Genomic DNA, 72,089 nt, shown 5'->3' on the forward strand with positions numbered 1-72,089 from the left:
AGAAAATTATATACAATGTACAACGCTAACAATAAGCTCAAACAAGACAGAAATTAAATCGGGCAGACATAAGGGGGTTCAGGCAAATGAAATGTAAGTTATCTATAAATTGAAAATGAAGCGCTTTCCAAACTTCGATTGCCGGTTTTAACACATGAAAGAAAAAATACTCTAAGAGGAATTGGTAAATAATGGTATATATATCTAAAGGATTGTACAACAATACCGATAAAGTGTTAATACACTATAATAAAATATATAATGAGCAAAATTTTCAGTCAACAAATGACCTTCTTCAGTGCCTTAAATAAACTGAGTGTGTATGAAAGTAAATGGTCTGTGAACACAACTCAATACCTATGCAGGTGAATAGCTGTGATCGGTTCCACAGCCATGTCCGATTTTACAAACGTGTCGGATAATATGTCACATTACACAAACGTCGACTTCATTGTGATAATTTGACTCCAGAATTTTCTCTAAGAGAGTGCCATACGTATTTTCAGTCTTAAATATGTTTTTTAGGGGAGTCCGAGTTACTCATTTACTTTTGTTACTTTGTATGTATATTTTTGGTCATGTTTTGTTCTTTGTTATTTGTGTCTGTTTTCCATGTCTGGTCTTTGTCCATGGATTACATTCTTTTAATTTTCGCTGGTATCTTGGTTTCCTTGATTTCCTTATCATAACGATTTGGTTTCCTTGATTTCCTTATCATAACGATATAAGAGTTCTTTGCAACAATTTTCTAGTGAAGAATTTAATCTTGTAGCAACATGACCCTGTTCATGAAGCCCAAACTCCAAAGCAGCTCCAGTTCCGTACCGTTGACGTTCCTCCACTAATGGCAAAAGTAGTGCAGGCGTGGAAGAGACCAATGCTCCGGAGTTTGCATGAAGCCTAGATGTAAGAAGTCTAGCATTGTACAAAACGTCCGCTTTTTTCCGACAAGGTATTGAATTATGCATGTGTTCTGAAATGAAAACGCAAACGCATATGCTGAAGGGATGTTGCCAATATCGAAGTCATCACGTTTGTCTTAAAGTTTGGTCATGAGTTTTCCTTTCAATCGATTTGTTACTGTAGGTCATCATATCAGCTTGGCTTCATAGTGTTTGTAATGTCCTTTATCTCAAGTTCTTTGAGGAAGATGCGATGCATCAAATCCCCGAATCTAGGATTATTTAAAGACAATAAATAGCGAATACTGAGATAAATGAATCTGACTTAATGATCTGGCTAAATATATATTTGATGATTGCATGTAGTGATAAATAAGACAAGCGTGGAAAAAGAAGTAGTGAAAATTGAAATAAACGTATTATGTACATGTACCATCAGGCACTTAGCAGATTTTTTTTTGTTGATAATTGGGAAACATTCTTAGTCACCCCTCTGATTTCAAAAGCTATGAAACCAGAAAGTAAAAAAAAAGAAAATAGACCTAATTTTTTAATGGAGTAACCATTTTTTCGATTTAGCATCACTGTACGATGGCTTTATTTTTATTTCCCATCTTATCTATAAGTAAAATTCATTCTATGTATGTTTTTATTTCAACATATACATAAAAAGATCTAATATTAACATGCATAATTGGTAGGGCACATCACATAATGCCGATTGTTCCACGAGGTAATTATTTAAAAGAAAAAAATATACTTTCTTATTTCTAACACTGCTAAAACAAGTATTCCTTATGCATACAGACTATTCGAAGCTCAGAGTCCTAGATTTCCCTTCATTTAAACCAGGTAAACATTCTCAGTGTACAATTCATAGACCTTTTGTGGTAAGATTATGAGCATGCTTTATACACACTTCCGCGAGATAAGGCTTGGGTAGAACACAATAGTTTTTATTGCGGTAGTGTATTTTGAGCATGCTCTATGCATACCTATTGACTATCCCACAGTTAGCACATAAGGGTCTCTTCATATACAGAGCTGAGGCTAAGTATACTGTATGTGTCAGAGGTATAAAAGCGAACCAGAATAAAAGTCTGTGGGACAGTAGTAATGGCAACTTTCTTCAACACTACGATAGATACCATTACGCATTTGACTAGATGCTTCTATCTCGCCAAGGGTGATGATCTGCATCATTTCCCGTCATCGGTAAGGATAATTACTTCGAAGAATGGAGGTACACGCATAACGTTAGACACTTAGGAATACATTTGTACATGTTTAAACACAGTTAAATTCAATTGTATTCAGGTTTATATCTGCATATACTGTGAATATGCTTGAATAACAATCTAGTTGAAAATATGTCCATTAGCTTAAAATAGTTTTATTCTTCTGTTGTCACTTGGGCTGTTACCAATTTGTATGCATTTGGAATCAATCTGAAAGGATATTGAATAACAATGAAAACTGCGTAAGACACAAGAACGGAAAAGTGATTATACGATCTTGATACCGTATTTTTTTTCAGTTATCGTCAATATTTGACGAATCAAGATACATGTATTTTCAGTATTGTGCAAAACTGGACGAATCCAGAAAGACATTGTTTCACAATTGTGCAATACTGGACTTATCCAGAAAACCATTGTTTCAATAGTGTGCTATACTGGATGATTTATTAAGATAGACGTTGTTTCAGCATTGTGCAATACTGGATTTTCTTGGTAAACGTTGTTTCTGTATTGTCCAATACTGGGCTTACCTAGATAGACGTTGTTTCAGTATTTTGTAATACAAGATTTATCCAGATAGACATTGTTTCAGTATTGTGCAATAACAGACTTCTCCAGATAGGCGTTGTATCAGTATCCTTTCCTCATCCGTCTACCCCGGACTTGACTTTTTATGACCAACTCGTTCGGTGTTTCTTGAAAAGCAGAGGATGCTTACGCTACCGGTGCACCTGGTCCATGCTCCCAGTTTTTTATGGAGTCCGAGTTGCTCATTTGCTTTTGTTTCTTTGTATGTATTATTTTAGTAACTTAATGTTCTTTGTTGTGTATGTCTGTTTTCCATGTTTGGTATTTGTGCCTAGATTGCTTTCGATTTCCGCTAGAACCTTGGTTCCCTTGATTACTCTTTCAGTATTGCGCAGACTGACTCAAGTAGATACTTGTTGTTTCTGTATTACGCATACTTCCATTTAACAAGAGAATTGTTCAAAACTTGACCATATAATTATACATGTACATTACCATGTTTCAAAGTTTACAAATTTTGCTGAACTTGTAGTGAAAGGAGACAATATAGTTCAGTGAGTGTACCAAATGCTAGTATATCGCATTTTTAAAAGTACTAGAATCCAAAGTATTGATCCGCAGTGCTTAAATTACTTATAAGCAATTATCGCCAATATAAAACAAGATTTACAGTATTGCAGCTATACAATACCATACATTCAGTTGTGGATTTATAAAACAAATCGTAAGTATGAAGTTGACAGGTTCATCGTCGTGCTGTATGCATTTAGTAATATGGTACTTTCAAGCTATTTAAAAAAAAAACATTAGGTTCGCAAAACACATCAACATTCACACACATTTACTTTTTGTCAAAAGTATGTTTGTTGAAAAAAAAAAGAACAAAAATGATTAAGTACTGCCTCTTAAAGGAGCAGTTATCGACGTCCTGCGTCAGTAAAGGAAATAAAACTTGAATATGACGTAGTTTGAGTTTATAAAACAGGTGCTAAGCGGAAGCCTCGAAAATTTTCAGTTGAACAAGAAATCAAACTATAGCAGCACGCGGTGCATCATCAAAGTTATTGAGTCACGACAAATATGTCTCTTGTTTAACATCAATAAAGAATGACCTTGTATGAATTATAACAACTGGCAAATAATAATAACATTTGAAATTCTACGTGTGACTCTTACTACGTGCATTAACAGGAAGTTAAACACAAATAACTCCATCCCACATAGATATAGTAAAAAAATTACAGATAAATACAAATCCATCATCGAGAAGTTATACCAACACAAGGAATGAAGCCTTAATGTTTTATGTATTTTGAAATTTGTAATACTGCGAATTTTGATCAATATGATAAATAAAATCCTATTTAATTTGTGGCCAAACAAGTTTCACTACTGAGTTGGTGAATACATTAACAGTACCAATATAATTTTTAGCCACAAAATACATCGTTAACAATCAAAACACTTACTTGACATACACTTTCGGTTCTGACATGTCGTATACCTCGCCATCAAGGTTAAGACTGTAGTCAGTATCGGGATCTGGAGTTATAACTCTCATTTTCACACCCTTTACAACCTTCATTATGATTGATGGATTCATTTCAAGCTGAAAAATAAAGGTGTCAGGTAACTGCATATTACCATGAAACGTTTTTTGATTATTCACAGGAAGCATTAAATATTGCTTATAATATACATCCAAGTCACTGTAATGAGTACATAATGATTCACAGAGCGAAGGCCCTATGTAACTTCAGTACACGTGGTCGGAGCTTGATTTGCGTTGTGATCATGTAAACAACACCTAAGGGAAATAAGTCTTTTAAAAATCAGCAAAACGGTTTATTTTGGGACATTCTGGTATCAAAGCTACTATATGTTCATTGAAATTGTTCTCATGAAACATGTGATTAAAACTTCTTGAAATTTATATATTTGGATTCTTTTTTCAAAATTGAAAACTGAATAAAATTTCAAGAAATTTAAAGGAACCTGATAAATTGAAAGAACATGTAAGATACCCTATTAACGAAGCGTTAGTTTCTGACACAGAAGGAATGTAGGAATTTCCGTTCTTAATTCAATGTGGATCCTGAAAATGACCTTTTGGAGACCATCAATTCAAGGTTATTATCAGAATATAATAGTTTTAAAACCTATGATTTTTCAACACTGTGAAATTCCTCATACTCAGTTAAAATCCCGACTCAAACGCATTATACATAGTTGTTTCTAAAAAAAAAAGATTGATATAATTATATAGTTCTTGGTAGAGATTCCTCGAACTTTGTATAAAATAATTCAAAATCATCTTCCAAATATACAGATGTTTTCAAAATGCTGGAATTTTTTAATGACAACATATTTGTTCAGTGTGGTGGACGCGTTTTTCAACAAATGGTCGGCATTGCAATGGGAACAAATTGTGCTCCTCTAGTTGCTGACCTATTCCTACGCTCTTATGAGGTTGACTATATTAGTTGATTTGATCAAAAAGAAAAAAACATCGTGTAGCTAGGTCCTTTAATCTCAGTGTCCGCTATATAGATGACATACTATCGTTAAACAATCCTAATTTCGAGGACTTGATACATCGCATCTACATGAAAGAACTTGCGATAAAGGATACTACAGCCTCATATCTTCACCTACACTAAGAGATCGATAGTAAAGAAAACTATTGACCAAACTTTACGACAAATATGATGACTTTTCATTCAGAATTGTCAACTTTCCTTTCATATGTGGCAACATCCTTTCAGCAAATGTGTATGGAGTTATCATATCAGAACTCATACGTTATGCCAGAGCCTGTCGTAACTATGCAGACTTTTTGTATCGTGCTAGAATTCTTACAGTTAGGCTTCTGGAACATGGTTATGTTGCTACAAGATTAAAGTCATCTCTACAGAAGTTTTATGGTCGCCATCATAAACTCGTGGATTGTTACAAAGTAACGGCAATAGAAGGCGTCATTTCTAAGATTTTCCCATATAAAGAAAGATATATTCCTTCCATTTAAAACATTTAATCCTTTTTAAGTCTCCCAGTTGCTTGAGGCTGACTCTTGCTTGGAGTTATTTCCCTTTAACATCAGTATCCTTTGAAGCTTGCATATTGCATCATTTAAACATTCTAGTGACTAAAAACCGTTAAATTTGGATAACCTCCCTCACCCAAGGTTTACTACCATAAGAACGCTTAAAAATTAGCTGCAGCACCTATCTTCCATCAAGATCCCAACAGTGAAGCAGTTTATAGCCTCAACCTTTATACAGATATACCCTGGTTAGTTTTCTATCTTGAGTACCGATCATCAACACACGATATTTATTCATAGGCGAACACTTCAGTCACAGTTTAAGAAGTATTGCTAAGCCAACTGTAGCAGTTTTATCATTCAAAACTTGTCGCTTATCATCTCGTCCTTTTTTTGCTGTTCTCTTTAGATAATTTGATTTACAATTAATTCATATGACGTGTTGGAAAGGGTTTTAGACTACAACCATGATACGCATTTGATAAGCACATGCACCCATCGTTCGAAACAGTAGATCTAAGGCATAAAACAGATAATCTTAAATTTGGTTGTAACATGGATAATTGTATTCAGAGTAAACCATTTTGTGTACTAATTACAGGACCCGTCTACGGTAATCGCGTATAGTGTTACTATTTTGTTTAATTTCGTTTGGTGAGTGATCTGAACCTTTCTGCTGAAAGTTGGCCCCCTCTAAAATCCTTACATAAACACATAATGATAAACACAAATAAACAGATTGAGATGAATATGAAGTATGTGCTTACCTCCTCACGTGTGATTGTTCTAATCAAGGCGGCAATATTCTTGATCATTTGCAATTTTCGATGTAGGCTTATTTATTATTGCATAAAGGCATTCTGCCTTTTCCCGCTTTGGAGCAAAAAAGGCAGTATTCATAACAAAGGCACTTATCACTGTTTCCTGTATAATATCTGTGGAATACAATACAAAATACGTTTCTTTTTCAAACTACTGCCCTCACTCATCTGCATATATAATTGTTTCGTGAATGAGGATTGTATACAATGTAAACCTTTAGTAAAAGAATGATGCGTGTTTGCTGTTCAGCACTCAACCTACCAAGATTCATCGGCTTGACGGCGTTCTCGAGTTATGGTCTCTATACCAGTTTGAAATTTCAACTATTTGATAGCATAATATCCTATCTTTCCATCAATGTAGTGTCCAATAACGACTAAGGTTATAACAAAGACATAATGTTGATTATGTCAGGTGCTTTGAATACACGTGGAATATGATGCTTTGTATAACAGATCTTGCTACAACCGCAAAGATCGAACCTTTTGGCCAATAGTACTTGAACAATCACAATTCCAAAAAATAATTTACAGCTTTCCTTTTGTGGAAGAGCAGCTTGTAGTACAATTTAAAAGAGACTGATGTATACCCTCAATGTCTTCATATTTCAATTCAAAAATAAATACTACCTTTCTCTTTCTCTGAATCAACTTTATACGTGCCATCCTCCAATTCTCTTCAAAGTAAATAAGCCAAACAAAATGTAGCTAATTTTTCATGTGTGCTAAATTTAAGTGAAAGTAATCTGAAAAGTCGAAGGAAAATCAAGGAAACCAGGATTTAATTGGTAACCAAAAATATTATAATTCAGGGACAACGACTAGACTCAGAAGATGTATAAACACAACATGAAATAACCAGACGAACTAAGACTCAGAAGTAAATGAAGCAACCCGGACTCATCTTAAAATTTTGAGCATGGTCCAAGTACAAAGGTATTGTAACCAAAGGGTTTCTTATAAAATGTCACGTCTGGCTTAGACGAAAGAAGAAAAGAAAAACTATAACTCGTTGAACAAAGCGACTTGCATGGTGTAAATGGATACACCATAACGGTATAATTAGTTGTCAGTAAAGCTGCTATTATTTTACTAATTAAATCGTATAACGTACATTATGTGAATCAAGGAAATGTTTGGAGGGTGTTATTCAATGTATTTTGTGCAGTAACCTATCCGTAGCATTCTCCATTTTAAAGAACTTATTTATGTATTGTAAAACTATTTTTGATACAATGACCAAACTATACGACAAACGCAATGAAATTTCATTCCGTATTGTCAACTTTCCTTTCACCCTTCAGCACCTGCGCATGAAGTTTTCATATCACAACCCATACGTAATGACAGAGGTTTTCGTTGTTACGCAGACTTTTTGTATCGCGCTAGACTTCTTCCAATTAGGCTTCTGGAACAGGCTTATGTTGCTACAAGATTGAAGTAAGCACCACAGATGTTTTATGGTCGTCATGATAAACTGCACCATGAAGACTGATTTGTTCAACGTGTCATTGTTTTCCTAACCTCTTTCGTCTACTTCGGACTTGACTTTTTATGAGCAACTCGGCGGGTGTTTCTAGATAAGCAGAGGACGCCTACCCTACATGCTCCCAGTTTTTTGGTGGAATCTGAACTGCTCATTTACTTTTGTTAATTTGTATATATTATTTTGGTTGTATTATGTCCTTTGTTGGTTGTGTTTGTTTTCCATGTCTGTTATTTGTCCCTGGATTGCATTCTTTTGATTTTCGGTAGAATCTGGGTCCACATGATTATTCTTTCTTTCTACTCTTATATTTCTTTTTTTAAACAATAGCTAAGAAAACTTACTTTTGTATTGCAGAACTTTTTTTGCACTTATCAATTTTTTTAAGCAACAGCTAAATGAAACTTTCATACGCATTGTATAGCTTCTTTCTGCTTTAAGAAGTAGCTAAAGAACTTACATATGCATTATAGAACTTCTTCCTACACTTACAAAATTTATCTTTAAAAAAGCTAAAGACAATTTAAACATGTAGAACTTCTTTCCACACTTACAATTCATTTTCAAATTCTATCTCCATATCAAACCGTCGGTGACTCCTTATAAGAAAATAATAGGCTGGGACAACTAAAATACAAATAAAAACTTATATGACAAGAGTGGATATGGTGAATACGCCAAAGAGATAACAACCCAACCGGGATGAAAAATGTCTGCTCAAGGTCACCCATTGGTCTTAAATGAATGACAAGGAAACCCTTACACCACAAGGCAGACTGCAGCTGCTGCAAACAACATTATAGGCATGTACAGCGAAACAGTCGTCCCCATAAACTCCAGCAACATAAAAAAGAAAACGAAACGATACATACAAAGTCAAGAAATTTCTGACTTCGGGCAAGCACAAAAAAATGCGGCGGGGTTAAAGTACTTTGACTTGATCACAACCCTCCCCCTTTTAATTCTGGCCTCTGTGGAGAAAATATAATACAATTGAACACACCTAAAAGTTCAAAATGGTCGGAGTCCCTTGTTACTACGGAAAGAAATTCAATATAAATTACACAAATGTACAAACTAAGGACTACTAGCAGTTAACTGACATGCCAGCTCCAGTCCAGTTTAAACCTACAAACAGTTATGTCACCATCGTATGTAAAATCGATCCCAATTCATCCCATGTCAGGAATTTTTGGCCTCTGTATGTCTTGTATCGTATTTACCTTCAGTTTATTGTTATATAACTTGAGTATATAGGGGCAAGTTTTCCGTTGTACATCTGTATAATGATGTTTTGGGCAAGCTGTAGCATGCCCTGTGTTGTGGGAGTTTTCTCGTTGTTCATTGAAGGCCAATGGGTGGCCTGAGAATGACATTTTCATCCAGGTTGGGATACCCTTTCTCGTTATATGTTCAAGTCTGAACAAAACTGTAAAACAATCGTAAAAAATAAATAGTTTATTCAAGATTAATCAATACAATTTTTGGTATACGCCATTTAAGTGCAATGCCAGTAATATGGACTGGTCCGATTGATATTTTGGTGGTTGGTATGATGCCAGTGATCTAAATAGTTTGATGAAAAATCTATAGTCTCGTCGTCCAGTGTTTGCCACAACTGTAAAGTAGCGGCAGTAGTGGGGTTGATATCAAGTCGTGTGATACCAATTTCGTTGGCAAAAAGTTACTTCTTCGCCAAACACGCTTCACATGTCCAGACACACAGAGTATTGGTCAACTTAGAGCTTAAAAACATGCCAGTTTGCAAACAGTATGCACATGAACTCATGTAGTAGATATCAATATGTTAGTAATCAATTCACCAATCAGACAATACTCTGTAGAACATTAATTATCCATCAGCACCATGAAAACTGATTTATTCAACTGGTCATGGTTTTCCTTTCCTCGTTTGTCTACCCCGGACTTGATTTTTTATGAGCAACTCGGCAGGTGTTTCTAGAAAAAGCAGAGGACGCTTACCCTACCGGTGCACCTGGTCCATGCTCCCAGTTTTTAGTGGAGTCCGAGTTGCTCATTTGCTTTTGTTACTTTGTATGTATGATTTTAGTTACTTCATGTTCTTTGTTGTGTATGTCTGTTTTCCATGTCTGGTCTTTGTCCCTGAATTACATTCTTTTTATTATCGCTATAACTTTGGTTCCCTTGATCAATCTTTAAATAGAACAGAAAATGAAATACAAAGGAAAATATATAGGAAAATAAAAACCCAAAAATTAATTGTACACAAGAAGTACTGAAAACTAAAACCATCGAAAGAGGAAGCCAAATCCGAGAGGTTCTACCGTCCGCATTACAGAGATTGAAGCATCAGAGATTTACGTATTTTAAAATTTGTAATGTTTTTTTAACTGTATGCGCTTATTATTTCGTTTGTATATAACGTGGTCTATATACATATATGTATTTGATCCCCCTTGCTGTTCACTGTGATAGTCCTACATTTTCTGATTAAGAATACTTAAAACCATTGATAACAGTAATGAACTTACAAATATATCGAAGTTTCCTCATCCATCGGTATCTCTCTGTTGCTTTGATTAGATCTACATACATCCCAGTAGCTGCCATCATGAAGGAATAGCCAACCAACTTGTTTTCGCAATAGTTACCCAAAAGTGAGGTCGATGTAGTTTTTCCTAAATCAAAATGGCAGAAACGATAAAAATTTGATAGCAAAAGAACACACTATTCTTAAACTCTTTATAGCGTTCTGAAAAAATGAAAGTATGATAAATGTAGCGACTCCTGCATGGTGTGAGTTGTGAGTCTTGATCCTGATTATTATTGAAAGAAAAATAAAAGGAACCAAGATTTGAACAGTAATATAAAAAAACATAACCCAGGTATAAAGTGCACGACTAGGCTTAGAAAATAGACATCTAAATAAAGCGCATGAAATCACCAAAATAACACACATATACATCTTTGTTTATAAATAAAAGTAAACGAGTAACCCCACTCAACTGAAAATTGGGAGCATGGATAAGGTGCATCTGTTTTTTTTCCTGAACACGTTTTCAGCTAACTTGTTTTTAAGTCATATTAACATGTTCGAATTTTATTCGAAATATACAGAGAAAATGACGCACGTGGTCATCGTATTCTTCTCCATCTGTAAAGTACGGATCAAGAATAATTCATTGTAACATAGTTTCTGATAATACTATATACAAGGACTGACGTACCGGGCGTACGCCCCCCCCCTCCCCCGAAATCGGTTTGAAAAAAAAATTCACCACAATTTTCACACCATAACACTTTTTGCCTAGCTTTGCACGGCATTTAATTCAATTAACGCCACTCCCTAAACTCAAATCCTGGATCCGCCCCTGATATCCCGTCGAGCATTTGTACGATTTTAGTTAATTCTAATCGCGGGGTTTTTAGTTCAGAACGATTTATAAAAAAATGTTAGGCTAGAACGATTATGACGACATTATTCTGGTGGGATAATTCTTAACTTGTCAGAACTGACAGAAGGGAGGAAAGGTTACAACTGATCCCAACTGTAATCAAGCTGAAAGTCAAGCTATATTGGCAACCCTAAAATCAAATCAAATAACAAATTGCATGTATTTAGAAAACTCAAATGAATATAAATTAGCTGCACGTAGCTCAGTTTTTAACTTCACAGCATTCTGTTTGAACTACCATAGACAGTCCTTACGTAAGTAACGATCCGTGTGTTCCGGGTGTCAAAATAATAGGCCCACAATAGCGCTAAGCTTGTCATGAAGGGCGACTAAATACAGCTCAGAACCCTGGGTTGTGTGCCCCATGTGGCGGAATGGGGAGAAGTAAGTTTTTTTTTTATTTTGTATACCTAACCAAAAATTCAAATGTTTTCCCTCTTCCAATAAGAAAAGAATCGAATCAAAACAAAGATATACCTCTTATTATATGTAAAGCAGCCGATACAACATCATAACCATCATAAGCAATCAGTGCCATACCGTTTCCTGTTCCTACAAAATAAAACGTGTTCATGTAAATACAAAATATACCAATAATTTTTAGTTTACAACAATTTTATTTGTTAACTTTACAAAAGAGATAGGACACAAGTTTTACCAACTTATGAAGTCTTCTCCCAACAATAATATACAATACATAAATTAGAACAGTTGATCGTCAGTTAATCACCTCAAACCGACTCGAGACAATTTTCTGTACAAAGGGAAATCAAGGCAACCAAGATTCGAACTGTAATCATAAGAATAATATAATCCAAGAATAATGACCAGACATGAAAGATAGTCACACTACAACAAATAACATATTATAACCAAATAACACCTACAAAGAAACATAAGTAAAAGACAAAATATACACGGTGAATACCAATATGCACATTACAATAGATGTTTTGATAGTATTTGCTTAATTAAAGGTAAATATCAAAGTCTTATAGCAAAATCTTATCCCAGTTTTTAGTTGAGTCCGAGTTGTTCATTTACTTTTGTTATTTTGTAAGTGTTATTTTGGTTATTATATGTTCTTTGTTGTGTTTGTCTGTTTTCCATGTCTGGTCTTTAATCCTGGATTACATTCTTTTGATTTCCAGTAGAATCATGGTTCCCTTGATTACTCTTCCATATTATTCAAAATTTACTTTAAGTGGGATATCAAAACAGATGACAGTTATTGAAAATTTGTATACATAAAATAACTTCTTCGTGCTGGATTACACAGGGTTATCATTAGCAGCAATATTAACTTTTTAATTTGTTTTTTTTTAAGTATCAGTCTTTCTGAAAATCAGACAGAAGGTGATTCAAGCATGTTAAAAACCCACCGAATTCAGTCTTATTTCTTGTTCAGAAACAATTTATGATCACATAACCAGTATTAGTTTTTCATTTGGTTGTTGCGCTTGTTGAGGTAAAAATCATATAGATTGTACATGAAATTTGCACTTTGGAAGAGTAATTGTTCTTGATTTGGCTTGATTTGATTGATTTCAGTGGGAGATAAATGTATGAATTTCTTAAAAGTGCAGATCTGAATGCAGAAAAGATTGTTGTTATATGAAAGTATAGCATATTTATACTGCATCGTTTGTTTGGTGGGTTTTTCTTCACCATGAATCACTTTACCATTGGCAGTGTCTGAATTTTATGTGGACTGGTACTTAATTAATTGAAAATTTTATTGTTTATGGTACACACATGTACATGTATTTTTATTTTTTTTCAACCAGACTTTATTTGACGCCAAGTATAGCTGTCCTGTATCTATAAACGTACATGGCAACAGACAACTAGCAAATTTATTTTATTGAAAGACAACATTAGTTTTATTTATATAGTTGTTTTCCCCTTTCTTCTTTTTCTTTTGTAAAAAATCCAACAATTTCCATTTCATTGAATGTTTCATTATTTTACTATAAACCAAATGTTTAAAAAAAACAAAAATGAACAGCATTTTGTTAATTGGTACACAACCTATAAAAGGAATGTTTCTAATTTTTGAACAAGTTATATGTTTACTAATGAATATTTCTACTAAGATTTATTCTAAACCCACCAAGTTTTCACTATAACTATAGAGATAAACAATACTAAGAACTACAGACTATACTAGCTAATTAACATTATACAATATAATCCGTTTTCCTGCAGTTAATACAGTTTATAAACCACAAAGTAGTTTATAAAATGTGGCTGGCCCAAACCTGGTTATTGAGTATAACTGAGTATATCCAAAAATTCCTTAAAATTTAATTTCTAATGTGTGGAAGTCCATTAATTTAGAACTGATCTGTAATAAAAACTTTACTTTGTTTACAATTTAGTCAGAAGCAGTAATCCAGCAGAATGAATGCCACCAAAATAAACAAAACGGAAATTTTGGACCCTTTTTTACAATATATAAAGTGTGTTTGACACATAGAGGTTTTGACTCATACTAAGCCTATGTAAAATAATGTAGGATAAATAGACTGGGTAAGTTAATTTAGAAACAATCACATAGCTAAATGTCCCAATACATTAATCAAAAACTGATTTGGGATTCAGAAGCTGGGCGATACAGATCCATGCATACGCAAAATTATGATAAGCAAACTTTTGACCTTAAATGCGTGACTAGCTGTCATTCTACTCTAAATACCTCCTGGGATAAATGCTACTGGTATATCAACAGGAACCAATGCTGCATTAGGATCACAAACATCAATGCCAACCTCCGATTGTTGCCTCCGCAACAAATTATTCATTATAACATTAAAAGTACCATCACCTCCCATAATGGCTAACCTTTAACAGGAAATAAATTTAATGAAAATCAGTAAGTAAGTTCTCCAGCACGCACACAGAGGTATAAACAATCTTTCAATATTCACTTCTCCTCATTATCACCAACCCCGCCTCTAGACAAAGGTACGCAATAAAACACTAATAAGCAGAAGGGGCTTCATAGACATTAAATCGATCGTATGTAAAGTTTTCCGCTTAGCTACATCACAAGTAAACAGTGGTGGGTTCAGAGAATCTACTAACGGGGGGAGGGGGCACAAAAAATTGTTTAACACTTTTTTAAGCGTGCATATACACACAAAAGTACGTGAATTAAAAAAAATAAATTCATTAGGGTGAGCCCTTGGATCCGCCTATGCAAGCTTAGCAGGGGAGTGATGTTAAGTAAATCAGCCAGACATAAAGTAGAGGTCTTATTTACTCGTGCGTTCACAATCCGCATTCGGTTGTCAATATTGATAGAAGATTTGCCTAATGTAATAAGGAATTTAGGTTTAACGTGTGTGTACAAAGTGAAATGTTTTAAACATAAACGTGGAAAAATATAATGCATTCTAATGATTGATTGATTGATTGATTGACTGACTGATTATGGTTGAATGTTCTATGGCAGATGCACAGCCAAATGTGGCACACAAGATAATCATATGGTGCTCGATTCATATGATAATCACATGGCAATCATATGACAATCATATGATATTTAACATATGATAGTTATATGATATATGATTCTCATATGTTAATTTTAGCTTGAAAACATATGACAATTATGCGTTTGTGAAAAACATATGATTATCATATGATAATCATGCAATTATCATATGTAAACTGAAACATATGATTATCATATGATAATCATGCGATTATCATATGGTGCTCAATTTATATGATAATGATATGATGCAAACCATATGATTCTCATGTGTGGCACATTTGCCTGTGTATGCTATGCATTTCAAGGACCAGAATGATTGACCATCGATCAGACCATGCTTTGTACAAGTTCGATATGCTGAGACAGATCTTTTTTGTGCCAGCAAACAGAAGCAACATACCCCTGGTAGGCATGTCATCCAACTCGGACATACCATTCAGACCCACAGCCCACCAGTCGTCACTCTATTCCCTAACACAGCGTGGTTGACAGAAAGCAGTGACTTTCATTTTCGATTTACACAATATTTTTAGGTTGGTATCTATATATTCAGTATTTAGATAAATGTTGTGATTGATGACGCATACTTACATGTCATAGGGACCAAAATCGAAGGAACTCGCAAATTCTTTTGGGTGGTTTGGACTTTCAGAAACTGAAATAAAGTATTAGGTAGAAATATATTAACAATGTATGGTAAAATACTGTAAGAAATCATCATGCCCACAATTCTTATTTGTATACAAACCAACGAATACTTTTACAGCGCATGAGCGAACATTTAACAAGGGTAATGATTATTATGATCATAATTTCTCAATTTTGTCCTTTGACATTGTCAGGTAGCTTACTTTTCCTGAACATTTGACATTGTCAGCTAGCATACTTTCCCCGAACATTTGACATTGTCAGTTAGCCTACTGTTCTCTAACATTTGGTATTGTCAGGTAGCCTACTTTTCCCGAACATTTGACATTGTCAGCTAGCCTAGTTTTCCCGATCATTTGACATTGTCAGGTAGCCTACTTTCTTCTAACACTTGAAATTGTCAGGTAACCCACTTTCCCCGAACATTTGACATTGTCAGTTAGCCTACTTCCCCGAACATTTGACAATTGTCAACTAGTCTACTTCCCCGAACATTTGATATTGTCAGTTAGCCTACTTCCCCGAACATTTGACAATTGTCAACTAGTCTACTTCCCCGAACATTTGATATTGTCAGTTAGCCTACTTCCCCGAACATTTGACATTATCAGTTAGCCTACTTCTCCGATCATTTGACAATTGTCAACTAGTCTACTTCCCCGAACATTTGATATTGTCAGTTAGCCTACTTCCCCGAACATTTGACATTGTCAGTTAGCCTACTTTCTTCTAACACTTGAAATTGTCAGGTAGGCTACTTTTCTCTAACATTTGACATTGTAAGGTAGCCTACTTCCCCTTACATCTCAATCTTTACTTTCAGCGTGTATGGTTTGTATCGCTCCCTGTGTCTCGGAGATTTTCGAACTATTCCGTAGTTTTTTCACCATTTCCATATTTATATTTACTTAAACGATATTGCCCTAAAGTGAATTGCTCCATTTCATGGGACCTCTACGCGATTGCCTTGACACTGTGACATAGTTGTATCTAGACTGAATTAAGTAGATTTTTCTTATACTTGCAATTTGACTAGTACCATCGATGGAGCAGCACATGCTTACCCTTCCGTAGCACGTGATGTCACTTCCAGTTTTTCTATGTAAGTATATTTTATTATGTTCGCTACACTGTGTATATAGATCGTCTTCCTGTTCCACGTTCAGGTCGCGTGTTCTTGGATTTGTATATACCTGAATGGTCCCACGATCGACGCCTTGGCATTTCATTGTCGATATTCACAATCAATTTGATCCCTTATGATAAGAAATTAGGTGTCGCAGAATTTGACACTATTCACAACATGTTTGATACTTCATCTAAGTTAATTTAAACTTGTAGGTATTAAGTTTGAAAATATGATGTGAAAGTGAAGGTTTTTATAAGCTATGTGGAAATATTATGCCATATACGGTATACTCCCAGAAGGTTAGATGAAGGGATGTAATGATTCGCCTATGCCTCAAAATAGTGTTCGGTCGCAGTTATATACATGATCGTATGTTTGCAATTTCAGTGGTTTCATAAACTTTTGGTTCCCTTTTCATGATCATTTTGTTTAACTGCATCGCTGAAAAATATTCTACAAATCATATTTTAACTTTCTATTACTCAAAAAGAACTGTTATATGTATTTATTATTAGTCCTCAGAATATACTATTCCATGCTCTTATGCAGTGGATTATCAGCACTTAACCAATTAAAAAGGTGGTTTCATTTAACGAAACTTTAATGTATTACTTACCAACAAGATGATATTTTATAGAGGCTAGTTTAAATATGACTTCTATGTCCCTTTTGAATATAGTTTCTGAATTAGCCGATCCACCATGTGGGTTAAGGAATACAACCATTGACTTAGGCCGGCCAGAAACTTAAAAAAAATGAAAAAAAGTCCCTCTAAAAATGGTATGATGCGCTAAAGTTCTAAACAAATATAAAACATTCCGCATATTTGCAATAATCTGAAGTATTGCATTTCGGTTTGAATCACCAATAATCTATGACAAAAACATAGATTTCTTACATTACAGTTGTGAATAAATCATAGATATCAAAATGTAAATAGTTTTATTATATAGACAGCATCCAAAGGTTATAAATTTTCATTTTTCACATCTGAAGAAACTTCAATCTGTACTTTCACTCTCGGACTTAGCGTACATTAGTACACATCATTTAGCAACACTAACACTTCAGAAGCTCACTAGAAGTGGAAATCCATATTTTTAAATCAGCGATAATTCATAATTCTGTATCATGGAACATCTCATAAGAATTTTTAAAATTAAGGTTAGGATATTATACATTCTGTACCTTTTGAAATATTTTCTGTCACCATGGACACCAACCGTTGTATACACCCATTAGGGCCCTCTATTTTCAGCTTTTTCTTTTCCAATTTATGGCCTCCATTGTGAATGTAATACATCGTTACACATCGTGTTTCACTTGCTAGAACATGGTCAAAACCAAGGATGTCTTCCGATTTTACAATTGCTGCATTAAAAAATATGTTCATTGATTGATAGTTTATATGTACATAGGTCTTAATTTAATTTACTAGATACTCTTCGCGTTTAATGAAGAATGGAGACGCTGCCTTCAACCAGACTACCACGTTGCAAGGGGAATTAATGTATTACTCAGGGCCGGATCCAGACATTTGAATTAAAAGGACGGGTGCCAACCGAGGTTTCTCAGAAAAATAGGGGGTGCTAGGACATTATTTGCCATTTTTGTCAATTACACACGAAAATGACAAATTAATTGTCCAAGCACCCCACCTCTGGATCCGCCACTGGTGCCGAAGTAACGAGTGCAACCATCTGCTTTATGTATATTATATTATACCATGTGTTCCGCGAAAATGCAGTGAACACCAAAATGTGAATTTATTATTAGAGAGTACCGTAAACGTACTAAAAACAGAAAACCGCGAAAAATAGTACCCGCGAAATTAAATTAAGTTTTAACACTTTACAATTCTAAACATTTTTTGAAACCGCAAAAATTGATACCCGCCAATATTTTCACTTAAGAGAATCTGCAAAAATTGGTAACCGCGAAAATTTATAAGTTTACAGTATAATGATACTAAAAAAACGAATATTATAGATATATATGGCACGCCTAAACTGTCTGATGAGATACACATCTGTTTACGTGTTGTCAACTTTATATCACTTGCTGTGGTTTTATAATTACACGTGGTCTTTTTGTATTTACGTTATGTAGGAACATCTTTACATTATGTCGTTTTGTCTTTACGTTCTGTCATTTCGCCTTTATGTTCTGTCGTTTTATGATTACGTCATGTCAACATATATTTACATTATGTGGATTTATCTTTACGTGCAGTGGTTTTCTTATATCGTGAGGTCGTTTCATCTTTACGTTATGTCGATCTCTAAATACTTTATTTGCATTTTCTTTTCTTTACACGCAGTGATTTCTTCTTTACGTGATGTGGACAAAAATTTCATGATGACGTGTGACCCCGGAACTTTTCAATCCGGTGTAAACTTCAAATCAGTCCGTAAAAGGCAAAATAGACGTCACAACGCCGATTAGAAAAATGCTGAACGAAATACACTTGGGTAGTCTATCCAGTCATCCTAGAGTGTTTATTTTATAGTAAAAAATAGCTTATTTGTTATTTACGTTCAATATCATCACAATTGATACACCTGAGACTCTGTTGATGACTTGTGGCGATTTTCGTAGTCAGAATATGTTTATTTAATTCCAAAAACATGGGAATTTCCACTCCCGCGAAAATTTCCATAAATTCGACTCTACAAGTTATTGCGTGACTAAATTTATTTTCTACATTAATAAACAACCAAAACTAATTTTCAAGAAAGAATTTAAAAAAAAAATATTACCCCTACCCCTAGAAAACTGGTCCCAGTATCAAATATAATTTTCATTCACAGCATACCGACACTGTGAAACTCATATTTTAGGCATTCATAATTAAGATAATGATGCACTCAACATATCTGATCAATTCAGGCCTCTGAATTTCTTTATGAATTTTCCCTTTTTATGAAAAAACACATTATTGTCGCCTACGCGCTTGAAATTAGCAAATATGTTGGATGCATCGATAATGAAAGCAATCGCCCGCAACATGCCCAGTGTACGCCGTTTATATGTTAAAAATTAACATTTTTGTTCATGTTGAGGTTTTTTTCATGGGTAGGGGTGGTAATGTTTGCACCAACTTTACTTGGAAAATTTCAAATATTAATTATCTGGCCGATTTGAAAAGCTTAGACACTATACAAATCTACTGTATCACACAATAGCTTGTTTAAACTACGGTATTCTGAAAAAAAGATAATAACGGGTGATATATAAGAAATTCTGTAAATTCTACTTTTTACGATTTTATAGTAATTGTAACCCTACAATAAAATCACACGCCTGAATTGTTCAGATATTTTGGGCAAATAATTATCTTTTAAATTATGAATGCCTAAAATATGAGTTTCACAGTGTCGGTATGCTGTGAATGAGAATTATGCTTGATACTGAGACCAGTTTTTTTTTCGGGGAAGGAGTTAAATTTTAAAACATTTTAAAAAATATCTTTCTTGAAAATCAGTTAATGGTGGTTTATTAGTTCAGGACATTTAATTTCTATCGAATGATTCAACATTTGAGACTTTTTAGTCGAGTAATATCTTGTAGAGTCGAAGTTATGCGACTTTTCACGGGAATATTGAAATTCCCATTTTTGCATTTTTTACATTTATTATTATTTTTTGTTCTGGTTTTATAAATTCTGACTACGAAAATCGCCACAAGTCACCAACAGAATCCAAGAAGTATCAGTTGTGAATATCCCGAACATAAAAAAACAAATACTAGTAAGCCATTTTTTACTGAAGAATAAATACTCTAGGGGTTTTGACATCGAAAAATATGTCAATTTAAGCGATTTCTATGAGACAGAGTTCCATTGTATTCATTTTGATACAAAACCCAAGTGTTACGCAACTTTCTTGGTATCATTGTAAAGCTGAGACATTTGACAGCATATTGGTACATACATATGTGAATTTACTTCATTTTGCAGAAAAATAGAAGTTAGAAGTATAAAAAACGTATACAAGATGCTCCAAGGACCCAAAATAGCTCGCCTAGTTGTTTATGTTTTTGTTTTTTTAAGGACAACAACTCTAATAAGGAGCTGTCCAACAATTTTGACTCAATGAACACTTTGGTAGGACTTATCAGAAGGATCCTTTTATTAATTGAAAGTTTCATTCTATCTATTATAGTTTTCAAAATATTGGCTGAAAACTGTCAAAAACATATTTTGTTTGTCTTTCAAGGGCAAAAAATTTAACAAGGAGTCATCCAACAAGTTTTGTAGGTCGTGTCATAAGGATCATTTCAACAATTTAAAGTTTTATTCTATCTATCATAGTTTTCAAGATATTGGCTAAAATCTGTAAAAAAAATAATCATTTTTCACCTTTCAAGTGCAATAACTCTAACAAGGAAACGTCTGACAACTTTTCTCCCTGAATACTTTAGTAAGCCTTATATTAAGGATCATTTCAGCAATGAAAAGAATTTTGCAAACCCTAACGGTTTTGGAGATATATGCAAAAAACTATTGTCTGACCCCTATGTACTATTATTAGTAACGGCGGCCATGTTTTTCGACGAAACAAAAATCCCAATTTCAGTTCTATGGAGGATACCACAAGAAACATTCATACCAAGTTTGGTTCTATTGGTTAAGTAGTTTCAGGGGAGAAGAGTTTTGTATAATTGTTAACGACGACGAATGGCGACGGACGCCAAGTGATGGCAATAGTTCACATGGTCTTCGGACAGGTGAGCTAAAAAATGATTTTTGCCTCAACGAGGTATAAAAAGTAGCCAAAAATACAAAAAAAGAAAAGTATTGTTTTGAATTGATCAGATATGTTGTTATAAGAAAACGTTACGTTATACGTTATAAGAAAACCACTGCACGTAAAGATAAATCCACATAATGTAAATATATGTTGACATAACGTAATCATAAAACGATAGAACGTAGACAAAATTACAGAACGTAAAGGTGAAATGACAGAACGTAAAGACAAAACGACATAATGTAAAGATGTTCCTACATAACGTAAATACAAAATGACCACATGTAATTATAAAACCACAGCAATTAATAAAAAGTTAGAGAGAAAAGTACCATGATTGTCGAAAAAGTAATTGTAAAATAAATGACAGCTCATATTCTTAGTAATGACGAAGTCGGAATTGATCTCATATTCTCCCACACCAAAACATAGCACGCTACCAATCTGAATTTCTTCTTACTTACTCCTACAATGTAAGCGTTTGGAATTCCATTCCTCCATACCCCAATCTCTTATTTCCAAGCGCAATATTGCAAACCACTCGTTCCGAAGTTCTTTGAACAGAAATGTAGTAATTATTTACCATTTAAAGATTTTGTAGTGTTTTTTTTTCCCCTAACACGGGAGAAGGTGACTAAACTGGACTACCTGATAACAATCCTGGAAATCCTTTATAAAAAGCAGGTTAAATGAACTTAACATTTGGTTTTCAGCATTTTGAATTGGTACATCCGCTTATTAAATTAATAAAAATATACAAATGTATTCGGTAAAATTAGTGACCTAGCTAATTGAAAATGGTTGGTCACTTTGATAACTGTCTTCATTACATATGTTTTTTTTAGGTATTTTCCGCAAATTTAGGATTTATATCGCTTGATTTCCGATGAGTTAAACTTCTTTTATATAAATAAAAGACTTAAAATATTTTAAAGAGTAATCAAGGGTACCAAGGTTATAGCGGTAATCAAAAGAATGTAATCCATGGACAAAGACCAGACATGGAAAACAGACATACACAACAAAGAACATAAAGTAACTAAAATCATACATACAAAGTAACAAAAGCAAATGAGCAACTCGGACTCCACCAAACACTGGGAGCATGGACCAGGTGCACCGGTAGGGTAAGCGTCCACTGCTTTTCTAGAAACACCCGCCGAGTTGCTCATAAAAAGTCAGGTCCGGGGTAGACAAACGAGGGAAGGAAAACTATGACCAGTTGAAGAAATCAGTTTTCATGGTGCTAAAACACACGTTTAGCTCAATATGTCAGATGCTAGAGGTTAGAATGGCACCAAGTCAGAAAGTAGCCTGCCAGACAACTTCTAGCAGTGCTGGAGTACTTCTGACCCTGCAACCTGGAACCCTCCTTCTCTTATATTGATAAGTCGGGATAGCTGCCATAATCTGACAAAAGTAAAAAGTGATTGAGTTGCCGCAGAGTACTAATGAAATTCAGTATGACTCATTGTTCTGACCATAACTCAAAATAATCAACATTATATAAATATCCATGTAAAGAGGAGGGTCGGAAGATCACTAGAACCCATGTAACCCAACACACCAATACCCGAGTTAAAAAAAACTGAAGAGGTTTTCAGGGTCTAAGAAATTCGGACTAGCTACCAAAGGACTGTCAACTCTTGGCCGAATTTATGTAAACTTGAATATAATTTGAAACAAATCTGTCTATAATCTGTCTATTTATTAATTCCAAGTTACAATATATATTTTAACTTGCTGCAACTTCAGACTCTGTGAACTTCATGTTACTGAACACGTTTGTGTCCGAGTCAGGGACAAAATATATCTGTCACTTCTCCAGCAATGATTAGCAAGCTGTTCATGACATGAACCGTAAGCACAGGCGCTTGTGTAGAGAAATAATTGTAAAATTTCTCGACGACCTCTACACAAGAGTCTGTGCTTGAATTCACTTATGCTTGCGTTGTATCTTGGAAATTAGTATAGTACTGTTTAAATCACTTACCTCTACAACGCAAGCATGAATACTTCCGCGAAAAAAGAAAGAAAACGCTTACAGGATCTCAAAGAAAAAACGCTAAAAATAGATAATAGGAAGTTCATTTGTACTTACTTTCCTTCTCCGATTGTTTAAATGTGAATGATCTTGCTGTTATAAATACTTCACACGCCTTTTTGTTAATGCATATGGTTAAAGTATTTTCAGTCATAATCAATTACTCCTGTAAAGTCGACGTTGTTTACAAATAAAATAATAGCAGAATAATACAACCGTGGAGAATCCGCGCATTTATTAAGATAAATAAGTTGTAAAGCGGGAGAATTTGAAAAAAAAAATCTTAGTTAATATGTAGATAATTGATACCCTGTTTTAAAACTTTCACTTTTAACGGTTAGCTTCTTTATACTTTCGGTTAAAGTATTTTCAGTCATAATCAATTACTCCTGTTCAGTCGGTGTTGTTTACAAATAAAATAACAGCAGAATAATATCGTGGATTTTGAATTGGGAATATATATTTAAACTTAAACTAATTACCGACAGAAAATGCCTAGTAGCATGAGAGACTTTTAAGTATGTACTGGCTTCCCAAACTTCTAATTATAAATTTTTGTATCGAAGCTTATGAAAATAGTTGAATTAAATATTTTTGTGGAATTAAAAAACTCGCTTGAAGTGCGTGATAAATCACATGCTTATGTGGGATTATTCGAATCGGTTCAAAGTTTTGATTTTTCTACCCTTTACACTACTAACATTTCACATAATTCTTCGATAAATCGGGATGTGAATATTTGTTCGAATTCTTTTAGATCATTTTTAGTAACGAAAAAAAATAAAACTACGTTAACTGGACTTCTATTGATTTTCTCACAGCACTCGAATACCCCTTAGAAAACATTTTTGTTCGCTTTGGCGATACCGTTTTTCGTCAAGTTATTGGAATTCCCATGGGGACCAAATGTGCACCACTTATTGCGGACCTCTTTCTGTGTGGTTACGAATCATAATTTATGGCTAGAATAAATAAAGACCCTTCTAAACAACATAGATAGATTTAATACTACCTTCATAGACATACAAACTTTACAACAAACCTGATGACTTTTCATTCAGAATTGTCAACTTTCCTTTCATCTTTTCATCTGTGGCAACATCCCTTCAGCACCAGCGTATGGAGTGTTCATGTCACAACTCATACGTTATGCCAGAGCTTGCCGAGACTACGCAGACTTTTTGTATCGCGCTAGAATTCTGACAAAAAGGCGTCTGGAGCAGGGTTATGTTGCTACAAGATTGAAGTCATCACTACAAACGTTTTATGGCCGTCACCATGAACTCGTGGATCGTTACGGTGTATCCATCTGCGCCATGAAAACTGATTTGTTCAACATGTCATACTTTTCCTTTCCTCTTTCGTCTACCCCGGACCTGACTTTTTATGAGCAACTCGGCGGGTGTTTCTAGAAAAGCAGAGGACGCTTACCCTACCGGTGCACCTGGTCCATGCTCCCAGTGTTTGGTGGAGTCCGAGTTGCTCATTTGCTTTTGTTATTTTGTATATATGATTGTACTTACTTTATGTTCTTTGTTGTGTATGTCTGTTTTCCGTGTCTGATCTTTGTTCCTGGGTTACATTCTTTTGATTACCGCTATAACCTTGGTTCCCTTGATTACTTTTTCAGATATTTGGACGATATTTTGGCTCTTAACTACGATGACTTCAATATCTATACTAAAGATATACATCCTGCAGAACTTTTCTTGAATAAAGCAAATACTTATTATAAAGATTGTTCGTTTCTTGACCTTAGTATTAATATTAAAAATGAAAACTTTATTTTAAAATTGCAATAAAAATGGATGATTTTTTATTCACTGCTGTTAACTATCTAGTATAAAAATACTCATACATGTCCATTTAAAATCGAGCACAATCTTGCATATCACATAGAAAAGCACGCATAAGCAAAAGCATTAGTGTATTATTACAACAGACATAGACCTGTAATTAGCTACATGTCTGTATGCAATTAAGCATTTTATATGCAAAACTATTGAGCATAGCGCATGCAAAGAAAGAATAAATAAAAATACAAACTTTGTTTAACAGACAGGTCAAATTTGGAAATTTGAGTGATTGGGTTCAAATTGATTTTTTTTCTAAAACAAAACAACCCATACGTAAAGTGAGTCTTTGGAGTGTCATGTTTTATTTTAGTTAGGTTATGGTAGTTGGTCGAATCTGAATAACTTTCTCTACTTCCGGTTGTGCAAAACGCGAAGCTGTGCTCTTCAATTTCGTAAGGTAAATAATGATTTTATGGACGAATTTCGGTCGAAATAAGTTTCAAATACCTTAACGGTGATTTGTTTCATTTATGCTTTTTTTCCGAAAAATTTTTGTCTAATAAGACCACTGAAATCGTACAGTTTAAAAGGCCATTTGGAAGAAAGATTCAAAGTCTTGAAAGTTGTTGGCCCTGAAGGCAAATAATGTAATGTACCGTGACATTGTCTGATGTGGCAATATAGTAATTACAGAGTAGAATACATAATTAGACCGTTTATATATTTTAAGTGTATTGAATACAATAATATAACTTATTGATCGTTTTACATGTACACCGCATTGATCAGTATGTATAGTTGTATATCATACATTTTTTTGTACATATACAGACATACATGTAATATTAAGGTCAAGTATTTAGGAGGACAGATTTATTATTAGCAATAAAATATCAGCTAGTCAGGTTTTTATAAAGCTCCTTGGCCCCTGCCTTCATACAGTACCTCTTACTCTTAGTTGATAACTTAGCATATTTTATTAACTACAATGTAGTGTATTGATGCTGTGCTTGTTCATTGTATGACAATGAAAATTCAGTGAGGCTTTTGGATGCAAGTCATCATTCAATAATGTTTTTTTGCTTTGTTTGCTATGCTTTGCTACCTCCTGACATGTCTTTAGTGTTTGGATGCCTTGTCTCGTGTATCTTTTTTGATGTAGTTTAATAATCAGTGTTCTCCCCAGGCCCTTAAAGCGCAGTGCTCTACAGTGCTATCTAGATCAGTAATGTGCTTTCTTGCTACCAGCGCTATGCTAAATTTGAGGAATAACAATCAATTACGACAGGAAATGTGTGTACCCCGAGGTCATTTACAGCATCCTACAAGGTAATTACAAAAATGTAGCTCTTGAAACCAGTAGCAGTTTTCACGTTATGGTCATTTGATCACTGTGTGACCGCACAGGTGTCTGATGCCAATAAAAATTAGGACATTGCAGAGGAAATTCTTTATCAGTCACCCCACCTGGCCACTAAAATTAATTTTAATGAAGGTGTCAATCAGATACTAATATCTTATACTGAACATATCAAAACTGACTATGGTAAAAATTCACTCAACCCCGGCCAAAACATGTGGCTATTTAGAAATGCAAAGTTGAATAATTGCACAATCACATGATGTTTTCAACATTAAGAAGCTGATTTACCTAATAAGAGAACATTTTAAATTCCCAAACAATATTTATTCCATCAGATACTCCCAAAACATTTTGAAAAGAAAAAGAAAATGGCTGTCTTTTGTTTGCATTGCCATGTTGTTGTGTATCCAGTATCTGGAGCACATGTTTTCTGGGGGGAAATTAGTTGAGAAATAGATTGTGAAATCCTCCAAGTCTAAAAATAGTACAACAGGTGTGGGAAAGAAAATTTCGGAAGTCATGATATGGCTTTTTGTCATGAATAAACTACATATTAAAATTATATTTAAAACAAGACAAAATAAAACAACTAGTGGGCCAACTTTAAATAAAAAGAGTAAGATTTATGTTTTTTCCTCGTATAACTAGGTCAACTCCACACTACTGACTTCCTGAAAATTTTTGGAAACATGAATGTTAAGACCAGAGTAGTCTATTACATGTACCTGATTAGATAATCTAAATGTATGAATATATTGAAAACTACAAAGACTAGAAAAAGAGTTTAATAGAGAATGCTCTTAATCGAATTAATATCACATTCAATTGAGCCATTGAGGCCCCAAAATAATTGAAAAATTGTAATTTCCAATGGGTCTGCTGTCAGCAAAAATTTGAAGAACACTGGGTGTGTATGAATTAGAGGAAATATTTATGAAGAATTACTTATCATAATTTGGCAGAATATCCTTAATTTTTCTGTTTTTAATTTAAAAAGGAAAAATAAAAAATGGTATTAAAGTTATAATTACTGCAAAAGAAGAAATTAGATAAATATTTTCTTACAAATGATTCATGTAAACATAAACAACAATGTACAATGTACCAATGTATGTTTTTAATACACTGTTAATTTTTTATATAATACATAAAATACAAAGTGGCACGTTTTGATATGAGACATATTAACATTGTGTCACATGCCCTGAATACAGGGCTATCTGAAAATCCTGGGGAGAACACTGATATAGTTATATATTCAGTTTAATGCTGACTAGAGCTTCTATTTAATGTGTGCACACAGTCCCCTTCTTATACCTCTTTTTTGTCTATCACAAATTTTGTATAACACTTGGGTTTGAAGACATGATTTTATTACAGTATGTGTAATGAAGTGATACTAATTGACAAGGGTTTTGGATTTTTTTCTCTGTGTCATATACAAACATTATATTCACTATAAAAATTCTCCAGGAATAAAAATGCTGGTGCTTGGGACCAGAAAAATTAAAACTATAAACTACTGACTTGCTGTTTTTACTTGCAAATACCCTTAAAAATATATATTCCTTGCCTTACTTTTCTTTTGGTTTGAAACTGTAGGTTATTATCAGAAGTGTAATACACATCCTTGAGTTGATTGATATTCACATTTTAGTTTTGAGATACCTGTGTGCTTCCAGCAAGGTATTTTTTGAATTTGGAATTAGTTTGGATTTAAGAAAATAAGTAAATAATTATTTATAGAACTTACCCTACTTACCTTGTTTTCCTTGATTATTAGTGTAAAAAACTTAAGTTAGGGGCCAGAAAAAAACATTTTTTTTTCTAAATTCTGGATGGTGACAGGACTGAAAGTGAAAGAATGGCTTTGAAAATTGTACCTGTATCGAAAGGTGCTATACCCCCTAAAGAAAGGTCAGGGTCAATTTTTGAGGTTTTGACTTGAACTACACGTATTTAGTAACAAAGGCCACTTAATGGCAACTTCAATTCTGATCAAATTTTAATCTTGTGTCCAATATCTATTCATAAAAATTTAATTTCACTTTTTCAACTTTTGTTTTCTTTATAGAATGGCACGTGGTCAGCAAAAAATTCAGTCCCAGCAGAAGGCTGCTGAAAAAGCAGCAAAGTTGAAGAAAGCACAGGGACATGACCAGAAAAAAGCAGCAGCTGCTGCTCTCACATACAAATGTACAGTGTGTATGGTATGTTCTATGATAAATTTACAGACCAATTCATACAGATTGCTACATTGTGTAAATAAAGTTTTAGTCTTGATTTGCAAGTAATAAATTCTGAATATGATTATTGATACTCTTGATCAACTTGAATCAAAAGACTGGATATTTTGACCAAGAAATCATTATGGATTAAGTGGGACCAGGGAAAGAAAAAGAATGAAAATTCCAACAAAATGTCTTTCTATGAAATTTTTTATTCCAGTGTTGCTGAAAAAAGACACAATAATTTAAAATGGCAGTTTAAGGTTATATTCTAAACAAAAGTAAGGTCATTCAGTTAGCATTTTCATTTTGTTTTCTCGGTTTTTTAGCACAGGTTTCACACCTTTACTTCAACCAAATCTTTAGAATTGGAGTAAAATTCCACATGATACTGTTCCTATACATTGTTTATTATATTTACTATGGTGGAAGCTCTATGTTCCACAGTTTAAAGTTTACATGTATATTTTATTAATTTGCAGTCTCAGATGCCAGATCCTAAGACATACAAACAACACTTTGAGAGCAAGCATCCGAAAAGCCCTCTCCCAGATGTTCTTAAAGATTCGTAAATTACCTCAAAAGACTCCGTAAATATGTAAGTTACGATAAATAGTTCTTGTCATACATGTAGATTTTTTCACAAGTGAAGGGAGATTTCTGTCTGTTGGATTTAAAGTTTGAAGATTTCTTTAGAAAACCTAACACAGGATTATCATGTAATTTGATGTTACATGGAAAACATAATGCATCATGCATGGAGTCAATAATCACTCTGACTGCATTTGTGTCTTAAATCTTTTTGTCTCTCATGTAATATTGATGCATTTGGTTTGCTTGTCAACAATTTAAATGCTGAAACCACACAGTAGGGGTTAACTATTGGTGCATTACAATCTTTTTTTCGTTGCAATCAGGAAATCCATACCAGGACTGTTTTTAACTATTCCTCTTTAAGCTTAACTGGAAGTAAAAAATGAAGTAATGACCGCTAAAAATTTTGTTTCTTAATCACAAACCAATTTATCTGCTATTTTAAACACTACATTTGTTTAAAGGTTATAGACAAAGGCTAAATAATACCTACAGACATTTGTCAATTATTTCATTATTTGTTTGAAATACAAATGCAACTGTAAAAATCAATCACGATATATGAATGTCGGCAAAGAATTGCGTTATCAGATCTTGGCATAATGGAATTGTTACACCCCTAATAAACAAGCATGTTGAGTGAAATCATAAAATTTTCAGGCTAAACTCCTTTTCATTTCATGTGAACAATATTTACGTGTGGATCATTGACCTATAGTCTGTTTCTTCCATCTGCTTTTTCATCATTTCATACCAACCTCAATAGATTCGGTTTAATTTGGACTTACTTAATAATTGAATATTTGTAATATTTATATTCTATAAGTTGTATTGTTACGAATAAAAGATTATTATTATTAATCCAATGCAAAATCTAGAAACTAATTGATTGATAAGATCAAAGGTCGAGGTCATAAGTGCTTAGGTTTTGATTGGTTTCTTTTTATCCAGTTTAGCCAATGAAATTGGTTAATACTGATGATGCATAACAAATTTTATGACACAATTCCTTACTTCCACTAACAAATTATACTAATAGTGTATGTAAGTCTCGTCACGTGACTCCCTGATTTCATTAGAATGGGTCCTCATCTCCCATTCAAATGCATAGAGATTGGTCATTAACATAGCATTGAGTTCAATGTTAAAAGCAAAATATATTTTTGTGAAAAAATACTGATAAAAACAAATATCTAGTTCTACTGAAAAAAAAATGTTAGGAAAAGCATAGAAATAGAAGATTTTGCATAGTGATACAGCGTTTTCATTTCCCGGAAGTGAACAATAAAATGCAGACCAGCCTTCAGATTTTATTATGTTCTACATCTAAAATTCCGGAAGGAAAACTGAAACTAGAACGAGACTTACAAACCCTATTGCAGACATAAAAATAAATTTTATATCTTAGATATCAGGAAAAAGTTTCCATCTCATGTTGATTTCTCGATTGTCATATTCATGTGCATGATCTTATTTTTTTTTTTTATCACAGATTATGCAAGAAGGGATCTTGGTGTTTGAGAAACAGTCAGTGGAAAAAAATATAAACAGTGAAAATTCTCTCTGAAGATTATTTTCTTTTACATTGAACTGCAAACTTGACAAAACTTGCTCAGTATTTTAGAATTGTCTCTGTTGGATGACTTAAGCATTTAAAACAGAGAGATTTGATCAGATTACCTTGAGACTACACTACCATCATCATGTACTGTAATATATCCACTCTTCACAGTGGAGTTAATTAGGGAGAAGTCACATTGCCTCTTCACTATAAAGTCTAAATTTCTAAATATTTATATAGCTTTTCATTCACTTTTGTCCAACATGCTTACGTTAATTCAGGGAACAAATTATAAATAATATGTTGAATAAAACAATGCTAACCCAATTAATATGTTGTTTGAAACAAATGATAGTCGATTTTTCATTACTCAGTAGCATAGCGCCTGGTGTGGCAGGTACTGCTGGAGCAATACCTATAATTTTGTTGATATGTTATGTAACTTAAAATTGTCTTTAAAAATTTTAAAAACAAATTATAATTAAGACAAGTTCTAAGATGTTGCATTAGTTTCCCCTGTCGTACCAGTCAAGATTTTTGTGTTACGCCTACGTTACTGTGAAGAGTGGTGAAATTAGAGTTCATGATAGGGGTAATGTAAGGTTATTGACAAAATTCTAATATATGGCTCAAAGTTATACAAAGTTAACTATAACATTTCTGATTGATCAAGATATTTGTGTTAATTGCATTTAGACAAAATTTTGTCAATAAGTAGTAAAAACTTAATACAGAAACAAATAGAATTTTCTTTCTTTTCATGAATTAAAATGATTTTGAAGATGTTATGCTCACTAAAATAACATGTTATATAGTCATGGTAATTGTTTATTATCCTTTACAGCTGGGTTTCACTCGAGGTTGTTATTGGTTAATGGGACAAAATATTGTGTTGACAAATGGTGAAACAGGTTATTTATTCATGACTACTAGTGAAACTCACTGCTGCTGTGAATGTTATCTTTGAAGTAGTAGTTCAAAGTTAAAAAAAAATAATATAATCTCTAATTACTTCTTAATTTTGGGGAAAGGGAATCACTAAATATGTATGATTATACAGGTCAGTATCCATTAAGCTTTTTGTAAATGATTTTGTATATATGGATATTCATATTAATTTGTTTTAATGGATGTAATGAAAAAAATTATTCCAGTAATTATGTTAGTGATCGTTCAAGTAATTTTGTTAACAAATCAAAGCTTTCAGTCTTTTTCAGTGTAAGTTACCTTAATTCATTCTTATATATTTGGTTTATTTAAAGGACTCTGTAATAATCACTCATTGGGTGAATCATTGTATAAAACAACTCTCCATTTTGTCAGTGTAGTATGGCTAATTGTACCATCTAGTATAAAGAAATAAAGAATAGATTTTCCATATCAGTTTGGTAAAATGAGTAATAATTTCTGTAAAATGCACTGGGAATGAACATTGCAGGGGCAGATAACTCTTTCAAAAACCTCAATTTTCTAACTTTGTCATGAAAAATTTCCATACACTTCCATTGAAGCAGAGATCATTTTAAGATAGAGATGACTTCTTTGAGTAAAAGTATATTGTCTGTATGGTTTGTTTTTTAACACAAATATTTTTAGATTTTTTCCCAATTTGCCTGCAGTAAGACTTACTTATAAGTTAATTTGTAAGCATTTCCTTGTAAAAGAATATAGTTGCAATAATTGACAGTATTAAAATGGTTTTGACCTTTAGTAATAAATCTGTCCTGAACTTTGACCTTTAGTATTAAATCTGTCCTGAACTTTGACCTTTAGTACTAAATCAGTCCTGAAATTTGACATTTAGTACTAAATCTGTCCTGAAGAATTAAATATTTTATTTATGTTACAATTTATAGTTTCAGTTTTTGATGATATATTTAAACAGAAGATAATTTCAGTACTATTACTACTACTAGTATTAGGATATGTATTTCGTTAAACTCCATGTTTTCAAGTCCTTAATCATAAGAATATCTACTTAGTTTATTTAATTTTACTCTCATTATTTTGGTATTTTTATGTAGTTACTTTTTTTTTCTCAAATGAATATGTAAAACACAGATGAGTAATATTCTAATGACTTGTATATCATTTGTAGTCTTCTGTTTACAGAAGACCTGGAAGAAAACCTTGGACCAATGGGACACAAGTTCTTAATTGAAGTACAGTGCTTCCTTTTATGTCAAATGTATGCTTGTATTAATATTGCTTAAACTGCTATAATATATCAAAGACAGAATACAGTCACAGAATTTGGTGTTTTACTAATTTTGAAAGCAGTAGCCCATTTTATAACTATTCGTTTTGAAAATTGCTGTAGAATTTAACAGATTATTATAATGTTATTTCAGTTTCAGTTTTCATTCCAAACTTTTAATTTCCTGATATAACACATTGTACATGATATTGTGAAATAAACTGCCTTTTATTGTTTTGATTGGTTTATTATACTGGTATTAAGTGGGTGTTCCTCTTACAGTCATCTGGGGTTAAAGTTATGGTCAACTAAAATAATGTGGTTTTTTGGCCGACCCATCCTTGTTACAAGCACATTTTTTTGCAGTGTATAATGGTATAATGTCATTGAGTTGATAATATATTGAAAAAATGTTCCAAATGGTTTGAATTGCTAAGGAATAAGGAACTGAAATGTACCCAGTGCAAGCAATCTGGTTTCCAAATAATAGTATGAATTTGAAAATGTTCTACAATGTTCAGTGTTGATTTTTCGGGTTTGTAACTCTTTACTGCAAACATTATATAGAACATAACTGTAGAACTTCATTAAAGTAGTATAAATCTCTTTAAGAATGCTAAGCGTACTACGTCCATGTCGCTTAAATAAGGCTGCGATTGATTTTGCAGATATGATTGTTAGCATGAAGAATCTATTGTAATACTATTTTCCTGGTTTCTGGGCTATAGTAGATTTTTGTGACGCTATACAAAAAGAAACTACAAAGGGTCAGTGTTATATACATGTAGATTCTCCTTCAGTCTCGAGGATATTACATGAGCGTCAGCTTTAATTATCGAGAGTGGATATATATTTTAATCCCCGAAAGTATTGGAAGGGAATCTGTTTCTTCCTTGAAATCTGTAGAAAACTCGTAAAATGACTGAAAATTAATCACCGGCTAAGAATGTGAGAATCTTTTTTAAACCGCAAAAAGATGACTTGGATATTAGTTGGTTGGTCTTTATAAACTTTTATAACAGGGTTACAAATTACAAAAGGAAGGTTGGTTTTGATTATGGGGCTGGTAGCACAAACTGTTTAAGAATTAGGAGCCAAGAGGGGGCCTTAAACACGCATTTCATAGAATTTAACTATATAATTCCAGTAAAAGCTTAGGAATGTCTTTTTTATATTGTTCTACAATATTCTTTATCAGAATGGTTGGACGGATTTATTTTGGGGTAAAGACTTGACTTTTGAGAAATTAGGGTCCAGAAGCATACACTTTCCTGATGTTCAGACAAAAGTCTTAGCTTGTTTATCGTCCAAATTCTATTTATACTGTATACATGTACCTTATGAAAATCTGTGCTTGCCTTTCCTCTTCTGGTTTTTGAGTTAAAAGGGGTCAAAGGGGCCACACCCCAAAAAACAGATTTTTTTAAAAATTCTTTTGTCCCATTTCGAACATTGTTTTTACGGAATTCCTTTTAAATGTATTCCTGTCAGCATTTAACAACCAGATCTCAGATATCTTTCATGGTTTTCGAGTTATAAGGGGTCTCCCCCAAAAATTTACTTCTTTTGTCCGATTTCCAATTTTTTTATTGGATACTATATAAAAATTCCTGGCTACATTTTTAATCCGATTTCAGTTATCTATTATGGTTTTCGAGTGTAAGGGGCAAGGGGGCAACACCCAATACAAGTCGACTTTTTAAATTTTGGTCTGATTTTGAAAAAAAAATAATTGAATTTCACGTTTTGTGCTATATTGTATACAAACCAGTTGTTGTGTCTATAATGAATTGTAAGTCCCTATGCATTCGTGTGTCAAAAACTAATATTGTGTCCACACTTGCCCCAACTGTTTAAGGTTAGACCACTGCGGTCGTATCATGCTGCGCTCCGCGAAGCTTTTTATTTGAACTTGGTATGATTTTTTTTATTCTTTCTTCTTATTAGAAAAGACCTGGGCCACTTTAATTAAGTTCTGACCACTAGTAGGGTCAATATCAAGCTCTCACTTTACATCACATCTTATAATATGAAATGGTGTTTCGATAAAACAGATCAAAAATACATTTGCTGTAGTGAAGAAATGTAATTTTTTTCTGACTAGTTCGATATGCCCATGTTTGTAGCAATGTTTTAGATTCAATGAACGAAATGTCTTTATTATCGGTTAATTGTTAAGTCAAGGTTTTCACTACCAAAATTGACATCTTGGTATTTGCTAGAAGACATTGTTTTTCTAAATTTGTTAAGGTGCTTGTATTCTGTATCGATCTCAAGAGTTGAATCCGAATTCTTTAAGTGTTAAGCACTCGTATATAGCACAATTGATCTGATAGTAGTACCAATCTGACAAAGTGCGGTAAAATTTTTGTTCGACCCTTGTGTGTATGACCAACACGATTGTTTGATTGATTGATTATCTTCATTTCGTCCATAGTTGAAGAATTTAGATATTTCAGAAACAAAATTAGCTATACAGACAAAGCTATGTAAACATTGTATACACAATTTAAATTGTCATTACAGACATCAAATTATAAAAAAATACATTTTATGCAGTTGATTTGATATGATAATATATATCACCTAAGTAAGTGGTGAAAAAGATCATACGAAAAGTTGAGTCCATATTTGTGACATATTCTGCTAAATGCCACATGTGGCGACCCCATTTATCGGACGATAATGCGTTCATGGCAGTCGTGACTCCACCCAATATTGACACGACTAGGTCACTATCATGCTGATCAAAAAATATTACTGATTCGTGGACAGGAAGTATATCAACAATCTTATAAAACATCTCTGATCGAACATCTAGAAGTTGTTCGCAACTAAGTACATAATGTCTAACAATGTCTGTTGAAAAAGATTTGCATAAAGAACACATGCCTTGTCTGATTGGAGTCGAACCTAATTTGACAAGTGTCATTAATTTTGAGTTCATAAATGGTAAGGAAACAATAATGCTTAGAAGCCTATGTTCAGTCAAATCGGTATGAATACGAGCGTATCGCTGCAAATCAGGTCGTTGTCCAACGCAAAGCTTCCACTTGTTTTCTTCGTAAATGTCTATAGACTGGATGACTATTTTTCTCCAAAGTGGTTTTGGTGGGAAAAATATGTCTTTTAGATAGTTTTCGAAAAACAGAATTAAGTAAGTCAAATTTGTGCAACAGTTCAACGAGCTTATATGTTATTGACGATTTACTACAGTCTCCAGTCAGCACTTGTGCAACACGCAAATTAAATAGCAGCTTGAAAAACATATCCACTGTTAGCACGGCAAAGTCTTCCAAAAAGCAAAAGTTTCATCTTTTCAACAATACCTTCTATATACCATAGGCCTACGTTTGCATTACATGATTCAATAAAACTCCTTCTGAAAAATTGTAGAATAAATCTTGTGAAGTACCTCTGTGTTACTTCTAATAATTCCAACTCATATTTAGTAATTGGACCCCAAATTTCACACCCGTAAAGTGATGTTGGTAAAATGATGCGTTTCCAAATCGAACAGTTTGTTAGAGCACTCATTCCTCGAGGATTAAGTCCGATGTTGTAAAGAGCATGAAGTTTCTGCTTCATAGATGCTGATTCTGACCGTTCATTGGTTTTATCGTTAGTATTAATGAGTAATCCAGAATATTTAACCGTTTCCTGTCTTTCAATAGTCATGTTACCAAGTTTTAAATTAATATTCCTTTCAATATTTTTGAATTTTTTAGATGGCTCAAAGATCAAAACACAACTCTTTTTGCATTATATTTTAACCTCCATTTTTTAGCATAACAGTACACAGTTTTTAACGAAGTCTGACATCCATTTACTGATGGACTTAAAATGGTCGTATCATCAGCTAGTAATATGGATGGAACGTGGTAGGAGCCTATAACAAGTCCTTTGTTTGGTAGATAGGAATTCGTTTATCAAGTCATTGATAAAAACTGCGAAGAGCCAAGCTGAGAGAACACGGCCTTCACCAACGCCTTATTTAATGCGAAAAACCTGGCTTGTCATACCACCGTATTGAACATGAGCCGTCGCTGTTTTGGATGAAATACATATCAAGTTCCACATCGTTCCTTGTATCCTTGCCACACCTTGTCGAACGCCTTTTCATTGTCAAGAAAAGTTGCATAAACACAATAGTTTCTTTCTGTGTAATACTGAATCACTTCTTTTAGGGCATATAAGGCCGGAATCGCTCCGTGTTCCTTTACAAATCCAAATTGTAGTGAGTGAGGTATGTTGAGCTTATATATTTCTAAGTGGGTTTAAATACGACATAGAATAATCTTTTCGAATAACTTGCCTATTGATGATGTAAGTACAGCACGGTAACTGTTAGGATCTGACTTGCCTTTATTGTGGCCTTTGTAAAGAGGAAAAACAATTCCATGTCTGAAGGCCATTGGTAGGTATTCATGTTCAAGTATCAAATTGAAGAAATTACACAAATGTTTCAACAGAGTTTTTCCGCCATACTTAAGATGCTCGTTTGAATTCTATCTTGACCTGGTGATTTTCCCACTTTTAAAGTTTTTATTTGATTGCTAATTTCTTCAGATGTAATTTCATGTTCCAAAGTACTGGTTTCTGGTTGGTCATATAATGTTTGTACCTTCTTAGTGACTTTGATATAGACGTCTTCATCGTAGTCATCAGAGCTTTTGTCACAATACAATACCTCAAAATATTTACTCCATGTTTCACATATTTCACCGGGTAAAACACTTGTAGTCCCTTTATTAACTACCTTACACGTTGGGGGACCTTTGATGTTTGATTTCCGAACGGTCTTGTAAAATTCACCAATGTCAATTTCGGTAGCATTTCTATAGTCTTCGTACTTTTCCTCATTCCACAGCCTTTCAGCTTGTCGTTTTCATCCTCTGAATTCCCTTTTCTTGTCTTTATATTCTTGGTAAAGTCTATTTGATTTACCTCTTGGTTTGTCATTTTCTTTCCATGCTCGCTCGCTTTGCGCTGTTCAAAGTGTTAAGTACCTAAACTATTACTCTTCCAATATGGTTCACGGTACGGACGATATTTTCCAAAAGGAATACACGCATTTGCTGACGTGTGAAGGACATCTGTAATGATACTGCTGTAATGTTCAATGTGACTGACGTAGTCTCTATTATGATTTGATATTTCAAAGTTCATCAGTTTATCAATCTCAGTTTCAAACATTCTGAACTCAAATTCATCAGCTTTGTTCCATTTTAGACATTTCTATATAATTTGGGGTCGCCAGATGTAACGCAAAGCAGATCAGTATTAAGAGACATACAAATAGGAAAATGATCAGAATATTCATATGGACAATTTCCATCAACAAGTAAATCAGACACACTATTAAAAGCATACATGCTGGAATAACAATATAATTAATGGTAGAACGTTGAGTCTTATCTTTGTTTCTAAAAGTATATATAGGACCTTTCCTATTATTTAACAAAGGAGCTACCTTCAGGTTTCTGTCATTAAGAAATTGTCCGAAAGCCTTGCGTTTCCATTTGGGGTATCGTTTGTAATGTCAACACTAAAATCACCTAAAATAACAACATAGTCACTACTCATAATATCATACAAACATGACAAAAAATCTAAATGTTTCATAAATTCATCTTGTGAGTGATTTGTAGAAGGTAACAATGTACATAAAAAAAACAAATATCCTGACAATTTTTAGGTGATAATATTGCACCACAGAGTCTATCGCTCTGAATACATAGTGACTTTACTTTAAACCCATCGGTTTTTCTAATCAACAATGCGGTTCCTCCGGAACCTTTTAAACTATTGCCACACTCATTACTGACACTGTAAAACATATGAAAATACTTTGCAATGCCTTGCAAAAAGCTGATATTGTTATCATTCAGCCAGTGTTCACTTAAAAAAAATATACATCTGTTTGTTTTCTAAAAGCACCCGTAAATAAGATGTACCATACATGACACCTCTCATATTCCACCATAGTAATCTTAACATAAGAAATAACAATAAGTGCAAAATACAAAAATGTGTTACCACCATAATTCTTCTGAATTTGTATTGTTATTTCCACTATAGTTAGTGTTGTATGGCACGTACTTACGCCAGTAAACTCCATCTGGCCAAAATGAGTAATCATAGTTTACCTTGTCAAAATCATTTTCCGCTATGTCCACTCTCATCGTATACGTTGCGGTCCCTCGAATCTCTCTTTTCTTTAACTGTTTTGTGTATGTCACGTTGACACCCCTTTTATAAGCGAAAGATTTCACCGCAGCGCTTACACGACCACACGGTTTGTCACCTCTTACATTGTACAGAACGATGCGTTTTGTCCTTTTTCGAACGAAGCCCATAAAAAGTGAAGCGTTCTCTTCATTCTCGTGGTTTTATGTCGGATATTCACAATTTGAAGACGTTGTGATGTGAATCAAATTTCCAACGGTTTGGTACTCTGGGAAATCGCTTGTTTTAATATATTTATTTTGGTGAACTATGTATTTTTGTTTGTTATTTTTGATGTGTTTATCGTTGTTCCCTTCGAGGACTTCTTTCTCTGAAAGTTGTCGCATTTGCTTGGACCACTGTCTTTATGTATGACGATTTCTTTATCTTTTACGATATCACTATATTGTCTTTTTCGCCCTTGAATAAGTTCTTCACACTTGCCGTCGATTGAATCGAGACGGATGTAAATTTTAGACAAGTTGCCCTTCTGAGAAGAGCTAGCACTATGCATATCGTCCAAGTCCTTCATTTGCCGTGTCTTAAGCTTAAGTTCCGCTTGAAGTTTTGCGTTTTGATCGCGTAAATGACACATTTCTAACTTAACACTCATTAGTTCCCTTTGTTTTTAATTTAGTTTTGTTTTCTGTTCCTGTATTTCGTCTTTAAAGGTTTTACTTGAGTCGTCAAGTTTCTTATCAATGGCGGCAAGAGACTCACTGAAGTGCTGTCAAGAATCATGGCAACAATAACTGAATTGTCAGGATGTTTGGTATTTACTTTGTTACAAAGTTTGGAACAAATATCCGCTATAAGACTATCGTTATCGTCATTACCCGCTTGAGTTCGCCGATTGCTTTTTGAAATACACTGGCGTTATTTTGTTGCATTATTTGCCCCTTCGAGAAACTGGAAGATAACTTAAATGCCATCCGCTAGTTTTTTCACCGAACGATACCCAACTTTCACGACTAGCTCCTTCGACCAGCTTAGTATTTTCATAAGACGTATGTCTTGTTCGCATAAGATGAAAAAGTGATTTTCGGATTGGACGCATGTCTTGTACATCGCAAGTTTTATTAAGTTCATGTTTGAATGTTTTTCTGTCGAGTTGACCAGAGTTAGATTGAAGCAAATGATATATATCATTATCATTAAATAGGCTATCAGATATGTCGCAACTGTCATTCATAGTGCTCTTTGAGTTTTGTGTATTGACATTAATTATTACTTCGTTTGAATTGTTATGTGGGATGTTGTAGAAAAATGTGGGATCCGGGCCAATATTTGACCATTTTTTGCCTAGATTTTGCACATAATTTACAAAATTATTTGAGAAAAATTGGTCCGACCCCTGAAACCGCCATTATTAATAAATGTATTCGTGAGATCTTGTGGAGCACTACTACTATGACATATTAAGTAACGTGAGATTTCCATTAATGTTTAGAAAGAATGCCGACACATAAATAAAGCTCAGGTAAGGTAAATCGTATTTATAACACATTGATATATGCATTCAATATGTAATGCTCATTTCACTTATCTACCAATTCCAATACTTTAAATTCAAAATTCACCTATTTCTTTTATATTCAGTATAAAAATAAATGCACTTTTGAATTGCTTATGTCACAGAACAGCTACGAAACAGATCAGTCCTAATAAATTTATCATAATATCATATAATTAGAGACAGAATACCACGTATACATTATAATTATGTATATTTATTTAGACATTGTTGTTATCTTTCAAGATAAGACTCAAGTATACACTTAGAAGGTAATATGAAACAAGCTGATTCTGATTATGTGTTGTATGAAGAGAGGAAAACAGCCGAGATTGAGACAGCTTTATTACCTTCTTTTCGGAAGCGACTTGTTGAAGATGTGGTTTTTAGAAGGAAAGTTATTCTATCAGCGGCATTGTATGGGCTATTCGCATGTCTGGTGAGAATTTTAATATCTTATCCCCGAAAGCATAGATGCATTGGCGTCTTTTTTTCCATTTCAATACTATCACTTTTAAGCTGGGCTAGTACAGGGGCAGGTCCAGGATTTTATGAAGGGGGGGGGGGCGTATTTACTAAAATCTGTGTATTAAAAGTAATTATTTCATTTTTAATGAATGAATTTGTTATTTGCCAATACAACATTTAGCAGAATACGATAGTTTTTTTGTTGTTTTTTTTTCATGAAAAAGGGGGAGGTCTAAGCCCATTACGCTATCACCTGGACCCGCATCTGGGTTAGTAGATGCTTCCTAAGTAGCTCATATGCTGGATGGTCGGCTTACATGGTCAGTGATAACAGATTTTCCGTTTGTAACTATGGATTTAATTGAGTGCACTTTAAGAGTATATTAAGTAAAATCTGAATAGATAAGAAAGGACGGATCGAATGCGACTGAGCGACCTCCGTCTAATCCATTAAGATTTTACTGAATATACTCTAACTTGCTTAGATTATAACCTAATTTTTCATTGGCTGAAAAGAAAATCAGGTGCTATTGTTACATCATCTGAATTTTTGGGCATTGGCTATGGTGCAAATATCCCTTAATGATTTTAAAGAACGAGATTCTTATACATATGCATATTTCTTCTCATAAAAGCCTGTAGTTTTGGAAAAGTACTGCAGTACTTCAAAGAAAATGTTTCGTGCATCTTAATAGTCAGCACTGATCAATAATCGGTAGCCTCCAAATTAACTGGGACAACGGCATCCTATTTTCCGTGGAATATGATTTTGAAGGAGAGCATAGAGACCAGACGGAGGATCAAACGCGAAATTGAGTAGGCTATCAGTTGCTCATTTATTTCCTGAATTTTGTTCCAAGCAAACAAATTTGTCCAACATATAGGGGATGGGCTAACCCTAGATCCCATTTCCCAGATTCGCCACTAGCTACATTGAATTTATATGATTGCTGCTGTTCTCTAAACAGTACACATTGAGCCACTGTTTTTTATACAATTATGGGGAAATCTTTCGTTTTTGTAGCGTTTACATACATGGCAGAAGTGGATTGGATTTGAAATTTGAATAAACCTATTTTGCATTAAACTGGTCGAAATAGGAAGGTTTTGTCGTTAACTTTTGTCATTTTCTGACAATGTAAACAAGTACTGTCTTTAAAAAACGAGAGCCAACGCAAAAAAATATTGTTCTTTTAACTTATAATTTTCTGCATTTCATTCAGGAAATAACACACGGCACGCAGATTTAATTTTCGATACAGTTTTTTTTTCGAACGCCAAGTTATCAGTATTTGGCCAATCAGGAAGCAGACTTGCGATTAGATGACTTGCATTTCCTTGGAAGAGCGTCTTTAAAGTCAAAGGAGAAAAAGCGAAGCTATTCCCGACTGCGCCGGAAAAAGTTTTTTGAAACGTTTACAGTGTCATAATTTAAATCCACAGCGATCATGTGACGTCTGTTTTCTTACTTCTTAATGTATTAGTGAGCTACTAAATGCTTTGATTGGTAGATAAAGTAGCTTAATTAATATAATATAATTTGATGTAATTGACGTCCATCGGAAACGCTCATGTTGATAAATCTTGCTGATTTACAAAATGTGGTGGGATGTACCTCAAAATTAACAATACTTTCCAATAAAAAGGGGTTTCAACCAAGCAACCCACATGGAACAGCAACTGTCTTGTGGATGTATACGAGTTAAGATAAGGATTAAACCATACTCTATACACCATTTACATGTACCATATACTATTACATGTATGAAGCATGATTTATCATATACATGTACTATTTTCGGTACGTTATTTACCAGACTCTACATTGCGCTTTCGGTACTACACGATACATCATTCCCTTGCTCACTTTCGTCCCAGCATAAGAAAACTTAAAACTGCTTCCTATAAATTTAGATGTAAAAAATGATATATTTTTTAATCTTTTTCTTATTTGACATGGTCATTTACATGTCAATGTAGTTCATGTATCTTTCTAATTAAAAGATGCTTAACATCTGCTATTCTCATACAGAGTTCCGTTATCGTACCCATTAATGTTTCCATAAAATGAAGAGTGTAAGAACGGAGGGCAGTTAGAGGTTAGCTTTCTAACAATTCAGTTCCATAGAAATTGTCTTTGGATTTTATAATAAAATTATGATAACCTGTATGTATTCTAGTGATTATTAAAGATGTAAACCTATACTGAGTTGAAAAGGTAGCCCATACAATGCGTCAAAAGCAAGTTCCCTATGTTTACGGGTAAAAAAAAAAACAATACAAACAAAACGAATCCGTAACACAAAAGATATGACAATACCTACTATTTAAAGTACAAATGTACGTACTTCAAACAATACAAGTGAGCGGACGCTGACAGAATGAAAATGCCAGGTGTGATATTAAAAAAACACAAGCTAATCTTTCCTAGAAATAAATCGATTAATCAATCTGATTTGTATATGTAGGGATGGAATGTCAGTCAGTTGGGCCCGTCTCTCTTGGACTTACAGCAAATAACACAGTCAAACTTAGATGAAATATCCTATATATTGGTGGCTTTTTCTGTGGGATTCGTAGTCGGCGTAGTGCTGGTACCGTTTCTAATGAAGAAGGTTAATACCATAATGACCCTAATTTCAATGAACGTCATCATTGCCATAGCAACTGCTGTTACCCCATGGTGTGATTTATTTGGAGTGATGGTGGTTATATTGGCATTACGTGGAATCTTCCATGGAGTAAATGACGCAGGTAAAGTGTATTGCAAATTCTGAAACCTACATGTAGTAATCGCAAGATACAAACCTTCCAATGCCTTTTAGGCACATATAACGAGAATGGATATGGTAAATATGTCAAAAGGACATGTCAACCACTCCTACCCTTCAATGAACGACGAGGAAACCCTCAAACCACTGAAAGGCTATATATTTGTTTCGGATGAAGAAGTGCAATGCATTAATATCAAACTAAGTTTAGTCTGGTTCAAGCTTTGACCATGGCGACGTTTCTTTCATCAAGATAAAGCACCAATATATCGCAAAATCCTATATCAAGATTAGTGCATATGAATGATGTTAAATGCTGTTTACAAGGGATTTTAATTCATCACAAAAATCGTATAACTTACACTAATTTAAATGTACATTAGTATTCCTTATGCTGATATTATAAATTAAATAAAGTATATATTTTATTACTTATTTTAGGTTGTAACGTGCTGGTACTAAAGATTTGGGGTAAAGACAACGGGCCATACATGCAAGCTCTGCACTTTAGTTTTGCGATAGGTGCAGTGATTTCACCTTTAGCAATGGCACCATTTCTTACAACAAGCGGTGCCATAGATAACTCAACAATGTCATATAACTGTTCGAACTACTTCTCTGATAGTGGACCAAATGAAACGTACCCAGTCTTGGACTGCAATGGAGATAATTTTGAAGAGTCTATCATACATGGAGCTTTTATTATGTCAGCCGCATTACTTTTATTATCAGCTATGTCCTTCTCATACTTCATATGTACACAAGATTATTCTTCGACTGAAAAACATTCTGGAACGCAACGTATACAGACAGACATGACTAATGTTGAAAGAAGTGGAACAATTGCAACAATATGCTGCGCATTTTTCATTGCAATGGTTTTAGAGAAAATTGTCATTTTCTATCTCCCAACATTTGTTGTTGAACATCTGCATTGGCAGAAGGTTCAGGGATCTTACGCAATGTCAGCTTTCTGGGGAGCATTTGCTTTTGGGCGACTACTGGGCATAGTTATAACTAAACGGTTCAAAGTGCGTCACATCCTAGGTGCTTATTTATTTGTTCTAGTAATAGCATCTGTGGGACTGATGACCACAAATACATTCAAAATAAGTGTCGGAATATGGATATTTGTTCCATGCTTAGGATTTTTTCAGTCAACGCTATTCCCTTGCTTGATGACGTGGACGGAAGTAGAATTTTTTAAAGTTTCCGGTCGACTAGTTTCTTTATTCATGGTGTGTGGATCAGTTGGTGCAATGTGTACTCCTATTGCACTTGGGTATTTAATTGACCTTCATTCACCGATGTGGTTTTGCTACACACTGGTTGCATTCTCCCTTTTGATGTTTGTGGTGTATCTGCTAATGCTGTTCATAGCTAGTAAAATTAGAATAATGGGGGAAGATGTTTCAATTTACATAGACACGTAGAAGATAAGTGTAATGAATATTTTAATTGTTATCTTATGTCGTCGTTATAATTACATGTCGATTGTTCAAACCACTATCGTATATAAAGAATTAGGTAATTTTACAATTATATGTACATAACAGACAATGCAATATCACTTAAAAACTGAGCCCTACACCAATCAAACCAAAACTGACAACGTATATATATAAAGTACCGTGAACATTGCCTTCAACACTCTTCACGTTGACGTACTCCCGAACAGTTACAGTGGGGAAACGCTCTCGGGTCCATGTGGGGTCTGGGAGTAGGCCAGAGCGTCAACAGAGTAGCCTACCCGCTAGTAGGACGTACTCTCACTGAATTCTTCGGTCAGGTATCCCGAAGGCTGGGCTTCGCTACCTCCAACTACTAACAAACATCTACCAACACAATCTCCGAGATCCGCAAGGATAGTAAAGACCGTATTAAACCTCCAATCGGAATTGCCTTAAAGCGAGCATGGGGAGATTCACCATAATTATGTCACCGACCACTTCACTTGATTTGAGGACAAGATCTTAATTTTATTTTGCAGAAGTAATAGAATATCATTGAGCTGACTAATTGCCAGAAACATATTTACAGGTTGTATAAGAAGTATTGAATGATATAAAAGGAATTACATTTGGGCTATGTTTTCGTGTACAGTTCAGAAATAGTAGGGAAGTTCCAGGCATGGACTGGTACAGGGCCGGATCAAGATGCTTGCTAGCCGATGTTCCTCAGAAAAAGGAAGGGGTGCTAGGACATCGTTTGTTTTTTTTTTTGGTCAATTTAACACTGGAAATGTCAAATTTTCTAAGGAAAAAACGGGGATGCTATTTGTAACTACCTGCACCCTGTATGGATCAAATACATGTATGCTAGCAAGTTGAGAAAGTAAATCCCAAGAAATTCACCAAATGAAAAAAAATAAATAAATAAAATGTGCGTGTACCACGAGTAAAATGGTTTAGAAGACATTTAGACCTCAAGAAAATACATAAAATTTATTGAGTATGATATATGTTTAAAAAAGTGTTACACTAAGAAAGTATGATTACAATGTATCGATATCAAAATTAAAAGACTTGATAATTTGATAAAATAAACACACAATCACAATATTAAAATTTCTAATTCATAACGTACTTCGATATAAACTGATACAAACAGAAAATCACGACCGCAACACTGGGCGCAAAAGTCATAGCGAATCCAAACGCTCTGTACATAGCCTTTATGTGGTAGCCTAGCCAAAAGAAAATCCGGCCAAGGACAAAAATGACTACAAGAATTGGAATAGCTTTCATGCCTTCCGGTGTGAGATACGTTGTTAAGGTCAGTAACCCTATGGCGTGTATAATAAACTGTTCCGTAGTGTTCCGAAGTATTCTGTTCGGAATTTCGACTAGATGTTCGGAATTACCTTCTATTGGATCCATTGCACTGGAATTCCCTCTGACATGAAGGACTCCAGCGACTCCGGTCAGCATAGATAGTCCTGAAAGAAAAAGCCATTGCATTGCAAACGCCTGCTTGTCAGCATTCGTTTTTAAACCAGATGTGTCAATTGGTACGTTGTTGTACGCGTAATAAAAGGTCGCACCAGAAGTAGCAATTGCTGAGAGTATCATTTTGCGGGCCCCAGACATTTTCTCAGTGTCGCTTCTCTTATCCTTGACCTTTCTTTCTGCCATGCTTGTAACCTACACTTCCGCTTGCTGAAATATATAGCAAGCAATGTTTAAAAATATGAACAGGAATACAGAGTTTTTGATCACGCAGAAAAAAACTACCATTAATGAACAAAGAGTCTTCAGTAAATAGTTGCATTTTTAACATGCGTGCACTTGTTTGCGTTTTTCCAAAACATAGTATATTTTTAAGTGACACTAAAACAGAAGTATTTCAATGTTATGAATGGAATTGTAAACAAAAATACCATTACTTAAAGTGGCGTGCACGATAAATATCATTTTGACATTCTCTGTTGGTCGAATTTAAGATGACATTCTAGTTTTATAACTCTTAGGTTAAGTAATACTTCATGTATTAAAACAAGAGGTTCCCTGGGTTCTGAATCGCTCACCTGGTTGAATTTTGCCTTTCAAAGGCAATAAATTAAACAAGAAGTTGTCCAAAAATTTCGACTCTAGAAAACTTTGATAGGACTTATCATAAGGATCATTTCAGTAAATGAAAGTCTAAAATCTATCATAGTTTTCAAAAAAACCTGTCATTTTTCCCTGGCAAGGGCAATAACTCCTGTAAGAAAGCATCTGACAAATTTTATGCCTAAAGACTTTTGTAGTCCTAAAAATAAGGATCATTTTCAGCTATTGAAAGAATTTGGCTAAACCTAACGGTTTTGGAGATATATGACAAAACCACTGTCTGACCCCTATGTTCTATTTTTGGTAACAGTGGTCATGTTTTTCGACGGATCAAAAAACCCCACTTCAATTCTACGCAGGATACCCTATGGAACACTTATACCGAGTTTTGTTTCAATTAGTAAAATAGTGTCAGAGATTTTTGAAAGAAATAACATTAAAAATAGCAAAAAACTTTGAAAAAGGACAATAATTCCAACATGGCTTAATAGATTAAAATGAAAATTTGACCGCAGATAGACCTCATCATGATGAAGACTTTTATCCCATTCAGAATGGGCTAAACCTAACCGTTTTGGAGATATATACGAAATACTATTGTCTGACCCCTATGTTCTATTTTTAGTAACGGCGGCCATGCTTTTAGTTCTATGCATGATACCCCAAGGAACATTCATACCAAGTTTGGTTCCAATTGGTCAAGTAGTGTCAGAGGAGAAGATTTTTGAAAGAAATAACATAAAAAAATAGCAAAAAAACGTTGAAAAAGGACAATAACTCCAACATCGCTGAATAGATTAAAATGAAAATTTGACCGCAGATAGACCTCATCATGCTGAAGACTTTTATCTCTTTCAGAATGGGCTAAACCTAACCGTTTTGGAGATATATGCGAAAAACTACTGTCTGACCCCTATGTCCTATTTTATTAACGACGGCCATGTTTTTCGACGGATAAAAAATCCCCACAGCAGTTCTATGCAGGATACCCCAAGGAACATTCATACCAAGTTTGGTTCTAATTGGTCAAGTAGTTTCAGAGAAGAGTTTTGAAAAATTGTAAACGACGACGACGGACGACAAGTGATGGCAATAGCTCACATAGCCTTCGGCCAGGTGAGCTAAAACCTTAGTTTTATTTTTTAAATATAGGTCTAAAATATGTGCGAAGTATTCATCTGTCAAAGCACATGAAATCTTTGATATGCTAGTGTATATAATATACCTAATACATGTCGCGTATGACTACAATTCCGGCAAAATTTTCAAGAAGAAATTCTCCTCTCTGCACCGAGGTTATTTTTTAGTGTAGGGGAAATGGCTGAGTAGTTTCGGGTAGATTGACATCTACCAACTCGAATAAAATTGGAAAAAAATATGAGGTTAAATACGTTGTTCGATTTTGTGTTGTGTTAACCACTCGTGATTTGATAAAACCATCCGTCATTGATGAAAATATTTGAATGAACAATATTCAAATGACCATAAACGGAATAAAAATATTCGCCGAGCGCAGCATGATACGACCGTAGTGGTGGAACCCTGAACAGTGGGAGCAAGTGTGGTCACAGTACTAGTTTTTGACACACTTACAAGGACTTACAAATTCGTTATGGACGCAACACATGGTTTGGACACTATATTACACACAATTTTAATCCAATTAAAAATTTTCAAAATCAGACCAAAAATAAAAAAGCCGATTTTTTGGGATGTGGTCCCTTCGACCCCTTATAACTTGAAAACCATAAAAGATATCTGAGTGAAATCTAATTGAAAAAGCAGGCAGGGATTTTCACGAGGGATCATATATATATATTTTTTTTAAATCTTACCAAAATAAAGAAGTCTATTTATTTGGGTTGGGGCCCGTTAGACCCCTTCTTCCAACTCGAAAACCACATAAGGTATCTGAAATCTGTTTGAAAATGCAGGCAGGCAGGGGTTTTTATGAGGAATCCAAAATTGAAATCGGACAAAAAATAAAAAAGATTTTTTTGGGAAATGTGGCCCATTTGACCCTTTATAACTCTGAAACGCATCAAATCTGCTGATACGTTTGTTTATTAGATAAAGAACACACACACACAAAGGAATGATCAAATTCGGAAGAAAAAAAACCTCTCTGCGTGGGTTTTAACAAAATACCTATTTTTACCTTTTTGACCCTATATTCTAGAACGATCCATAGGGGCGACAAACCTAAAATTAAATAGGGACCTTCCTTTAATAGTTTGAAAAATCTTATAAAATTTCATAACAATTGGTAAACAACAACTAAAGTTATAGCACGAAAACCAAGCATCTATGGACGAGGACGACGACAGCGTCATACATGTACTGTACCAATATACAACATTTTTTTTGTGGCCGCATATTAAAACCATCAACCAATGATAACAAAAGTTACAGAATAAGTCGTTCGACAATGACGTTGAGACTAATAGTTCAATTAATGAAACGACTTACGATAAGTGTTTACTTTCCAACAATTTGGCACAATGTCGTGATAAATTTAATTTATTTATTCTTCCGTTCTTTGGATCAATTTCCGGTGAAGACAGCCCAGTGAAGGCATGAGCATGTGATCCAGTCTTCACTGGCGAAGCCAGCTAGCCAATCAAAATCGGGGTTTGAAATATTTTTTTTCAGTGGTTTACTACGATAGATGGATTTATAAAAACGAAAGAAATTAGTTTTTGTACTCGTGTATAGTTAAGATCTGGGATATCTCCTACTCACGTGCTCACACTCGTGGGCGAAATTCTACATCATTGTCTACGAGACGGAATTTCTCAGACTCGAGGAATATATCACTTAACTATCTTCACTACACACTCGTTTAATAACCTACAGTGTGATAATCACGCCACCGGTCAGTGTGTACATTCCAATTATTTGACCTGGACGCCAATATTTCAATATAACCACCGAATGATTTCTAAAAACATTCAATGAAGAAATATAGCGTTCCGAGACTAGGTTTCTGGGGAGCAAGTTGTTCAGAGACTAAGTGTCTTAGAAACAAGGTGTTCAGGAACTAGGTGTCCCTGGAGCTAGGTGTTCCAGGAACTTGGGTTACGGCCAAGTGGTTATTTGATTTGCTTTGTGTATGCATTTGTCGTTTAGGCTTTATGTTTTATTGGTAGTTCGGTTAATTAAGAACAATCAAGTTTCAATATGTGTCACAAATATTGAAGTACCTCAGACTCTGTGAAAACAGATACGAACGGCATTTTTAACTTAATTTGAATTTGATAAGTATTCAAACACGTCGAAAGCGTTACAATAGATCAATACATAGATTAATTTATTTCCCCATATCATAGATAAGCAAAGTCATACAAAAATGTTTATACACTAAGCTCTTGTAACCGTCTATATAATACTATACTTAGGCGGCCAGAAGATCTAGATCTGTTAAGACATGTTGGGAGAGACTCGGTAAGCGTCTCACTACTGACTGTCTAGATACCTGGGAGCTTATAATATTACAATATTTCTAATAGAATTGAATGTAGCACGACACACTGCGTTTTGTACCAGTTACCGGTATCATACATGATAAATGATTATTCTGTTTCGCTTCATATAAAAATAGTTGACTCACAGATTTTGATCATAGACCTTTGGACAAGGATTTTTATGTGTGTTCACTGACATGTTCGCCTATTATTCTAAAATGCATTTAATATGCTTTAATGCTTTGCATGCTAATTTCTTAAGTTGTATGATGTTACATTTTTTTCTATTAATGAAAGAGGATGTCGTTGACGCTCCGACCAGGGCTATTAGATTCACAAAAAATAAGATCGGTATGCACAAACGTTATAGTTAATTTGACATTAATGCAAGCTAAATGCGTGTTCTTAAACACCTAAATTACAAGTTATAATCTACGAAACATGCCTTACCTTTACAATCTATCTAGTTAAGTATGAGAAGTTAACGTTCCATATGTTGACCTTGAACAATTTAACAAACATTCCACCTTTTGGCTTCCCAAAAGTAAATATCATTTAAGTAAATATGTCAATCTTTAAAGTGTTTATATCTCTCTCTCTCTCTCTTTTAAATTACATTGTACGATATTAAAAAAAATTTGAAAGAGGTTCGGCAGTACATTTTGCAGACCCAGCTACAAATGCCTGAGGTGTTGTTTGCATGGATTTTTGTGGCATTTTGGAATCCAGTACATGGACAGTAAATCACAATCATCGTCTTTAATAGAGATATCAATAGAGGATGGCACGGATTTATGGTTTTCCACTATCTCTTCTTTGGAGAATGTGTTAACAGCACTGGTCTTATTACTGGTATTATTTCTTACGACTTCTGATAATAAGCATTGGATGCAATGTGTCTGTCTTGCAGACAAAAACAATGTTTTTTGGGCTTTCCTATCAAATAGTACTCAATCACTCGTCATTGAAGATGTAACATCTGGCTATGTTGACATTCAGTCAAGGGTACCCCAAGGTTCTGTACTGGGCCACAGTCTTTATTTTATATTAATGATATGCCAGTAGGCCTAAATTCCACAATACGTCTATTCGCTGATGACACCATAGCCTATTTAGCAGTTACATCTAACGGTGATTGTATATCATTACAAAATGACTTAGAAAACTAGGAAAATGGGAACAAAAATGGCACATGGCATTCCACCCCGACAAATGTAATGTTCTCTCGACCTCCAGTCACAAAAATCCACTTAAATATACCTACACATTACATGGCCATACACTAGAACATGTCGATAAAGCGAAAATACCTTGGCATTACAATCCGACTTTAAATGGCACAGTCACGTAAACAACATATGCAATAAAGCCACCAATACATTAAGCTTCCTAAAAAGAAATGTAAACAAGGTAAAAAGCAGACAAATAAATCGCTAGTCAGACCATCACTGGGATATGCCTGCTCTATTTGGGATCCATAAACTAATGATGATATAAATAAAATAGAAATGATTCAAAGGCGTGCAGCTAGGTTTGTGACAAACAGATATCACAATACATCTAGTGTCTCCAACATGATACAACATTTAAATTGGAGAAGCCTAGCTCATAGAGGATCAGACACAAGATTAATAATGTTATACAAAATCATTTATTCCCTAGTTGCCATGTCAACGACAGACCGGTTAATTCCACCTCTCAAAAATTCCTGAAACATACATTCATTATCCTTCCAAATTCCACAGTGTTGGTTACAAGTCAGACAACAATCTTTCTTCCCAAGAACTATCAAATTATGGAACACCATACCAATGAACATTGTTATGAGAGACTCAGTCCAGTCATTCAAAACAGCCATCTCAACTTACACCTACAGTCATTAAACATCCACCAATGTATATAGTTTTAAAGTCACTCTTACTGTTTATTTTTTAGGATTAAAGTGGTCTAGAGTTTACTTCTTGTAGTCCTTTGTTTGTGCATTTGTGTTACTTATAATCAATTTCTTTATTCTGTTTTAACAAGGAACTGAAACCTTTGTGAACTGAATTTTAGGAGATTTTAATCGTGTAATATTTTTTTCACACCGACCATGTTTGAAAAAGGGGAGGGTTGTGTTCACGCCAATGTATTTTGACCCTACGTATCCCAAATCAGTCTAACCTCTGTATGTCTTGTTTCGTTTTCACGTTCAATTTCCTTTACGTTTTGTTGTCTTTTTCGTTACTACAATCTTTCTTCCCAAGAACTATCAAATTATGGAACACCATACCAATGAACATTGTTATGAGTGACTCAGTCGAGTCATTCAAAACAGCCATCTCAACTTACACCTACAGTCATTAAACATCCACCAATGTATATAGTTTTAAAGTCACTCTTATTGTTTATTTTTTTAATTCACTCCTATCGTTAATGTTTAAATTCGCTAGTTTAATTAGTTTGGAATTTGTAAATAGCATGCGCAGAGAAAAGTGATATTATCTTCAGCGTGTTGAAGTCAGAAGTAGGAAATAAACGCCATACTACTATGAAGTTAATGATTAGATAGCATATGTACGTCCTGGCTACAAAAGACAAAAATGCAAATCCCCATATTTTTAACTATCAATCACTATGTTTCTGGATCGAAGAAGTGGATCATTTGTGGTCTTTTTAGGTAGAAATCGCACGTAGAACTACTTCCACATTAAGGTGAACTTCGATTTACTCTAATTGAAGGCAGGAAGACATCTCTAATTATTTGTTTTCATAATGATTTTTCTGAGTATTGTACTTAGAACCACCGCTGAATGCTGCTCAGAACATTGCTACTGGAATGATTCGCCTTTCATATTTTCTTCAATGAATCCGCGTCATGATAATTAAAGCGTTAGAGGTACACGGCAAAGAACATGCTTTTCTGTTTTCTGTTTTATGTCGTTTTACTATATACGGGCTGAGAAAACCACAATAAGGATTCAAATTTAAAACATACAGTTATGTTGTCCATACATTATCCTGGCTGTTTTAAAAACATTATTAATTAAAATTCATGGATTGATATTTAGCCTTAAAAAAACTTAATGGTGCCATATTTTTCTTTTACCTGCCAGAGCGTTATGTAGACTTGTCAGACAACTCATTCAAATTGTGGATGACACTTATTGATATTACAAAGTACATGTACCACATGCAGACAAAGTATGTAAATAAATTGAGAAGTATGTATAAGGCAGTTACGGCGTTCCATAAATACCTGGCCTATTGGTCCTGCATATGACCAGATATACAATGTAGAACTATAAAAGGTAAACATAACTATTTGACCAATATTTAATTCTTTGAAGTTAGAAATATGCCACCATGAAACTTTTATAAAAGTATGTTACTATTATTTACTCTAATAAATACGAAAATATCAATAATGACATCCTAACGAAACAGGACAAACAATACAAGTTGTGATGAAATAAATTATATCTTTTATTATTTACACGAGTTATTGTCGACACGCACCAAAGATCATTATTATATCATAAGCCAGATTTCTATTTAACCAAGCGATATCATTGAACGTGTATTATTGTGTTCATTTTATCGGGTTGGGCGTCCTAAAAAAGGCTGGACAAAAGTCAAATTGTAGAACGTTGATCAATGAATTTCTCATTCTTGAGGGCGACTATTAGGAGAACGGTAGGATTTTTAAAACGATATTTTATTTTTTAGTGGTGGTGGTTTGGTGGGGGGGGGGGGGGGTGGGCACAGTGACCAGTGAATGTGAACAAGCCAATGTACTTTTCCTCCCGCCGCTTTTTTTACACCAGTCCCAAGTCAGGAATTTCTGGCTCTCTGTCTTCTTTCGGTTTCACGTTTAGTTTGTTTTTATGTTACTTGAGTATATTGGGGCAACTCTTTCGCCGTACCTGTGAATAACGATCTTTTAGGGCCCGATGCAGCCGGTCCTGTGGTATGGGGATTCCTCGTCGTTCTTTGAAGACCAATGGGTGGTCTTGGGCTAACATCTTTTTGTCTCCTTGACAAATACACCATACCTATTCTCGTTATTTGATAGGTCTAAAAGAGCTTTTTGTTGTTTTCATTTCTTTGGCTTGTACTACACTTTTCTTGTGATATTTTTCATCATATACTTGGGTGAGTTACGACCCAGTTAAGGATTTGCAAATTAATTGCATAAATTATGTTTCTGTGTGTAATGACAATTTAGTTTTTGTTTATGATGTGTTCATAGCTTCGCCTATATTTTACTAGTGGTTGGTATTTTCTTTAATATAAAATTTTCAACTATTGAGGATAAAAACAGTCATATTATTCACCCATATTTTCTTTATATGCTTACATGTATATTATATATAAATAACAGATTATGCCAAGTAGCACTCCAGCTAAGAATCATGCAAAATGTGATTCATGGGTGAAAAGCCTACCTAATTTTATTTTTGATATTATGTTTGAATTGCCATAACAGAAATGAACATACGGTTTTTCATATAATCCGTGCTCTTAGAAGATTCAAAATTATATAGAATGCACTGTATATTTCTAAATTAAGGGAGATAACTCTGTAAAAGACTATCAAATACAATGTAAGCTATTGGATTTCCAATGTTGCTCTGTAAAAGACTATCAAATATAATGTAAGCTATTGGATTTCCAATGTTGATTATCTCCTAAGAACAGGCAGATTGGAATGAATAATTATACATTTCATAGTATATACCCATAAAACAACTTAATGACAAAAATAAAAATATGTAGCCTTTTTGGGGGTATATCATATTTTTTTCTGATTCAAGATTATTCTTGCAAAGACTACTACTTAAAGTGTTACTGGTACCTATTTAATTTGTATTCATATTTTGTAGTTAATTTGTTAAAAGTAACATTTTCTGGTGTTTATATTTATTTTAGGTGGTTTAAATCAGTCCGTTTCACTCGAAAATACCAAGTTGTGTACTCTGACGTAATTTTACATCAAATTAAAGCAATAAAAGCAAAGAGCACATATTCAAAACATAGGTCGTTGTTGAAAACGAATCTCAAAGAACATTTATTATAGAGTAAATAATCAGAAATATTTAGCATTTGGAAAAAATCTCCGACAGGCTTAAGCAGTTTTCGCCATGACATGGTTTGTGACTTATGGAGAACCGTAGTTCTCAACCCCACGTTGGAAGAATTGCGATTGACATTGCATACAATGAGGACATAACTTTTTGTAGGATTAAAGTGGTCTAGACTTTACTGCTAGTAGTCCTTTGTTTGTGCATTTGTGTTACTTATAATCAATTTCTTTATTCTGTTTTAACAAGGAACTGAAACCTTTGTGAACTGAATTTTAGGAGATTTTAATCGTGTAATATTTTTCCACACCGACCATGTTTGAAAAAGGGGAGGGTTGTGTTCACGCCAATGTATTTTGACCCTACGTATCCCAAACTAACCTCTGTATGTCTTGAATCGTTTTCACATTCAATTTCCTTTATGTTTTGTTGTCTTTTTCGCTACATCTGTGTACAGTGTTGTTTTGGGCTAACTGTGGCCTGCAATGTTGTTTTAGGGTTTCCTCGTCGTTCATTGAAGACCCATGGATGACATTTTCCATCCCGTTGGGGTTGTCTCTCATTCACCATATCCATTTTCGTTATACTGAATTCTCATGTATATGTAATCATTTCTTTGGAGACTTCTGTAAATTAAATCATACTAAAAGACGCACATTTTAAAACTTTTTAAAATAGACCTATCGTGCTATTTTTTCTGAGAAGGCTCGGCGACTAGTTTCGTTAGGTAAATGTAACAATTAATTCTGTTAAAAAATGTTTGAGTAGCATTTACCTCGCGCAGAAAAATAATATCACGAAAAGTTCTTATTAAGGCTGTAGATAAATTATAGAGAGTAAATTTTCAAACGAAATGTAATGGACACGAATAATGCCTGGAAAATAAGTCAAATGTAGTTTCCTAAAATTCTTCTGTAAATTCAGAATTATTGCATTTGAAATAAAGCTGTGATTTCAACTTTAGCAAAATCGAGATTATTATGCTTAAGTTATGTTAATTTTAATATAAAGCAGATCAATATGTCTTTGACTTTTTTTTCTCTCAGATTTTTAACAAAGACCAGTCATAGTTTCAACAGTTGATCACAAACTATGAAGGCTGAGATGTCGGATAGAAAAATCATAGACAAACGGACTGACGCCGAGAAATGGTCATTAGCAAAGAAAATGATAATTACTGCAATCGGAATAGCCGCTGTGAGCTTCTTTGTTGCTTACAACATCGTTTCCGTTGACACTTCTGGAATAAAAACGAACGCTGATAAGCTGGACTTTGCCTTACAATGGCTCTTCCTTTCGGGACTTACCATGCTGACCGGTGTAGTCGGAGTCCTTCGTGTTAGAGGGAATTCCAGCGCAATGGACCCAATAGAAGGGAACTCCGAACATCTTGTCGAAATTCCGAACAGAATACTTCGGAACACTACTGAGCAGTTCATTATACACACTATAGGGTTACTGACCTTAACAACGTACCTCACACCGGAAGGCATGAAAGCTATTCCTATTCTTGTGGTTATTTTTGTCCTTGGCCGGATTTTCTTTTGGTTGGGTTACCATATTAAACCTATGTACAGATCGTTTGGATTTATGATGACATTCATGCCAAATCTGAGTGTTATTGCTTTTTGTTTTTATCGGTTCTTATTGAAAAATGTTATGAAATAAAATTCACTATTATTTCTTCCCACGACAAAAATTGACAAAGGACTTCTGTATGCTGGAAAACTAGTGTACTATGCGTATTGTTTTTAACTTGTAAATTGAAATAAAAAAGCTTTTTTCAATTTAGATGGACTGTGCGGTGTGTTTTATTTATATGGGCCTCAACAATTTTGTAATAAAGAAAGAGATTTTTGTCATATTTTAGTCGTCTGTGAATTTGCCAGTCACTGAATTAGCATAGATAAATGGAATTGTTATGGGTATAAACAGATTAGGTGATCAGTGGTTTATGGTGCTCTCCCCGAGATTGGTAAGGCGTCGACTCAATACCCGGGCAAGTCAAACTAACGGTTGTCACTTTCTGTCCGTCAAGTACTTGGAAAATATGTATGTGATAAAATGGGGTCTGCATGATTGACTCGCGCAGTTCGGAGACCGAATTATTTATCCCAGTGACATTGTGGTCACTTCTGTAAGCTTGGACATTAAAAACCGACTAAAATTGTCGGACAATACATAGTATGTCGAGATATCGACACTCTAGACTTTTGACATACAAAGTTTACGTCTAAGCATTAAAACATTTTCTACACACTGTTTTGAAAATTGGAAATATTACTTAAAGTTTGCGAACTTCAAAAATCCCACTATTTTTGTTGTTGTTATGTATACGTAAAAGAGTAATTTCATAAAAAAAACATGTAGAAACAATAGAAACAAAGAATCTCTAAAACGTATCAATATAAGCTTACAACAGGTTACTATTATCTTATAGTAATTTAGCTTCATGACAGTAATGTTAACAATTCGCCTTGACTTGTACTGAACTTCGCTGCATAAGCAGGGGCGGATCCAGATCTTAGATTCCTCAGAAGAAGTTGGAATGATAGGACATTATTTTCTATCACCCTTGAACCCTTCCCTGGATCCGCTACTGATAAGATTGGCAAAATTATTTGAATTTTATATTTTTAAACTGATCTTTTCCATTTAAATATAAGTGTTAGTTATTTATGGAAATTCTGTTTTTTGAATCAATCCTACTTTATTACGATACACAATACATTATGAGAATTTTCTCACAAGAATATAATTAAGCCGCATTTTAACGTTTTCAAAAGATTAAAAATAAAACTAAAATGATTTTTTTTCTCTCATTGACTTTGGAGTTGCCTTTGGAGTGATAAGAAACTGACGGCAGACGTATTTAGGTCATACATTATACATGGAGTTCCTCTCATCGTACTTGGAGTTTATTTTTCGTGGGGTACGTAACATAGTTGATTCTAGATAACTCATTCTTACATGTTAAGACAATGACGTCGTGCAAAAGCAGCTGACTGATGTGTGTAAACTCTTTATTTTATCAATACACATAAATTTGATTTATAACAATGAGCACTGTCCAAATTGGTCGAGCAGTAAAACTAATGTATTACAAAAAATATTGGATTTAGCTGTATCCAAGTGCCTATCTAACAATATTCTGCAGCTCTTTTCACACTGACATATACTGTTTATTCGAGCTGTCTACCCTTTTACCACAAACAAATATAATTAGGTTCTGTTAAATTAGGTTTTTTTTCTAAAGTATACGTATTTAACAATATGAACACTATTAACATAACATAATTTGTTTAGATAATTACCCTACCGGCGCACTGGACCAAGAACCAAGTTTTTTAGTGAAGTCCGATTTAATCATCTTGTGCTCGTTATTTTTTTTTAAAATTTCTCTTTATATTTTCTTTTAAAAAGTACAGAAGGCTACAATCTTTTATTTTATTTAGATGTCAAATGCATAAATATTTATTGATTTGAATGTCATTTAAAACTTGGATTCATTTCAATGATTACTTCAATTTTAAAAAAAAACAATAAATGCTAAAAAACTGGAGGGAATGGTCAGATATCATCCAATGTGTTACATAGGTTTCTCTGCCACTTGTAGTTGTAAGTTTCAAAGTAAATAGTACAGTTTTTTTGTATCTCAGTCGTTTAACTTTTAGATATATCATTTAAGCTCACAATGTGAAGAAGATCTTCCATACCTATAAACATACCTCCACTATTTTTCAGTAAGCTCATTATATGTCCCGCTTTACAGGACATACATGTTTACTTTGGTGTCCGTCCGACCATTCACACTTTTCATTATAGTTTTATCTACAATTATGTGCAATCACAACCAATGTAATTTTTAGTGTATAACAAATGGTGAGATAAAATTTTGAATCGAAGCGACATTAATGCCATTAATAACATACGGAACATATTGTTGTACTACATGTTCGTAAATGCTATTTGAAAGTCAACAAAAACAATCAACTTAAAAAAATCTACAATAGCAGGCCAATTCATCTTCATTCTAGTCCATTCTATGACGTATTTTGAGTTACAGATAAGAAATGGGTACCTCATTAGTTACAGTGTTCATATTCTCTAAAAATCTAAAAAGGGAATGTGTACAAGAGTGGTGTATGAGGATTAAAGAGTAATCAAGGGAACCAAGGTTATAGCGGTAATCAAAAGAATGTAATCCAGGGACAAAGACCAGACATGGAAAACATACATACACAACAAAGAACATAAAGTAACTAAAATCGTACATACAAAGTAACAAAAGTAAATGAGCAACTCGAACTCGAACTCAACTAAACACTGGGAGCATGGACCAGGTGCACCGGTAGGGTAAGCGTCCTCTGCTTTTCTAGAAATACCCGCCGAGTTGCTCATAAAAAGTCAAGTCCGGGGTAGACAAACGAGGAAAGGAAAACTATGACCTGTTGAATAAATCAGTTTTCATTGTGCTGATGGATACACCATAACGATCCACGAGTTCATGATGACGACCATAAAACTTCTGTAGTGATAACTTCAATCTTGTAGCAACATGACCCTGTTCCAGAAGCCTATTTGTTAGAGTTCTAGCGCGATACAAAAAGTCTGCGTAGTTTCGGCAAGCTCTGGCATAACGTATGAGTTGTGATATGAACACTCCATAGGCAGGTGCAGAAGGGATGTTGCCACAGATGAAAGGAAAGTTGACAATTCTGAATGAAAAGTCATCACGTAGGTCAAGATATGAGGCTGACTTCACAGTGTCTGTAGTATCCTTTATCTCAAGTTCTTTTGGGTAGATGCGATGTATTAAATCCCCGAAATTAGGATTGTTTAAAGATAACACGTCATCTATATAGCGGAAACTGAGATTGAAGGATCTAGCTAAACAATATTCTTTCTTTCTGATCAGATCAGCTATAAAGTCAGCCTCATAAGAGTGAAGGAATAGGTCAGCTAGTAAAGGAGCACAATTTGTTCCCATTGGAATGCCGACCGTTTGTTGAAAAACACGTCCCCCACAAGTAAAGATGGGCATCCTGAATTAGAATAAGGCAAATTATACTCTTTGAAAAAAAAGTCAAAATTTGGAATAAGTCGTGCACAGCTTTACGAAGCAGTCTTTATAAAACAAAACAAAAAACAAAAAAACAAAACAAAACAAAACAAAACAAAACACACAAACGAACAAACAAACAAACAAAAAACAAACAAAACAGAACAAAAACAGAATCATGCATCAAACACTAAATGTACTTTCATTTCTTGTTCATAAACGGTTACAGACCACCAACTAATCTTGGGTTTTGGATTTCGTTGTTGCTGTGGACAAAGCTTTTGGACTTGGATGTGACGGTGAAAAGGTTCCAAAGATGAAGTATGCAGCCGGTATGCAGAGGCGACTTCGGAATGCATATAATATGGCATCTCGTAACATCGGATAGGAGGGAGGATGACCCCTACAGGATAGTTAGATAGTTCGGTGACTGCACAGGAAGCTGAAGCTGACACTTCCGTTCCAGATGAGAGTGCATTGTATTGTTATGTGAAATAAATATGTATTGACATAAAATAAAATTAAAATATTATCATTCCCCCGAGATGTAAAGGTAATAGGTTTCATTCCTTTATTGAGCTTTCCAGCTGGACAGACGCTCTTCAAATATAGTTTAGCTTTGCATTGCTTCAGTTCTACAGTATTGTTGCGTATTCTTAAGAAACACTGATTGTAGACAAAAGACTAGTACTGTATTAAAGAAATTAGCATAAAACTGGTGTCCTTTGTAAATCAGATGTACTCCATCCACAGTTGGTAGGCTCTTTTATAGTGTTTGTAGATTATCGCATATATAATTTCATAATGGAGTTATCTCCTTTATATATACCTGTATGAAGAAAATTTTGGAAGGCGTTTTGTTTTGCCCTTATTTGTTTCTGATTGTGTGCACAGAGAAAATCCAATAAGAACAGAAACACCAAAGGAGGTATAACAAGGAACCGGGGTTCCTTAATATACGCAGGAAAAAACAACTTCTTCCGGCAGTAAGGATGAAGAACGAAATATAGCAAGTTCCGCGAATAGATGACGCATGATTCTGGCAAAATATTTTTACTATCCGATATCAATTTCTATTCTGAATGTGTCTATCGAGGTGAATGTGACAATTCGACTTTAAATACATTTTCTCTGGTGTACATTTACAGAGACAGTCATTGATGATATATTTACATCGGCTGTAAAGTTTCAGTTTATAAAATAATGACGCCAATAAATACCATCCACTGACACAGTCAATTTTTGTACCTATTAAAATGTAGGATAAAATGAATTGTTTAATGACAAAACGTTATTTATAAAGCGGACACTAAGATCAAGGGTTTTCCGTCTTCTGAAATTAAATCACTTATATAGTATTATACATAAGTATTAAGAAGATGTCATACTTATTTTATTGGAATGCTAACTATCAATTGTAAAACAAGTCCTTCTTACTAACCCAATATGTTGTTGATTAAAAATATTTTGCAGAATTTTGACATCTTTGGTACATTAAGATGATGATTTAAAACATTTTGTTAAGTATGAAGACTTTCTGCTAAATGTTTTGTATCAATCGAGCATGTCGAAAGTAGAATAATTGGTCAAATCAGAGATCGTGATGCTATTTTCTTTTCGAACATTGAGATATTCAGGGGATATTAAAATTTTTTGAGGAACTGTTTGTTTGTCTATTTGGAATCATTATTATTGCATATTTTGTATTTTAATACGACGGAAAACATATGTTATATTGAGTAACAGAAATAATTTAAAAAAAAGCAAACAAACTTAAAAAAAAACAATATTTTGCTACGAAGATATGCGTTGCATTGCAAAGGTTTGAATGAACCAGTATGTACTTAGCCGCAAGCTTTATTAAGTGTTGAAAGACAAGTTTATCATTGCAAACGCAACAATGATAGGACAAAAATTAACTTCAATTCTTGCAGTGTAAACAAAACAGAAATGTATAATCCATAAGTATTTTGCAAGAGACACCGTAACGTAATTCACAATTAAATGCACATTTCGAAAAAAAGATAAAAATCATGTATTTTTTCTATAAAACATTATCCTTTACGTGTGAATCATTCATTTTCATCTTGTTTATAATTTTATGGTATTTTTTACTCTCATTAACTTACCCTATTTCTCAGTTACAATTGCATTACAGCTTCAAGAAAAATTTAACGTTATTCACTGTGTTTCAAGGGACATCTGTATTTTGTGTAAAAAAATTAAATCGTTTTCGATGTGAAAATAACTGTTAAAATTATATTTTCTTGCCATTTTTACTCTAGAAAACTTATTGGGTGTTCTTCATTTGGAGTATTTTATATTTTCCTACGTAATTTTTAGGGGAACCCTAATTTGCGAGATAGGGTTTTTGTCGATTGGGTCTTAGATATTTATCATTTTCGTTCGGTGAAGTATGTTTTAACACTCTGGCATAACACTGATAATAATTTGAACTCAAAACTGTATCAAGAAATAGTTTTTTGTCTTTGAAAATAGCTTGTGACTACGAAAATTGGCATTGGCGCACTTTAAGTGGATTTGAGTGCTAAATGTTACTTTGCCATGCAGTGCATGTATATAATTTTGATTTTTTAAAATTCATTAAAGCTTTTGCTTTTTGTTTTAATATTGAATCGACTTATAAATAAATATTACTTGACTTGACTTGAATCGAGTATTTATTTAATACTCCAACTAATATATATTCCATTACACACACCATGCACTCTGAGCAGATTGTGCTACATGTTCTACTCAAAGAAGCATGGCAGTCGTCTTGAGCTGGTCAGATATTTTCTAATAACTACGCGATCATTCTGGTTTTGAACATTTAACACAGTTCTCAGTTTTTTCTTGCTTTTTACTCATAATTTACATTATCTGGACTAGTGTTATATTACTACAAGATTGAAGTAACTACTACAGAACTCTTATGGTCGTCACCATGAACTCATGGATCGTTATGGTGTATCAATCTGCACAATGAGAACAGATTTGTTCAATGTGTAATATATCTTTTCCGCTTTCGTCTATCCCGATTCGACTTTATTTTTTTTAAAGAAACTCATTTTAATGTTTCTAAGAAAAGCAAAGAACGTGTCCCTATCGATGCATCTTATCCAAGCTCTGACGTGACTTTTTATGAGCAACTCGGCGAGTGTTTCTAGAAATTCAGAGGACTCTTACCCTACCGATGCACCGCTCCATTCTCTCGGTTTGCAGCGAAGTTCTAGTTGTTCATTTACCTTGTTATTTTTTTTAATTTATTTTTGCATGTAGTCATGAATTAATAATTACCCTTACACCATCCCCTGACTAGGATGCAATAGGATAATGTAATTCTAACTACAACATATTTTTATTTTTCACTCATCTCACCCTCCCTCTCCATTTCCCTCTCTGCAACATTCAGTACTTTCTCAACGATCAAAAATTATCTCAGTAAATTGTTTTATGGTACAAAATATTCTAATGTAAATTGACTTACTACATGTATATACAATAAATGGTCACCACAAATCTGGAGAAATATCTTTAATAGGGGCCCATGATTGTATTATTTATTTTTTTCTAATGTGTTTTTTGGCAACAAAGAGCTATAAACTATAGATATTTGCCACCTTCTTTTTTAATTCCGTTACATGTGGGCACCTCTCCTCCAATTTACATTAAAAGAATAATTTAATTCCAAATCAACATATGCATTCTTTACAAAATCAAAGAGTGTTTTAAGGAAATATTTAGTTACCGGGCATTCAAAAAAATAAATGGTCAACAAATTCAATTTCGTTTTTACAAAATGCGCATAATTAATCATCTTTCAAATAAATCTTATACAAAAAAATCATTATTTGGAATAACTCTATGTAAAAAACGATATTGCAAATTAAACAAGTAAGTTTTTACATGACAACTTTTCATAATCAAATACTTTTACCAGTCTGGGATTTCAGTTTGAAGCTGATTCTCCCATTTGATGAAATTTTCATTTGAGACACAACACTGTTTGTCAATTAATTCCTTGTAACACAAGACAATTTAAATTTACAAAACACTGCATTGCAGATCTTGCGCCGCTTTTTCTTCTCCCTACCATGTCATGTGAGTAACCATTGGATGCAGATTCGCATGGGATTTAATAAAATGCATTTTATTTTACAATATTTGATAAAATAAACTTATAGTTACAATTTTAAAATCATGGGATTTTTTTTATCCCATGGGATTTCCATTGAATCCCATGGGATTTGTTTCTCCCATGGGATGTTTTTTTGTCCCAAGGGATTATTTTTGTCCCATAGGATTTTTGTTTGTAATTCAAAATGTTCAATACAGTTATAAACATATAAAACGGGTACATATGTATAAAGAGGTATTATGATATGATACCAGAAAGTACAAATGTTTGTATAGATTGAATGAAGCTATAGAATTTAAATAATTTTACATCTCTATTATATATAAGCAATACTAACCAATTCTTTGTCACATTTAGTAAGTATAATTATTACTTTATTAAATTTTATAAGGAATATACATGTTTTTATGTATTAAATTATTCAACTTAAAAAAGAATTGAAGCTAAATTATCTTGATAAGTGTTATTTCTTGAACATGCTTATAACAAAATATAGTTCATTTTTTGTGCATTGCAAGAGTACTGATATTGTTGACAAACTACAAACAGGTTAGTCTTTCATAACATTTCATAACCATATCCACATTCAACAAAAAAGTATCTGTATTTTTTGGCATTTTATATCCATTCTTATAAACAAATCATTATATTGCAGTTCAATACATTCTGTTAATTACTGCAGATACAAAAAGTGTTAAAATGCAAAATCAACTTTATTTAATACACCCCACTTTTGTGTAAAAATTGGGTTGATTTTGTGCAAAATTTTGGCAAAAATGAGCAACTCAAAGCCTGAAAACCCTCTACAACCCTCTTTCATAATTTCTAAGGACATGAAATAGATGCCATGCAATTTAACAGAAATCAAATGTCTGAATCCAAGTCTAACTTATAATTTTGAACCTTTTATACTGGGCAAGAACCACAGTTCATATAAACTATTCTAATCTGGCTAACATTGACATAATAAAAACACCTAATATTGTCATAAATGTAAACAGATTAAAATTACTTTAACAGAAAATGAATGCTTGATACACATTACTGCACATCAAATCATACTAAGGTACAATAATGTATGTTCAAAGATTTTCCTGAGCCGGCAGACATTTATTAATGATTATTTTAGAAAATTAAAACATTTTTTTGCAATGGTGGGGTTTTGAATAAAATAAATTGATTTCTTCTGATGAATAAACGTGTAACTACATTCTTATTTCAAAAATTACATGTTTGTTGCTTATGTCTAAACCCCTATAATTTCCTCCAATTTTACCCTCCGGTGAATGAGGCTGATACATCTAATCTATTCCTTGAATGTCAACACTTTAGCTTCAGTGGGAATAGTATTAGCAGTCACAAGTACATGTATGTATATGTATCATATTTAGGTACCAATGATGATTTCTTTACAACTGTAATCCAGTATCACCAAAAGAAGATTCTCAATTTGTTATTTGATGGTAATAATAGTAAAAGCTCATGTTATGTACAACACACTTTGTAGTGATGATCTGGTCATGATAGTGTTGCTCTTAAATATAATGTGAAAATCCTCCTAAAATTTTGCAGGAATTTCTTGCTGTATACCAGTGGCTATTCTGACCATAGAATCCCAACCAGTAAGGATACCTCAAAAATAGTGAAGAACTAAAAATGTCATAGTATTTGGTAGATTTTTTAATAAAAATAAATGTAAACAAAGCACAAAAATGTGATGTCTAAGTCAATGGTAATTAACCATACAGCATGTAAAAGGCTAGGCATCTTGAAAATGCTTAACAACATGCCAATTATCAAAAACCTACCTTGAAAGATAAAAATGTAAGAACCTAGTGTAAACATGATTTGTGTTGCCGAATAATTACTATGAGGGTGAATGGTCAGTTTCAGCAGGTAACAACCACCCCACTCACTTTTCAAAGCCACGCAAAGCATAATCTGTAGGTCTTCAACTCTTAAAGGTTTCTTACAAGTATTTATAACTTATTAATGTATTCTGATTTATATGGAACTCATTCATGTATAAAGACAAAACTTAATGTGCTAAGCTGAAAAACTAACTACATGTTATCTGCTTCTTCTGCTCAATTAACCAACAGAGCGCACAACATTGATAACAATTTTAAGTAAACTGATTACCTAAAACAAATATCAAAATCATGTACAAGTAATGTTTTACCATGCATATATAGAAATACCTGTAATACAAGTTACCATATATTGCTCTCACTACAGGATCCAAAACCCAATCCATCATCAGACTGGTCAATGTATTGATAGTTATCTGGTAATATCAGGTTGTTCCTACAATATACAACGCTAAAAGTACTACATTGAATCTCTACTGATGTATTTCTTCACATAAAATTTTATCAAAATACCTTGAGTGGTTTTGGAGGAGCTATGCTAACAAGGTTTTCACATTAATTATCTCCCTTTATGGGTCTAGCACATATATTATATCTTTGCATATAGCTTAATTTTCCAAATATAAAAAAAAATGGTTGTTGCTAATTAGATGACGTTTTTATCATTCAAACAGCATGGTGAAAGTTTCTGATAGTCTGTGAAACGAAAAACAAAATCAAACATCTCCACTACTATTTTGCAATTTTAAGTGTGCTTTCTGTGTATTCAAAGCAAAACTGTTTCAGCCTATTGACAATGTCATCAAAATTATATGAAAAAATGCATACATGTGGATGGAGAAAAATTGTTTAATTATTTAATAATCACTGAGTATTGCATGTACAAGTACTTACTGCCACATTAAATGCGACAAATGATAACTGCCCTTTTTAATTGGTCAATATTCTTCTCTAAGAAATGTGTAAGTATCTCTCTTTTAAATACAAGTCTTCACTTGAAAAAAAAAATACAGCTACAAGGTTTTCAATTTACTAACAAAACATTTTTGTTTAAATATTGAAATACCAGCCATATGTGTAAAGATTGAGTCAAATATGGTTCTGTTGAAAAAATTCTGTTGGTATTGAACCTCCCCCCCCCCCCAAAAAAAAAATGCCAATCAACATATTTCTATCTTTGTACACTGCATATCTTATTTTAAGTTCTATTTAAGAATTTAACTTTTTGCAGGATTGTCAGGTAATGCCTGTTTTGTACTATAAGTAAACAAATTGTAAGTATATTCCACTTACTGAAAACGTGTGACTTATTCTTGTAATTAATGTTTAAATGAGGTATAATTGATTACAAATACTTTAATTCTCCTTTGACAGATAAGTAGCTATATGCTGGGCAGATCCAGAAATTTGTTAAAAGGACTGGGTGTTCATTTTTTCACTAAATAAGCATACATTAAAAAAAAAAACATTCCACCAATGGGGGTCCAATACCCAGAATCCTTCCACTGGATTTGTTGCTTAGTATGTGTTCCTAATACATGTACCACAGGTTTATGTATTCCCTACTTCATGTCAGAGTTCAAAAGTAAAATTTTACTTGTATTCTTACTAGATACAATTTGATAATAAGCATTTTTTATAATATTTTTTTGTGTCAAATTATTCTAACTAGCACAATGTACAGAATAAATCAATTTAAAAACTGCAGCAATGAAACAACCAGATTAGATTGTGTGGTACAGTGTACTTTCTTATTATACATACTGTATATCAGGGGCGGATCTAGAATTTCAGGTTAGGGAGGCATTGATAGAATAAAATTCAAAGCAGGCAAAAAAATTTTGGAGGTAGAATTTGTGAAAAATCAAGATTTCATAAAAAAAAAAACACCCCAATTTTAAATCTCTGTATTGGAGAGAAAAGGCTACCTCTACAGTAAAATACACTCCTTTACATGTACATAGGGCCTTATAATCACAAATTAATAACAGGAGGACAAGATGGTTATCATTTTTACCATTTGTGTTTTTGGTTCATATAAGGTGTACTTGTAATGCCCAGACAATGAATTTTGCCTGCCTAATGTATACAGATTATTGATATTACCTGTATAATTTATTTGTAAATCCTGATACAGCATACAAAACCTGCCTGTGAATTAGCAATTGATTGTAAATTGACAATTAACATCCTGTTGTCATTTATTTATTTGTATATTCACTTCTCATTATTATTTAACACAAAAGGGAAAGAAAGACTGAGTGAAAACAACAAGATTAGTATATAGATAGTAAATAGAAATGAAAAATAATTTTTACAAAATTTTGGTGGATTATTTTTCAATAGGAATATCATCCTTTTTTTCAAAATAGGACTGACCAATGGATCAAACAATTTCCACTGTTAATTGATAGGTACACATATATTCCTGTTAATCGATAGGTATCCATATATTCCTGTTAATCGATAGGTATACATATATTCCTGTTAATCGATAGGTATACATATATTCCTGTTAATCGATAGGTATACATATATTCTTGATTTGTCCACACCCTTCTTCAGTATGTTTGTTCATCATAATATCCATCATCAATTTGTTAATTTCATAATTTATATAAAAAAAATAATAACCCTAAATAATTTCTCATACCCCAGTATAAATATGTCAAATGTAAACTTCACTGGCGTTAAGTTTACCATGAATAAAAACCAGTTCTTATTTGGGACACAACACTGTTTGTCAATTAATTCCGTAAAGATGTTTAATATTCTCACTGTCAACTAGTTTTTGCAAAATTTTACTGGAATAAAATTTTCCACTGTTAAATTAGTACATTTGTACTTGACTTCTACAGGAATATTTGCTATAAGAGAAAAGTATCTCACAATGTTTTGTGATCTTACTCTATCTCTGATTTGTTTGAATGTGAAAAATCAAAATGGAAGATTGCATAAACATACTGAATACCAGTATTTTTTCAATTATTGAAGTAAGTAAAATCTTTGTAATGGTATAAAATTTAATATGTCTAAAGACAAACAGTCTTTCAGATTAAATTTCAAGACAGGACTACAAACACCAAGAGCATAAAACACATATTTCTAGAACAGATTCCCAACATTCTTAGCCATTTCTAACATTTTGTCTTGACATGACAAGAATGCTCTAAACCAAAGTAAATTGTTCAAAGTAATTTTAAGTATGTCTTGCCAGCCACTCCCCCTTTTGATGAAACCAAAGTCTTCTCATCCATCCCATAAGAAATTATGGTAGGTGGACCAGCCTTATTCTCCTTTTAATAAAGTCTACAATCAGTGTTTTACGCTTAATTTTCTCAGTTTTGCCACCCCAAAATGAAGGTATAAAAATAGTTGATCTAAGTCATTTAGAAATTGATGATTTGAATTCTAACATATAGGCTTTTGGAGCAGGGTTATGTTACTACAAGATTGAAGTCATCACTACAAAAATGTTTTGGTCGTCATCATGAACTCGTGGATCGTTACGGTGTATACATCTGCGCCATAAAACTGATTTGTTCAACGTGTCATAGTTTTCCTTTCCTCTTTCGTCTACCCCGGACTTGACGTTTTATGAGCAACTCGGCGGGTGTTTCTAGAAAAGCAGAGGACGCTTACCCTACCGGTGCACCTGGTCCATGCTTCCAGTTTTTAGTGGAGTACGAGTTGCTCATTTGCTTTTGTTACTTTGTATATATGATTTTAGTTACTTCATGTTCTTTGTTGTGTATATCTGTTTTCCATGTCGTGTCTTTGTCCCTAGATTATATTCTTTTGATTACCGCTATAACCTTGGTTCCCTTGACTACTCTTGCATTTGGAAGTGAAGTAAACTAATGTATAATCTTGGGAAGTGCAAAATGTTTAACAACATAAATCTTCTCTTGAAGCTTTTTTTGTGAAATTAAGTATGTTGTCAGCAGTTCAATAGTTTGAATAGTTTGGATGTTTCAAACATCTTTCTCTTGAAGTTCAAATTAACCATATGGAAAAATCTATTTCTAAATATCTAAAATTAGGAGACCAATCAAGAGCTATATCTGGACATAGAATTTGGTCGGAAAACTTCTTAATTTCAACCCACAGCACTCTGGTTTTTGAAGTATTCATTTTTCAACCTGCAACCTTATGAAATTCATCAAAACATTTTAAAGTTTCTTTAAGGGAAGATTCTTTACCATCTAACATAAGAAATGGGTCATCCGCATATTGACTAACCTTAGGGGCGTTACTGGATATATTAACCTCTTTAATGTTAGGACTAGCTTGAAGTCTCATAGCTAACAGCTAAACCTCTATGATGAACAAGTAAGGAGATAAAGGGTAACCTTGTCGGCAACCTCTGTTCAAATTGAAAAAAAATGGATAGACAGTCATTATTCATAACACAACTCTTTGCTCCTTCGTACAAAGTTTCAAACCATTTACAAAGTGAATCTTCAAAATTAAAACTGAATAGTGCCTTTTTGAGAAAATCCCATTCAGTTGAATCAAAAGCATTATTCAAAGTCAAGCAACAACAACAGCCCCTGCTCGTTTTTCTCCTCTAAATAATACATAAGGTCATAAAGGAGTGTAGTACTTTTATTACTTTGAATATACTATTTTGGTTATTTTATGCTCATTGTTGTTTGTGTCTGTTTTCCATGTCTAGTCTTGACC

General features: G+C 33.7%; 3 protein-coding genes and 2 long non-coding RNA genes across 11 annotated transcripts; 3 read left to right on the forward strand and 2 right to left on the reverse strand.

Moving 5' to 3' along the window:
• Window positions 1-1,533: 1,533 nt before the first annotated feature.
• LOC148598755 (ceramide kinase-like) lies at window positions 1,534-23,765 on the reverse strand. Of its 6 annotated transcripts, none has more exons than XM_088562268.1 (12): window positions 23,590-23,765; window positions 17,926-18,108; window positions 17,354-17,482; window positions 15,552-15,615; window positions 14,157-14,302; window positions 11,936-12,010; window positions 10,535-10,681; window positions 8,576-8,648; window positions 7,166-7,212; window positions 6,482-6,649; window positions 4,141-4,280; window positions 1,534-2,350 (listed from the first exon to the last, which is right to left on the reverse strand). In XM_088562268.1, the coding sequence occupies exons 1-10, from the start codon at window positions 23,684-23,686 to the stop codon at window positions 6,501-6,503; spliced, it is 1,110 nt and encodes a 369-aa protein (XP_088418394.1). In that variant the 5' UTR covers window positions 23,687-23,765; the 3' UTR covers window positions 1,534-2,350; window positions 4,141-4,280; window positions 6,482-6,500. The 6 variants fall into 6 exon arrangements, with proteins under 6 accessions (XP_088418394.1, XP_088418399.1, XP_088418395.1 ...); XM_088562273.1 differs by lacking the exon at window positions 23,590-23,765 and adding an exon at window positions 23,482-23,564; XM_088562269.1 differs by lacking the exon at window positions 7,166-7,212.
• A 1,969-nt stretch (window positions 23,766-25,734) lies between these two features.
• Window positions 25,735-33,507, forward strand: LOC148598756 (transcriptional regulator ZNF706-like). 2 transcript variants are annotated; one of them, XM_088560564.1, is made up of 4 exons: window positions 25,735-25,975; window positions 28,766-28,901; window positions 29,402-29,517; window positions 31,006-33,507. In XM_088560564.1, exons 2-3 carry the CDS (start codon window positions 28,767-28,769, stop codon window positions 29,489-29,491), a joined length of 225 nt encoding a protein of 74 aa, XP_088416690.1. In that variant the 5' UTR covers window positions 25,735-25,975; window position 28,766; the 3' UTR covers window positions 29,492-29,517; window positions 31,006-33,507. The 2 variants fall into 2 exon arrangements, with proteins under 2 accessions (XP_088416690.1, XP_088416689.1); XM_088560563.1 differs by having other exon boundaries at window positions 25,735-25,785.
• Window positions 33,508-41,013: 7,506 nt separating this feature from the next.
• On the forward strand, window positions 41,014-46,596 carry LOC148598757 (sodium-dependent glucose transporter 1A-like). Its single transcript, XM_088561437.1, has 3 exons — window positions 41,014-41,451; window positions 43,949-44,234; window positions 44,693-46,596. The coding sequence occupies exons 1-3, from the start codon at window positions 41,290-41,292 to the stop codon at window positions 45,682-45,684; spliced, it is 1,440 nt and encodes a 479-aa protein (XP_088417563.1). The 5' UTR covers window positions 41,014-41,289; the 3' UTR covers window positions 45,685-46,596.
• Window positions 46,597-46,680: 84 nt separating this feature from the next.
• LOC148598758 (uncharacterized) lies at window positions 46,681-51,798 on the reverse strand. The gene is made up of 2 exons (XR_015918557.1): window positions 51,717-51,798; window positions 46,681-47,409 (listed from the first exon to the last, which is right to left on the reverse strand). It is a non-coding gene; the product is annotated as an uncharacterized LOC148598758 (long non-coding RNA).
• A 2,986-nt stretch (window positions 51,799-54,784) lies between these two features.
• LOC148598759 (uncharacterized) lies at window positions 54,785-61,635 on the forward strand. The gene is made up of 3 exons (XR_015918629.1): window positions 54,785-54,941; window positions 57,376-59,261; window positions 61,621-61,635. It is a non-coding gene; the product is annotated as an uncharacterized LOC148598759 (long non-coding RNA).
• The last annotated feature ends 10,454 nt before the right edge of the window (window positions 61,636-72,089 follow it).

The sequence above is a fragment of the Perna viridis genome, chromosome 14 (assembly GCF_037379345.1).
Source record: "Perna viridis isolate PV_CMFRI_1.1 ecotype Kerala chromosome 14, ASM3737934v1, whole genome shotgun sequence".
NCBI classification, from domain to species: domain Eukaryota; kingdom Metazoa; phylum Mollusca; class Bivalvia; order Mytilida; family Mytilidae; genus Perna; species Perna viridis.

Excerpts from the sequence above, each read along its gene's own strand:
- LOC148598756 (XM_088560564.1), top strand. The coding sequence starts at position 28,767 with ATGGCACGTGGTCAGCAAAAAATTCAGTCCCAGCAGAAGGCTGCTGAA. Across the intron at positions 28,902-29,401 it reads ACAAATGTACAGTGTGTATG|TCTCAGATGCCAGATCCTAA; the intron begins GTATGTTCTATG and ends ATTAATTTGCAG.
- LOC148598755 (XM_088562268.1), bottom strand. The coding sequence starts at position 23,686 with ATGACTGAAAATACTTTAACCATATGCATTAACAAAAAGGCGTGTGAA. Across the intron at positions 15,616-17,353 it reads TATAAAATATCATCTTGTTG|TTTCTGAAAGTCCAAACCAC; the intron begins GTAAGTAATACA and ends ACTTTATTTCAG. Across the intron at positions 6,650-7,165 it reads TGATTCAGAGAAAGAGAAAG|ATATTATACAGGAAACAGTG; the intron begins GTAGTATTTATT and ends TGTATTCCACAG.
- LOC148598757 (XM_088561437.1), top strand. The coding sequence starts at position 41,290 with ATGAAACAAGCTGATTCTGATTATGTGTTGTATGAAGAGAGGAAAACA. Across the intron at positions 41,452-43,948 it reads ATGGGCTATTCGCATGTCTG|GGATGGAATGTCAGTCAGTT; the intron begins GTGAGAATTTTA and ends TTGTATATGTAG. Across the intron at positions 44,235-44,692 it reads CCATGGAGTAAATGACGCAG|GTTGTAACGTGCTGGTACTA; the intron begins GTAAAGTGTATT and ends TACTTATTTTAG.